This window comes from Dendrobates tinctorius, unplaced genomic scaffold, assembly GCF_039654945.1.
Source record: "Dendrobates tinctorius isolate UK_male_01 unplaced genomic scaffold, ASM3965494v1 ptg000029l, whole genome shotgun sequence".
Classification (NCBI taxonomy): Eukaryota; Metazoa; Chordata; class Amphibia; order Anura; family Dendrobatidae; genus Dendrobates; species Dendrobates tinctorius.
In genome coordinates, this window is record NW_027361697.1 from 48,749,595 (window position 1) to 48,821,683 (window position 72,089).

General features: G+C 44.0%; 1 protein-coding gene across 1 annotated transcript; it reads right to left on the reverse strand.

The window, feature by feature from the left end:
* Nucleotides 1-34,817: 34,817 nt before the first annotated feature.
* On the reverse strand, nt 34,818-52,668 carry LOC141085727 (pancreatic alpha-amylase-like). The gene is made up of 10 exons (XM_073571270.1): nt 52,471-52,668; nt 44,811-44,957; nt 42,147-42,344; nt 41,639-41,869; nt 38,802-38,935; nt 37,506-37,628; nt 36,149-36,248; nt 35,955-36,076; nt 35,532-35,657; nt 34,818-35,199 (listed from the first exon to the last, which is right to left on the reverse strand). Exons 1-10 carry the CDS (start codon nt 52,636-52,638, stop codon nt 35,010-35,012), a joined length of 1,539 nt encoding a protein of 512 aa, XP_073427371.1. The 5' UTR covers nt 52,639-52,668; the 3' UTR covers nt 34,818-35,009.
* Between the last annotated feature and the right edge of the window lie 19,421 nt (nt 52,669-72,089).

Sequence of the window (72,089 nt, forward strand, 5' to 3'; positions counted from 1 at the left end):
TTCAGCATGGGTGATGAGAATAAGAAGGACCGGACAGGTGACTGAGAGGAGTGGAGCAGTTAGAAAAGTGAGAGGTAATGTGAGTATAAGGTTTTTTTACCTTTTGTTGGACCTTTATGTTTAAGAAAAATGGCAACCAAATTACGAAAATGCGAATTTTTGCAAAATCGAGTACCATTCAATTCTAGTCAAATTTATGTTCTTATCTCTAGTGATAATTCTATGTAATTTTATTTTACCCTTTCCCCAATGTAAAAACTAAACCACAAAATCGAATGAATAACTAGGATCTGTGACGTTCCAGAGCAGACAGCGTCTAAGAGTGGACCCTCTGGGTCGCGGATCTGGAGCCCCTAGGCTGAGCACGCCAGGTGATGACCGACCCCTATACAGGAATCGTTAGGGGCAGGACCGCAGAGGTCAGAACCGCGACAGCCGGTACCAAGAGGGGTGGCTCACAGGAAACAAAGATGAGTGTATCGGAACTGGGCACCAGGAACACCAAGAGTGTAGACGGAAGTGCGCAAACTACAGATAGTGCGAGACAGGTAGCCGTGAGCACATATGTCGTATAGCGAGTAGTACGTCCAGAGGTATACAAAGCAGGACGCGTGCCAGGAGCACGACAAAGTACTGGATGGAGCAGCAGTCGTGCCAGGAGATGTTACAGAGCACAGAGACAGAGAGTACCAGGAGGTACGACAGAGCAAGGGACAGAGGACAGGATACTAGAGTGTGCCAACAGGCACTACTGAGCATGAAGTAACGTGAAAGTTCAGAGTAGGTGCTAGGAGCACAATAGAATGCCAGACAATGCAGAGGACCTGAGAACAGCGCACGGCCCGGCTGGGACAAAGCAGACCCAGCCAGGAAGCACACCAATAATCAGGCACCTCCCATAGGGGAAGGTAGCCTGATATAGCACATGACCATGACAGGTTCTGGGTCAGATCCTAACCAGAAAGCACATGACCACTACAGCTTCTGGGTCTGGTCGTCCATTACCATAGAGGAGATTGACCCGGAAACAGCAATGACAGGAGTGCGCAAGCGCAAACGTGACATGGAGGAGGAGCCCCGGGGACGAGAGATGCACATGCGCACCCGACGGAGGCCCCGGAGGGACCGCCGTACAGGAGGGAGTGACGTCGGGACCGAAGCCCCGCCTCCTGGTGAGCGCGGCATGACAGGATCAATATAATCAATTGGATCAGTATACATCAAATAAGATAAAATGTTCAAGATGAATAATTTGCTTTATATCATAAGCTCTAGAGGAGAGATTCTTTTTTCATGGTCAGTAATTAAAAATATGCATTTTTCTCAAACAAGTTAACATAACATAATATTATCATAATTTATTCATCCATATTTTCAGGTAAATTTGTTACAATTAAAATGACAATATTTGCAGCTATCTTACTAGTAAATTAGAGCTTTAAAATACAACCGTAGTTTAATTCAGGAACCTGTAACTCACTTTTTCTATATCATTTAGATTGGGAGGTTTCAATCTAAACTTTAGCCATAATTTATCATTGAGCATATTGGAGGCAGTAGGTTAAGTACAGTTTAAAATGTGGTGTTTTGGAAAGCCACAAATAAGTAAAACCAATCCAATTTTTCATATCTTGTTGAGTCTCCTCACACTGTGCAATGCTCTCAGTATCATGATTTATAGATGTTGAAATATATAATATTAGCTATCAGAACAAGCCACCCTCTCCACTGCCAAAAGGTAAATGGAAAGGTTATATTTAGTGTAATTGAATGTATTCTCGGCAGAACTGCAAATCTCTTGAAGTCTTAAGAAGACAAGCAAGTCTGTTTCTCTACTGACAGGCAACTGAGCATAGAAATAGTAATAGAAATACTGCAGTGCGCAGGCGCCGGACCTCTTCCGGCACCTGCACACTGCAGGACTCTGCTCTGCCCTCAACAGAGCAGAGCAGTGCGGCTGCGCAGGAGCCGCGATGGGAAGGAAAGAAGAGGACGTCCTCGTTAGAAGAAGGGAGGCGCCGGACCAGACTGTGACACCCATCAGACCAAAACCGGACCCGGAACGCCCCTGGGTGAGTATAATCTAACTCATTTTTCTTATCTTTCAGGTTACATTGGGGGCTTATCTATAGCATTACAGAATGCTGTAGATAAGCCCCTGATGTCGGTGGCGGCAGCTGATAGGCGAAAAATAGGGTGACAGAATCCCTTTAAATGCATTACTATATTAAATGTACCTTTATATTGCTGTTTGCATTTCTACACCACAGTTTTTGTCAAGGAAAACATTCCATCCTAGATAGCACACGGCCATACAGGGGCGTAGCGACCGAGGCCACGACCAGGCTCATGCAGGGGAGGGCCCGTGCGGGTGAGCGGTCCACCAACGCAGCAGTCAGGGTCCATGCGCAGCAACTCACACTGTCAGTGAATCAAAGGCCAGCAGCTGAAATCAGTGTGCACATGACTGAGGGAGCAAGGCAGTGACATCATGTGTTCCCGTCGCTTGGATCCTGGTCAGCTGCAGGCTTCAGAAGAGGATACCCCGCAGCAGGTGTGCGGAAGGTGAGTTTAATGGGGGGAGGGTTTCTACTCATTAAAGAACAGTGGCAGAATGGGGACATTTCCAGGATGGGGGATATATATATACCAGGATGGTGCCCAGCATAAGTGACATATTACCAGGATGGTGCCTAGGATAAGGGACATATGCCAGAATAAGGCACATATTACCATGATGGGACTAGGATAAGTGACATATTACCAGGATGGGGCCAAAGATAAAGGACATGTACTAGGATAAAGTAAATATTATCAGGAGGGAGCCCAAGATTTTTGACATATTACCAGGATGGGGCCCAGGATAAGGGACATATACCAGGATAGGCAGTATAGAGATGAACATGGCGCTACTGTATAATGGTGCACAAGTAGTATCCAATCCCTTTCAATCATACGTAAGAAAACTTGGTACTCAGAGTAGATTAAATTAAATAAATGATTTTATATGCAAACCAACAATAAAGGTTCACATACATATCGGGAAAAGGGAACAAATCCGGCACCAACATCAAATACTGCTATATAAGTTCCTGTGCAGTCAGATGCGTCCGTACCTATATGTACAACAGACAGGGGTGCTCACTGAGAAAAACACATGATAATAGTTCATGAAAAAGGAGGTGGCACTCACCGTTCATGTTAAAAGACTTTTATTTAATCTGTTATAAGAACATAGAGATGGAGAGAAGTGTGAACGGACAATGACCGATTTGCGCTGATTGCGCTTGAACGGATCCATTCCTGAGTACTGAGTTCCATGATTTTTAACAGATGAAATAAAAGTCTTATAGCAGGAACGGTGAGTGCCACCTTCTTTTTTTCATTTTCATAAAACACAAACGTTTTGGTCTACATTAGACCTTCCACAGTGCATGGACACCATAGACTAGCTGATCCAGAGGGTAAAACACAATCGGATATGTTTTCATTTGGACAATAGACACACTGAGGAAGGTCTAATGTAGACTGAAGCGTTTGTGAACCTTTATTGTTGGATTGCATATTAGATAATTAATTTAATTTCATCTACTTTGACTGTCAAGTTTTCTTATCCTGGGACCCAGGATAAGGGCCACATGCCAGGATAACGGACATATTACCAGGATGCGACCGAGGATAAGAGACATATATCAGGATAAGGGACAAAACACAATCATTTTTGATAAACTGGATGGGCGGGTGTGGCCATCCCTCTCCAGCTCTTCCCTAGCTCTGTCCCTTTCGGTGGAGTTTATTCAAACTATCTCGAAAAAACAACAAAAGTTGCAATTTTGTTGCACAACTTCACGTTCTGCATAAATTTTGCAACTATTCAAAGCTTTTCAAAGTCCCTTTCAAAGCTAAAACGCATTTCTTCCGACTGGTCTACCACCTCAGCACATTTATCTAACTATCCCTGTGCTGCCCAGTCAAAAATTTTATTCATAACCAGGTTCCTCGTATCACGTTCTCACACGCTTTACGCATGTAATATCCCTCTGTGTCTGCACATTTACACATTCTGGTTGGTTAACGTTTCATGCAGCATTACATGAACACCTAATTTCCTACATTATGGCGGGTCAGAACAATGAAAGCAATTGTTACCTTCCACCTTTCGTGTCTCCCCTATTTACTCATAGACTGTAAACTTGAGAGCAGGGCCCTCTTTCCTCTTGGTATCTGTTGTTTATGGGATTATTGTTATTCTGTAATATCTTTTATTGTCTGTACAAGTCCCCTCTAAAATGTAAAGTGCTGCGGAATATGTTGGCGCTATAGAAATTAAATTATTAATATTATTATTAATTAAAGCTACTTTTCTGATATATAAGCTTTGAATAATCAGATCCGAAATGTTGGACTCTAATTAAGCTCTTTTCCAGTAGTGTCTGTATTTTTGTATCTGTATACAATAGTAAGCTTGTTTTATATTGTTTATGACATGATTCCACCACTCACGGTGTCCTTGTGATGCTGTGACTGACAGCTCTGCAATCCTATGGCTGGCTGAGCTATCAGGATTGTAAGTGACAGCTCTACCGCCCAATCTGAGGCAGAGATATTAATATTGTGACTGACAGCTCAGCTGTCCTATCTGGCTGGGTCTGTGGGATTTTATGAACGTGTCATCCAGTCTCAGTAATTACAGGGCTATTTAGAACTTTGTCAATTGTCAGACCTTGCAACAATTAATCCCATATATAATGCATATGGGACAAGGAAGAGATCCCACAAATGTATTGAAGCCAATATTTTTATTAATCACAATTGAAAGGAAATACATAAAAAAGCAAAATGCTGTTACAGGGGACACTGGGCACAATAACAGGGAAATGGTAAGAATAGTGCAGTAAAAATATACCGAGGAAATTACTGCAGAGCTGATCTATAATATTTAAGATACAAAATATATCAGTAAAATGTAAAATCAGTGCTGCTGTATTCAATTATGCTGAGTACAGACTCACGGTACCAGTAAACACATATCAGTATAAAGAACAACTGCTACCAAATAAATCCCTCAGAACCAAGTTGCAACTCCATTATGCACCAAATATGCGTTCAAATTGAAATAAATAAACTGTAATACTTAGTGCTTTAGATCTGTGACTGGGGCCTTTCTAGATCTTATCAGGTGGAAGGTGCTATAGCATTTTGCCACATCTTGGTCTAGTGCCTTTGATCATCTAACCATCCCCTGGTGTGCTGGCCCCAGCTGCCAAATTATACCCAACCATCTCCCACAATCCCTCTCTCCTGACCCTGTAGTGTGGCCTATATATGTAGTAGTTGCTAAGGGGAAGCACGCAGTGTGGGGTACAGCACGCAAGCATCCCATAAGCAAAGCATCACAGAAGATAAGCATCCAGCAAAACGGCAGTTATACATGGCAGTTAGTCAGGGCAGGAGTCAGGTAACCCACACCTTGCCTTCCCCTTTAACCATGTGCTTCATTTTTATCCTCCTGTGTTCCCTTGCCATCCACATTCATCACCCTATCCCCCCTCCATCACGACTCATACACATCAGCCCCTCTATACTTCCCTCTCCCATGTACAGCTCCCACACACTCCTCACCTTCCTGAGAAACCTCAGCCCATCTTGCCCAAACACATCGCAGAAAAAAACTACTTACAATTCCAACAACTATTGGCTCTTTATCTTCCTTCTCCTACTGATTTCAGGGGACATCTCCCCCAACCCTGGTCCAGCATCCCCCAACCTCGACCCCTACCCTACCTCATATCGAAACCACAATAATCTGATTAACATTACTTGCACTCCCTCATCTCAATCTTTTAATTGTGCCCTCTGGAATCCACGGTCTGCTTGTAACAAGCTTCCTTTCCTACACAACTACTTTCTGAACAACTCTCTTAATCTGTTGGCCCTCACTGAAACCTGGATTCAGGATTCTGACACTGTCTCTCCTGCTGCCATTTCCTACGGTGGCTTACAATTCTCTCACTCCCCGAGACCCACAAACAGACCTGGTGGTGGAGTTGGCATACTCCTGTCCCCACAATGCACTTTCCAGGTCATCCCCCCAGTCCCATCACTCTTATTCCCTTCTTTTGAGGTCCACACCATCAGGCTCTTCCGTCCCCTCTCCCTCAGGGTAGCGGTCATATATCGGCCCCCAGGCTCACCCACCCTCTTCCTTGACCACTTTTCAGCCTGGCTGCCACACTTCATGTCCTCAGAACTACCAACCCTCATCCTGGGAGACTTCAACATCCCCATTAACAGCCCTAATTCCACATCTGCATCCCAGCTTCTATCACTAACCACCTCTCTAGGCCTCTCACAGCTTTCAACCTCTGAGACACATAAGGACGGTGACACCCTTGATCTGGTCTTCTGCCGGCTCTGTTCAATCTCCCACCTAAACAACTCACCGCTTCCACTCTCTGACCACAACATTCTCTCCTTCACGCTCACAAATCCTCGCCCACCCCAGCTCATTCCTACCTACCACACAGTCAGAAATCTACAAGCTATTAACCCTCAGACACTTTCAGATTCCCTACACTCATCTCTGTCCCCAATCTCCTCTCTTTCCTGTCCTAATCTGGCTGTTCATCACTACAATGACACTCTTAGAAGCACCCTTGACCAAGTAGCTCCCCTCACCCTCAGAACCTCCAAACACAGAGTAAAAGAGCCCTGGCTCACATCGCAAACTCAACTTCTCCAGCGATGCTCCAGGAGTGCTGAACGCCTATGGAGAAAAACCCGCACACCAGAAGACTTCATCCACTTCAAATTTATGTTAAGAACCTATAACGCTGCCGTTCACCTTGCCAAACAGACCTACTTCACCACCCTGATCTCCTCACTAGCCAACAACCCCAAGAAACTTTTTGACACTTTTCACTCCCTCCTCAGGCCAAAAGCACAAGCCCCTATCACAGACATTTGTGCTGATGACCTGGCCTCCCACTTTACAGAAAAAATAGATAATATCCGTCAAGAAATCTGCTCCCAACCACCAAGTGCTGTGACTCCCATCCCTTCCTACATCTCCCCTGGCTCACTCTCCACATTTGATCCCATAACAGAAGAAGAAGTCTCCAGACTCCTCTCTTCTTCTCGTCCGACTACATGCACTACCGACCCCATTCCCTCACATCTCCTCCAGTCTCTCTCTCCAGTCGTCACAACCCACCTAACTACAATCTTTAATCTCTCCCTCTCCTCGGGCATTTTCCCATCCTCCTTCAAACACGCCATCGTTACTCCACTACTAAAGAAACCTGCTCTCGACCCATCCTGCACAAACAACTACAGACCAGTCTCCAATCTCCCCTTCATCTCTAAACTTTTGGAACGCCTAGTTTACTCCCGCCTTACCCGTTACCTCTCCATTCACTCCCTTCTAGACCCTTCACAGTCCGGCTTCCGCCCCCTACATTCGACTGAAACTGCACTCATCAAAGTGACCAATGACCTTCTGACAGCAAAACGTAACGGTGACCACTCTCTGCTCATTCTTCTTGACCTATCTGCAGCTTTCGATACTGTTGACCACCATCTCCTACTCTCTAGGCTCCAGTCACTAGGCATTAAGGACACTGCACTCTCCTGGTTCTCTTCCTATCTCTCTGACCGCTCCTTCAGTGTTTTGTTCTCTGGCTCCACGTCATCTCCTCTTCCTCTTGCTGTCGGGGTACCTCAGGGCTCAGTCCTTGGCCCCCTTCTTTTCTCTCTCTACACGGCCCCAATTGGACAGACCATCAGCAGATTTGGCTTTCAGTACCATCTTTATGCTGATGACACACAACTATATACGTCTTCCCCCGACCTTACCCCCGCTGTACTACAGAACGCCAGTGACTGTCTGTCCGCAGTCTCCAATATCATGTCCGCTCTCTATCTGAAACTCAACCTCTCCAAAACTGAACTTCTTCTGCTCCCGCCGTCTACTAACCTCCCTAAATCTGACATTTCCTTCTCCGTGGGTGGTACCACAATAACACCCCAGCAGCAGGTGCGCTGTCTGGGTGTTATGTTTGACACCAATCTCTCCTTTACATCCCATATACAATCCCTTGCCCGCTCTTGCCGCTTACACCTAAAGAACATCTCTAGAATCCGCCCTTTTCTCACTATGGAAACAACAAAAACCCTCACTGTTGCATTGATCCACTCTCGCCTGGATTACTGCAACACTCTATTAATTGGCCTCCCCGTCACTCGACTATCCCCTCTCCAGTCCATACTCAATGCAGCAGCCAGGATCGTCCATCTGGGTAATCGGTACTCGGACGCGTCCGCTCTTCGCCAGTCCTTACATTGGCTGCCCATTCATTATAGGATCCAATTCAAAGTACTTGTTCTCACCCACAAAGCTCTCCACAGTGCGGCACCCCCTTACATCTCTTCTCTCATTTCTGTCTATCGGCCTAGCCGATCGCTGCGCTCTGCAAACGACTTTCGACTAACCTCTGCACTAATCCGTACCTCCCACTCCCGACTCCAAGACTTCTCCCGTGCTGCTCCTATCCTCTGGAATGCTCTACCCCAAGAAATCAGGACTATCCACAATTTGCATAGTTTTAGGCGCTCCCTCAAAACACACCTGTTCAGAGCGGCCTATCACATTCACTAATCAAAGTCATTCTCTGTGTAAGTGTGCGTGCGTAGCCCATTCACTATCTCCATCCATCCTTCACTCCTGCAAGATGGCTGGACCTTCATTGTAAATACACCATTGTAAATACACACCTGTACTCTGTATCTCCCTCACCTCATTGTAGATTGTACGCTCTCACGAGCAGGGTCGTCTTATTTCGTCTTATTTTGCTTTAATTACACAGGTCAACGAAAAAAAATTTTTTTTCTGGTGTCCAAAATATTTTAATGAATTTGGGGTATTTTTGGGGTGCTGATTCTGAATATGTCATCAGTTTTGCCAGATTGGCTCAAGTTTTTGAGATTTTTGGTATCTTATTTATAGCACTTGTTGGTAAATGCGACGCATCATCTCATTAATTTCTTTGGATTAGTACTTGAACTGAGCAGTTCTCAATATAGTTTTGTGTTAATTAGTGTTCTAAAAGTTTGTTCATAGCTTGATTTTTGCACTAACTTTATGTTGTTGTCTGTTTTCCAGTGAAAAGCATGAACTCATCATGAAGAAGTTGTCTTAACGATCCAGACTCATTCTGTTACATTTGTGGTGAATACACACTGCCAAAACATAGAAGAAACATAACACACTTCGTAAAAAAAGTGTATTTTGCCTATTTTGGGGTTATGCTTGGGGACCAAGACAAGTTTTGGGCACCACACATAGTGTGCAAAGCATGTATCGAATTATTACGAAAATGGAGCAAAGGACAAAGAAAAAGCTTCAAATTTGGTGTTCCAATGGTGTGGAGAGAGCCAAAAAATCATCATGATGACTGTTATTTCTGTGCAGTGCAAGTGCAAGGATTCAATAAGCATAAGAAACGAAAATGGGAGTAACATGGAATCTGCAAGAAGGCCTGTCCCTCATTGTGAAGATGTGCCTGTACCTGTGTTTACCATAAATAACAGTCATCATGATGATTTTTTGGCTCTCTCCACACCATTGGAACACCAAATTTGAAGCTTTTTCTTTGTCCTTTGCTCCATTTTTGTAATAATTCGATACATGCTTTGCACACTATGTGTGGTGCCCAAAACTTGTCTTGGTCCCCAAGCATAACCCCAAAATAGGCAAAATACACTTTTTTTACGAAGTCTGTTATGTTTCTTCTATGTTTTGGCAGTGTGTATTCACCACAAATGTAACAGAATGAGTCTGGATCGTTAAGACAACTTCTTCTTGATGAGTTCATGCTTTTCACTGGAAAACAGACAACAACATAAAGTTAGTGCAAAAATCAAGCTATGAACAAACTTTTAGAACACTAATTAACACAAAACTATATTGAGAACTGCTCAGTTCAAGTACTAATCCAAAGAAATTAATGAGATGATGCGTCGCATTTACCAACAAGTGCTATAAATAAGATACCAAAAATCTCAAAAACTTGAGCCAATCTGGCAAAACTGATGACATATTCAGAATCAGCACCCCAAAAATACCCTAAATTCGATGAAATATCTTTGGCACCAAAAATGCTGTTGACCAGTGTTATTGTATTGTTAGCGTTGTTACTTATGACTTGTGTTTTGAAACTGTTAAACTGTAAAGCGCTGCGGAATATGTTGGCGCTATATAAATAAAGATTATTATTATTATTATTATTATTATTATTATTAAATAAAAAAAATCAAAAGATGATGATAATAGTAATATGCCCCTAAATGTGGTGAAATAGGAGCAGACAAGATAGGCAGGAAAGGGCTGAATCAAGGCCTCTATACAATACCCAGTAAGGATAGCCTATCTATGTGTAAAAATAGTTATTTTTCATAGAGAAGGCAATTACCTATAAGAAGTAGTACTCATAACGTCCCCTAACCCCCAATGCGTGTTTCACCGCCAGCTTCTTCCAGGGGCATGTCAGGGTGAGGGGCGGCCATGTTTTTTATGAGTGCCAGCCTATCGGTGCTGTAAATGAAAGGAGAGGGGTCATCCGGTATCCACGGCGTATCGCGCGTTCTCCCGCCTCCTATGACATACTTCCTCCCAGCGCTCAATGATACGCAAGCTTAAGCTTGGTTGTCAGTGTCAGAGCGTCATTGGATGTGATGGAGGCCAGGACAATCACATATGCGCACATACCGGGAGGCTTCCCCGGGCTGCTGAACAAGGGGCGAATGTGTACAATGATTAAACCAGGACAATAGGTGACCGGAAGGATAAGGAATTCTGAACAACGAAGCTGTGTGAATTCCATTATAATATTTAAAGTGCCCTTGAGTGTTAGCATAAATAAATGATACAGTATGCAATTATAATAAGTGATACCAAATACAATTTATTGCACACCATTTAAGTGATAAATTTATTTTTAAAGTGACAGTGCCCAGGTAATAAAATATGACACAGTGAAAACAATGTTATTACAGTCAGAAAGGTATGACATATAAAATTACCATACAATCTGATATAATAAGTGAATTACTTATAATATAAAATAATGTGCAAATCAGAAATGAAAGTGATAAGGTGCCTAGTAGTTTGTGTGAAAAAAGGGGGACTATGCACATTCCATTAAAATATAAATATGCCTATGTGCCCCCTTGTATGCAACCCTATTCTTGGGTGCCTGGGAGAGAGATATATTCTTGGGGGATGGAGTTGTAGAAAAGGGAAGGGTCCATAACTGGATGAGATATATAGACGACATTCTGTTTGTCTGGGAGGGTACTGAACATGATTTGGGAAATTTGGTCAAGAAACTAAATGACAATAATATTATTGTGAAACTTACATTCAAATCCGGCAGGAGTCTTTAGTTTCTGGATATATGGATCAAAGTTTGTAATGATGGAGTCATGCACACGGATGCATATAGGAAGCCAACAGCCACAAATTCGTATCTTCAAGCTTATTCAGCTCACCCTGCTACTACCATCCGCGGTATCCCTATAGGTCAGTTCCTGCAAGCTAAAAAAAAATTTCTAGGCTCAGACAGCTTTTGATAAACAGTGTTTGGAACTGATCGGGAGGATAGAGGATATACTGCAGGATGATTAGGAGGGATAAAAGAGAGCTGCAACTACATCGAGGAATGAATTGTTATATGGTACCAAAAAGATAACAAACAGTGGAGATAATATGCAGATACAATTCATTTCCACATTTAATGGCCAGTGGCATAATTTGAAGAGAACCATCAAGACATTGGAACGTCCTACTCACGGACCAAATTTTGAGACGAGCCTTACCTTTTTCCCCTCAATGCGTGGCCCAACGTTGGGCTAATTTTAAAGATCTTTTGGTCCATAGCCATTATGAATCCACCAAAAAGAGTCCAATTAGTGCATCATTAACCCTGGGATTTTTTACATGTGGCCTGTGTAAGGCTTGTTTGAATCTTGATAAAACCAAAAGATTAAAAAATTCTGATGTATCACATTTGCATGATATTTGAAAACATCTCACATGTACCTCTAAGGGGGTTGTGTACTTTGTGGAATGCCCCTGCAGGAAAATATATGTTGGCCTAACTATGAGAGAACTTAAATTTAGAGTGAGGGAACATGTATTGGATATAGAAAAGGCGTTAACAGTTGAAAATGACGCCTTATTGAAAACATTGCCTGCCATTTTAAAAAATATCATAAGTGCAACCCCCGTGGCTTGAGCATTAAGGCGATTGATCAATTGGATTTGGGTTCTAGAGGTGGTGACATCAGTAAAGCTCTTGCACAACTTGAATGTCGTTAGATTTATCGTTTGGATACTCTCAGCCCTGTTGGCCTCAACAAAAGCATGGATTTATCTGCTTTTCTTTAATAGGCATCTTTTTTATAGGTGGGTTTTTCCGTTGTTTACCTCATTTCCTTATAGGTTGTTTTAGGCCTCTTTCACACATCAGGTTTTCGCCGTCAGGCGCGATCCGGCGCTTTTGACAGAAACCGGATCCGGCGAAATGCAATGCCAGATCTGGTTTCCCCCCCATTGACTTGCATTAGAGCCGGATCGAGCCGGATGGCCATGCGTGTCATCCGATTTTTGCCGGATCCGGCAATGTGACGCGATCCGGCGTCTGGAAAAAACGGCTACTGTAACGTTTTTTGACTCCGGCGAAAAAGCCGGACACGCCGGATCCGGCGTGTCCGGCTTTTTCATACAATGAAAGCCTATGAGCGCCGCAATGCGCCTGATCCGGCGACAGCCGGATCCGGTGGCCGGATCTGGTTTTTTTGGTCTGAGCATGCTCAGTAGCTCTGCCCACAAGACATATATAAAAGCAAGACAGTGGGACCCACAGCCACACCCAACATGCCACCCAAGAAAGCAACCAAGCGCAGGAGAAGGCAGGAGACCACTGCAGCACCATCAGCACCACCACCACCCCAAATGGAGCAGCAAATGGAACATGCTGAGGAGGGGAGGCCAGCAGCAGATGAGAGATGGTAATTATCAAATCCCCCATTCCTCCAAACTAGGGCCATGGAATATCAAGATATTGATTGGCCCTTTGTTTCTCTTTATTCAACAGCCGCCCAAGAGATGCAGCAGCAGCAGAAATGGCAGCACTGGCAGCAGCAACAGCAGCAGCAATACCCACAGCCATGGAGTCTGGCCATGAACAGGACAGCACATCTTCTTCTGGGAGCCCTCCCTCGTAAGTTTTTATTTCCAAAATCCATCATCTCTGTAATATATGTCTATTCATTGCCTTTTATTTCAAAACAGGAATCACAAGATGAAGAGGAGCTCCCAGAAGAAGAAGGAAGGGGTGGACAGACACCTGGAGTGGGCTCACAATTGGTAAGTTTTTGGCATCAAACGCAGAAACACAACATCACACTACACACAACACATAGAAATCAATGTTCTGCAGACCACACACAGCAAACAAATGCCAACATCCAAAGACCTAACATTTTTTGTTTTCTTCTCTAGTCTTCCCAATCTGGTGCTCGGCCAAGAGGTCCTCGCAGTGCCTCCCAGGGTCGTCGGCTACAGCAACGCGGCGGTCACCAGCGTGTAAGTATAAATATTTTTGCTTTGTTTTTTTGGCTTTTTTATTTCATTTCTTTTGTGGAGGCTAATTATGTTATTTTTGTCTTTTTCTTTAACAGCCTTCACAGCGTGCTCCCGACTCTGACGGTGAGGATGGAGGACTCGATGTGGACCACCTCATCGATCTCGTCAGAGAAAGGGAGCCGCTCTGGAATATGGCTGACCGCCGCCACTCTGACCTGATCGTTACCCGACGACTCTGGGAGGAAATCTGTTCGCTCCTTGTGGACCGCTGGGAGGACCTCGATGCTCGGGCCCAGATTAAAGAGCGTAAGTATATACAGTACCGGTTTCTTGATGTAAACCAGTGTTTCCCGAACTCCAGTCCTCGTGGTCCCCACGGATCATGTGTTCAGGATTTCTATTTACTATGGAAATCCTGAAAACATGACCCCTGGGGACCATGAGGACTGGAGTTTGGGAAACACTGATGTTGTATACTAACCACTCCTTTCTCGTTTCAGGGAACAGAATTGTGAAGCGGTGCCGGTCTGTGAGGGATCGTTTCAAGAAGGAGTTCAATAAAGAGATGCGGGCCCCGAGTGGATCTGGAGGACGCAGGAGCAAGTACAAGTACGCCCAAGCCCTGTCGTTCCTCCGGGATACAATGGTCACCAGAAGGTAAATATTACTCACCACATGTGACAAAAAAATGTTTAGATGTAAATTTTTTTTTTCAGCCAGGGCCATACCATGTCACTATTTTAATTGTTTTTTTTTCTCTTTATTCCACAGCACGGTGAGCAGCACTCGGGAGCCTGCACGATTGAAACCTCCTGAGGCGATCCCTGAGGACACCAGCACCGAGGGACACTTCAACCGCCCCGGTACATCTGCACCTTTCCAGCCTTCCCACACATTCGACCCATCTGTCCCATCCACCAGCACAGGAGCATCGTGGCCACCTACATTACATGAAGCTGCTGGTGAGGAGATCGCTTTCCCTTTACCCCACCCTTCTGCCCCTGCCACCTCTAGTACACCTGCGGGTACTGGGCGGCAGCGGCAGAGGGGTCAGGAAAAGACTTATGCGCCAGAGTTCTTGCATCTGAATGCATCTTTCCAGAACTGTCTAAAAGTCTTGTCAGAGCAAATCTCCGCAGGCTATCAGCAGATCAACTCCAGCATTCTGGAGGTGAAGACACTTCTGCAAACCATGCATTCAGAAGCAAGATCTTCGCCAAACCACACCTTTTTCAGGTCTGTTGTGGAGCGCATGGAAACGCTCTCTCCTGCCCAGCAGATGCATGTAATGGATTCATGCCACGCTGCTCTCCAGCAAGTTACCTCCCAACCTCCTCCTCCCACCACAGTAGTTCCTCCACCTGCACCCCCTCCAGCCACTTTCCATCCTCCCCCTCCTATTACATCTACACCCCCTCCAGCCACTTTCCATCCTCCCCCTCCTATTACATACCATCCACCTCCCCAGCACCAGCAACCTCCCCAGCACCAGCAACCTCCCCAGTACCAGCAACCTCCCCAGTACCAGCAACCTCCCCAGTACCAGCAACCTCCCCAGTACCAGCAACCTCCCCAGTACCTGCAAACTCCCCAGTACCAGCAACCTCCCCAGTACCAGACATCTCCCCACTTCCAGCAACCTGCCCCATACCAAACTCCTTCCCCATACAACTTGCCATCAACATCATCTGCTCCTACAGTCCCTGCCCAACCCTCCACTCCACCACCCACCACCTCTTCTGCTTCCCACATGTCCACCCATTCTGTAGTTTTTTCCACACCTTCACCTCTAACTGTTCCTTCCCCACCACGATCCCAGTCCTCTCTCCACACTCCCAGTGTCGAAGTGTCCCGCAGCCCCTCCAGCAGTATTTCCACCCCACACTACACAGATTTATAATGTGTGTATTTAAATAAAAATGACCAGTTTTATGGTTTCAAAGCTTTATTAAAAAAGTTTATTAAAATTTAAAAAAAGTTTACTAAAAAAAACATTTTTCAATAAAAGTTAAATTATTTTACACTGGTTGTCTGTCATTTCTTTCTGCGGCGAAAAAGGTTAAATACAGGGTATTTAAAAGGTAAAATGGTATTCAAAACTAGGTATATAACTGTGGGTAAATTTTAGCTTTTTGCCACAGTTGTGTTCCTGGTTGTGTTTGAAGCAAAGTATTTCACCTAAAAAGTTGTGTTTATTGTTGGTGATTTCCTAACAATGTACACAACTTTTGTTAAAAGGTGAAATACTTTGCATAAAACACAACCAGGTACACACCTGTGCCCTAAAGCTAAAAATAGTAAGACCATGACAAGATAGCCAACTTTGGTTGGCAAAGGTATATACTGTTGGTACACAATTTTGGTTAAGGGCACAAATCTTTCACACTCTGTCATCCTGCCAGTGTACTCTGCCTTGAGGTGACATAAAGTATATTGCAAAATTGTCCCTCATTACTGAAACCGTCACAGAACTTCTAGTGGTAATGTCATGGTAATCTTGCAAGGTGGTTTCTTCAGAGGTGTCCTCAATGGAAATGGGTTCCTTGCAGATAACAAAATTGTGCAGGACCACGCAAGCTTTGACCACCTCGTCCACAGTTTCTGTCTTGAGGTTGATCGCAGTCAATAGGACCCGCCATTTGGCTGTCAGAATACCAAAGGTACATTCAACCATTCTTCTTGCTCTTGTGAGGCGGTAATTAAAAATGCGTTTTGTTCTTGACAATCCTCTGCTACCGTACGGTTTCAAAAGGTGTTCTGACAGCTGGAAGGCTTCATCCTCTACACAGACAAATGGCATAGGTGGACCAGATGTTTGCGGCAGCAGTCTAGGGGGTGGGAACTGGAAGGTGTTTCCATACAGTTTACGCCCCATGGCAGACAGTTTGAAAACTTGAGAGTCATTGGAGCGGCCATAGGCCCCAATATCCACAGCAATAAATTTGTATTCCGCGTCTGCGATGGCCATGAGGACAATTGAAAAATATTTCTTGTAATTGAAATATTCCGATCCCGATCCGGCTGGCTTTACAATGCGGATATGTTTCCCGTCCACAGCGCCCAAGCAGTTGGGAAACTGACATATTTGTTGAAACTTTTCAGAAATTTCAATCCACCTCTCTGTTGTGGGCTCTGGTAAAAACTCTTCAGCTAAGGAGTCCCACAGTGCACGGCATGTGTACTTCACTATTCCAGATATGGTGGAAATCCCGAGTCTGTACTGGAAATGCAGTGACGAAAGGGATTCTCCAGTTGCAAGAAATCTGTGGGGAATTAAAAAACAATCAATTAGTTTAAAATCACAGCATTACATACCAAAACTGAGCTATAACACTTGGAGATACAAACTACCACCAACAAGATTGCAGTGAAAGTGTGCTCTGATGCGATCACATCCAATAAATGTGGCTTACCTTAAAGTCACCATCAGACGCTCTGCGGGTGAAACAGAGAAGCGGCAATAGGTGTCCGCTTTTCTTATGAGGTGTGCAATGCGCTCCACCAAGTAATCAAAATTCTCCATTTTCATCCTAACATATCCAAAAAAATTTCTCCGGGTTTCGTCGAAGGTCCATGCAGAGTGTAGAATAGACCCCACGCGTCATTCTCTTGGTTGTGATGGGGTGGATCCACAAACGTCGTCTACGATGCCTGTTGCGCTGCTGTCTCGCTCTCTCCTTCTCCAGAACAATCACCCTCAAACGATTCGCCTCCGCTGTAAAATCCGCCAAATTCTTCAAAATATTTCCAATCACAACATCCATCTTCGCCAGTAACTTGCTCTTCTCTCCAACCTGCACTTTCTCCTCTACAACCTGTCAAAGAAGGGCTGTAGGAACATGCTATATATATAGTTTTCCAGTAGCCAATCCCGTTCGGAAGGCCACAAGGGTCAATTTTAAAAACCGGATCCGGCGTAATCCGTCGAAAAACGGATAGAAAAACGGATGAACCAGATGAGACGGATCCGGTTTTGTTTGTCAAGAACAAGACGGATCCGGCAGAAAACCGGATCCGGCACATCAGGTTTTACAAAACATTTGCCGGATCCGGCATTCCGGCACGACGCCGGATCGCGCCTGACGCCGAAAACCTGATGTGTGAAAGTAGCCTTAATGTGTTTTTATTGCTCGTATCATGATTTTAACACTTTCTTTATTTCAGTATATGCGTTGTCATTCCTTCTTGGCTTTTAGAATGAGCGTGAATATCTATGTGGTTTTGGACTATTGGTGCAGGAGATACGCCCTCACCAGTTTTATTTGTACCAGGAACATTGGTCTACTGGCGAATAATTGGTTCATCTGTTTTTCTCTACCTCAAGCCTCAGCAGCTTTTCCCTCCCCTCCTCCCCTCCTTTTCCGTCTTCATTTTCCCCTTTGGTCTACCTCCCTCTTGTTGTTTGTGTATATTATATTGCCTTATTATTACAGGTTTATATTTGTATTATATTCTCTGTTTTGTAACAGTTCGTAAGGGGTAGCATGAATGGTTATCCTAGTTACCTATATAAATAGTATGTTTATGTATCAGTAATACTAGCATAACTTCTGGGCTGGAATTTTGTATTGTTGGGTCAACATTATACATATATATATATGTTCACCTGTCATGTTTGCATGACATGTTGTTCATTAGCAGGTGTAGGCACTTTATCACTTTATATATTTTCCTTCACACATATCATTTTATGAAATATATGAAATATTATTTTTGCACTATACAAATGTATTTATTAATCATACTGTAATATGTGTTGTTCATTAGTAAGCGCATGCACTTTATCACTTTACATCCTTTTTCTTGCACATATTTTATACATATTTATATTTTAATGTAATGTGCATAGTCTCCCTTTTTTGACAAAACTATTAGGCAACTTATCACTTTCATTGCTGATTTGTACATTATTTTATATTATAAGTAATTCACTTATTATATCAGATTGCATGGTATTTTTATAAGTCTTATACCTTTCTGATTGTAACGACACTGTTTTCACTGTATCATATTTTATTACCTGGGCACTGTCACTTTAAAAATAAATTTATCACTTAAATCGTGTGCAATAAATTGTATGCGGTATCACTTATTATAATTGTATACTGTATCACTTATTTTTGCTAACACTCAAGGGCACTTTAAATATTATAATGGCATTCACACAGATTCAGAATTCCTTATCCTTCTGGTCACCTATCATACTGGTTTACTCATTTTATACGTTCTCCCCTTGTTAAACAGCCTGGGGAAGCCTCCCGGTATGTGCGCATGCGTGATTGTCCTGGCCTCTGTCACTTCTGATGACGCAATGACACGCAAGCTTTGGCTTGCCTGTCATTGAGCGCTGGAAGGAAGTATTTCATAGGAGGCGGGAGAGCGCATGATGTGCCGTGGACACCGGCAGGCCCCTCTCCTCTTATTTACAGCACCGATAGGCTGGCACTAATACAAAAAACACGGCTGCCCCTCACCCTGACATACAAGCTGGCGGCGAAATGCACGTCGGGGTGAGGTGACACCATCAGCACTACTTCTAATAGGTAATTATCTTCTCCATGATAAATAACTCTATTCACACATATTCTGCCGGAAGAAGAAATACGTTGAAACGAGTGTTGGGGTAGGAAGCAGGTCCTATTTGTCTCCCCACCTTGGTAAGGATTGTTACCACGGCTGGTCGGGTGCAGAAAATCTCCAGGAGTGGACCCTCTGGATCGTGGCACCGAGGGGCCCTGGGCGAGCTGCCAGGTGGCGCCGACCCCTATACAGGGATTGTTAGGAGCAGGCCCAGGGGTTCGGGAACCACGAAAGCTGGTACCGAGAGGGGTGGCTCAGAATGGACTGGAGTAGGAGCACGAGACTGTAGGAGATAGGACCAGAGTGGGGTTTCAGGACTGGAGCATAGATAGCTGGATGGAGCAGGAACACGGGAGGCAGGACTGGAGTAGGACAGCAGGGCTGGAGCATAGGATAGCAGGACGGAGCAGGAACATGGGAGGCAGGACTGGAGTAGGACGGCAGGGCTGGAACATAGATAGCAGGATGGAGCAGGAACCACGGAGTACAGTACCATAAGACTGCGACAGAAACCACGGAGTACAGGACTGAGAGACTGCAGCAGGAACACGAGGAAGCAGGACCTAGTGTGCAAGCAAACACAACGATCAGGCACCTCCCTCAAAGCAGGACGGACTGATATGCCCCTGTCTGGACTGCCATTGGTCCGGTGGTGCTTCCGGGTCAGGGTATTGCCGGAGCATAAGTGACAGGAGGGAGGCGCGGCCGCGGCCTATGGCGCATGCGCAATGCATGCAGAGACGCCGTCGGCCGCGGACCTGTCAGAAGGGACCGCTGTGGATGTCGGACGGCGGGGGGCTGCGGTGCGGGAGCGGAGGCCAGGTGAGTATGCAGTGGCGGCGTGACAGTACCCCCTCCACTAAGCCGCCCTTCCCTGAGGTTAGCAAAAAATCTCTTGAGGATACGGGGAGCATTGATATTCTCCCGAGGCTCCCAGGATCTCTCCTCAGGACCAAAGCCCTTCCAATCATTAAGAAAAAGGGTCCTACCTTTTTCATGGCGATGATGTCCCCCTCCTCAAAGATATTATTGGCACCATCCGGCTGAGAAACAGGATCAGACACGGAGTGGAAGCGGTTCAGTACCACAGGTTTCAGGAGAGAGACGTGGAAGGTGTTCGGGACCCGGAGCAAAGCAGGCAACCTCAATTTGTAGGCGACTTCATTAACACGTCCAAGAATTTCAAACGGACCGATGTAGCATGGCCCAACTTGTAAGAGGGCAGTTTTAAGCGAATAAATTTGGACGAGAGCCAGACTTTGTCCCCGATGTGATACGGTGGGGAATCTAATCTCTTTTTGTCAGCATAATTTTTCATCCGGTCAGCGGCCCTCTTGAGTGACATGTTGGTCTCAGCCCAGATCTTGGAAAATTCAGAGGACAAGACGTTGGCCGTGGGTACCTCGGAGACGGGTTACCGGAAGGGGAACACCAGGATGTCTACCAAACAAAATGAAAAATGGAGACTTGGCCGAGGACTCGCCAGTGTGTTTGTTATAGGCGAATTCTGCCCAGGGAAGTAGGTCAACCCAGTCATTCTGGTAGGTACCCAGTCAACATCTGGTTGGTACGCTCCATCTGTCCGTTGGACTGTGGATGGTAGGCGGAGGAGAAGTCGAGGGAAACGTTCTTAAGCTTACAAAGTGCCCGCCAGAACTTGGAGGTGAACTGAACCCCCCGGTCAGACATAATACGTTGCGGTAGTCCATGGAGTCTGAAGATCTGGTGGATAAAAACTTTGGCCAACTCAGGAGCCGAGGGGAGACCGGACAGAGGGATGAAATGGGCCATCTTGGAGAAACGGTCCACCACTACCAGGATGACTGTACAGCCAGAAGAACGGGGTAGGTTGGTGATGAAATCCATGGCTATGTGTTCCCAAGTAACCATAGGGACAGGCAACAGGAGCAAATAGTCCGGATGGAAGTCGTCGCGGCACTTTGTTCTTAGCACAGGAGGGGCAAGAGGCCACGAAATCAAGCACATCTTGGCGAAGCATAGGCCACCAGTAGTGACGTGTGATAAGGGCAAGCATCTTCTTGGTTCCGGCATGACTGGCCAATCTGGAAGAGTGGCCCCATAGAAGGACCATTCGCTTGAGATTTTCAGGCACAAGGGTCTTGCCGGGGGGTGGAGAAAGCCAGTTCACTGGAGCCACTGTGATGATTTTAGTGGGCTCAATAATGTGCGAAGGTTCCTCCACTGTTTCGATTGGCTGGAAGACCCTGGATAGGGTGTCGGCTTTGGTGTTCTTGTTGCCGGGGCGAAAGCGGAGCTCGAAGTCAAATCGGGCAAAAAATAAAGACCATCTGGCCTGACGAGAATTGAGTCTCTGGGCAGACTGGAGATAGGCTAAGTTCTTGTGGTTAGAGAAGACTATAAAAGGATGGACTGCCCCCTCCAGGAGATGACGCCATTCTTCCAGGGCCAATTTTTTGGCCAACAGCTCACGGTCGCCAATTGAGTAGTTGCACTCAGATGGAGAGAAGGCCTTCGAAAAGAAGCCACAGGGATGCAGATGACCAGAGGCGGATATCTGGGACAGTACTGCCCCGGCACCTGTTGAAGAAGCATCCACCTCGAGTACAAAGGGTTGGTTGCTTTCATGATGGTGCAACACCGGAGCCGTGGAGAAAGCCTGTTTTAGGGTCTGAAAGGCCTCCGCCTCAGTAATCCAAGAATTGGGAGCTGTCCCCTTATGAGTGAGGGCAGAAATTGGTTTGGTTAAAGCAGAAAAGTGAGAAATGAATTGCCTGTAATAATTGGCTAATCCAAGAAACCGTTGTATCGCCCTTACTCCAACGGGGTGAGGTCATTTGAGAATGGCAGTCAGTTTCTCGAGATCCATCCTTAATCCAGTGTCTGAGATTATGTATCCCAGAAACGGCAGAGAGGTTTGCTCAAACAACCATTTCTCAATCTTGGCGTACAGGCGATTCTCCCGAAGACGCTGTAACACCAGGTGAACACGCTTTCTGTGGGATGCGAGATCCGGAGAGAAGACGAGAATGTCATCTAAGTAAACGACCACACAGGAGTACAAGAGGTCCCAGAAGATCTCTTTGATGAACTCTTGAAACACCGCAGGAGCATTGCAGAGACCAAAGGGCATGACCAGGTAGTCGTAATGGCCGTCTCGAGTGTTGAAAGCCATCTTCCACTCGTCACTTGTGCGGATACGGACCAGATTATAAGCTCCCCTTAGGTCTAACTTGGAGAAGACCCGAGCCCCTCTGAGACGGTCAAACAGCTCCGGAATGAGTGGAAGAGGATACCTGTTCTTGATGGTGATCTCATTCAAGCCCCTATAGTCAATGCACAGCCGTAGAGATCCGTCCTTTTTCTTGACGAAGAAAAACCCGGCTCCTGCGGGCGAAGAGGACTTCCGTATAAAACCTTTGGCGAGGTTCTCCCGGACGTACTCGGACACGTCTAAGGTCTCTGCGGGAGATAGAGGGTAGATTCTGCCCCTAGGAGGGGTCGAACCAGGGATTAGTTCAATTGGGCAGTCAAAAGACAGGTGTGGAGGAAGAATCTCCGCTTCCTTCTTATCAAAGACATCGACATAGGAACTGTAGGCTGAGGGAAGGCCCGCAAGGTCAGGAGGTGGCCGAGGAGTGGCCACAAGGCGGACTGGAGTCAGGCAGCGAGCTTGGCACGGGTGGCCACAGCGGAGTACCTCCCCTGAAGAAAAGTCTAGGACAGGCTGATGAGTCCTTAACCAAGGGAGACTGAGTAGAATCGCATGGGAGAGCTTGGGCAAAACGTAAAAGGCTATCTTCTCTCGATGTAAGGCTCCAACTTGTAACTCCACTTCCTCAGTGACCAAGGTGACAGTCTCCTGTAGCGGTTTGCCATCCACTGCGGCAATCAGGCGAGGATTACATAGGGTAACCATGGGAATTTGGTACTTGCCCACCTCTTCACGCCGGATGAAGTTACCTGCCAAGCCCGAATCCACGTAGGCCACCTTGGACCCACGTCTCTGCCCTGAAACCACACGAACAGAAATGGTAAGAGGTTGAGAGGAATCATTAGCACCTAGGGAGGCCTCTCTTACCTGACCTAGGCAGAGGAGTTTCCCCATCTCTCAGGACAGGAGCGGACAAAATGGGACGAACCCCCGCAATAGAGGCATAAGCCTTGAGCCCGTCTCTCCCTCCGACGCAACTCGGCCAACTTGAGGCAATCCACCTGCATGGGTTCAACCGAGGAGAGAGAAGGGGACCTAGCAGGATGGGGACTAGCGGACCGGTTGGAAATGGAAGGCGGTCTAGTAGACCTCCTATCTCTAGCTGATTCCCGGGCGCACTCCTCGAAGCACAGATCGATGCGGGTGGCCAGTGAGATAAGGTCCTCTAGGGTGGTCGGGGTATCCCGACCCGCGAGTTCATCCTTTTTTCTGCTCGAAAGACCACGCCAAAATGCCCCCACCAATACCGCGTTATTCCAACCCAGTTCAGAGGAGAGAGTGCAAAAGCGGATCGCATACTGCCCAACCGTGAGGGAACCCTGATGAAGGTTAAAAAGAGATTCGGTAAGGGAGGCTAACTGTCCCGGCTCATCAAAAACCCTGTGGAAAGTATCCAAAAAGACCGGAAGACTTGAGACAATGGGGTCGTCCCGTTCCCAGAGAGGGTTCATCCAGGACAGGGCCTCTCCCTCCAGGTGGGACATAATGAAGGCCACTTTGGCCCGGTCAGAGGGATATTGCTGAGGCAACCATTCAAAATAGAGGCTACACTGATTTAAGAACCCCCTGCAGAGCTTAGGATCGCCACTAAACCGAGGTGGATTGGCGAGGTGGGGCGTCGGGAGAGCTGTAGACACGGAAGGCGGAGTTGGGGTCGTGGCAGCAGACTGATGGACCGACAAACGGCTATCAACGGAGGCTATATAACTCAAAATATGGGCTTGAGTATCCCGTTGCTGGCCCAGCTCCTGTTGAAGATTGGCTAGTTGAGTGGCATTTCCAGGATCAGCAACCTGCAGGGCCAACACACGGGTGTCCATAGACTTCATGACAGACATGATGCGTCCCTGATTCTGCCATAAAAAGAGCAACTCCTTTTGGGTAGCAGCAGAAGTACTGGCGAAGTCCATGGCCTGATCGTACTGTTACCACGGCTGGTCAGGTGCGGAAAATCTCCAGGAGTGGACCCTCTGGATTGTGGCACCAAGGGGCCCCGGGCGAGCTACCAGGTGGAGCCGACCCCTATACAGGGATCATTAGGAGCAGGCCCAAGGGTTCGGGAACCACGATAGCCGGTACCGAGAGGGGCGGCTCAGAGTGGACTGGAGTAGGAGCACGAGACTGTAGGAGTTAGGACCAGAGAGGGGTTGCGGGACTGGAGCATAGATAGCTGGATGGAGCAGGAACACAGGAGGCAGGATTGGAGTAGGACGGCAGGGCTGGAGCATAGATAGCAGGATGGAGCAGGAACCACGGAGTACAGGACTGTGAGACTGCGGTAGTAACCACGGAGTACAGGACTGAGAGACTGCGGCAGGAACACGAGGAAGCAGGACCTAGTGTGCAAGCAAACACAACGATCAGGCACCTCCCTCAAAGGGGGACAGCCTGATATGCCCCAGTCTGGACTGCCATTGGTCCAGTGGTGCTTCCGGGTCAGGGTATTGCCGGAGCATAAGTGACAGGAGGGAGGCGCGGCCGCGGGCTATGGCGCATGCACATTGCATGCAGAGATGCTGTCGGCTGCGGACCTGTCAGAAGGGACCGCCGTGGATGTTGGACAGCGGGGGGCTGCGGCGCGGGAGCGGAAGCCGGGTGAGTATGCAGTGGCGGCGTGACAGTGACTATCTTTAGCACCCTTTTATCCTATTGCCCTTTGAGGCTGGTGTGTTTACATGCACTCTGGCACTTTGTAGTGTTATATCTAGGGGTTATTTCATTGTCTATAATTGTTTATGAATTTTTTGCACAGGAGTACTTTAGAAATGTAATATTGTTATGGCAATTGAATTTTTTACCCACAGAATTAAAAGAGTAGCATTATCTTAGGGTCTTGCAGTTGCTGTTTCTATTGGTACCATGTGTGGGTTTTTTAAGTAGACCTGTTTGTTTGACAGGAGGCATCATTATTAATTTATGAAATTACTGTTTGAATTTTTGTATTATAAATAAAGTATCTACGGTATTTCTTTATACATTCCTTTGCCTGTCCGGCATATTTGGTGCATCATGGAGTTGCAACTTTGTTCTGAGGGATTTATTTGGTAGCAGTTTTTCTTAATACCGATATGTCTTTAATGGTTCCTTGAGTATGTACTCAGCATAATTGAATACTGCAGCACTAGTTTTACATTTTACTGATATATTTTGTATTTTACATATTATAAGTCAGCCCTGCAGTAATTTCCTTGGTATATTTTTATTGCACTATTCTTACCGTATCTTATTTACCTGGCATTTTGCTCAGTGTCCCCTATTTTGCTTTTTTATGTATTTCCTTTTAATTGTGATTAATACAAATATTGGTTTTAATACATTTGTGGGATCTCTTCCATGTCCCATATGCATTATATATGGGATTAGTTGTTGCATTGTTTGTGAAGTGCCCCAGTTATATCTGGACATATATTGATCTGAATTGTCAGACCTTGCTAATTGTAGCTTTGCTCAAGTGGTGTGTACATGCTTACTCTGTACTCTGAGCTGTTTTCTGATCTCAGTTGCCAACCAGGGATTTACCTTTTTGACCATTGGTCATACTTGCCCTTTTGTCATGATCCGCTACCGTCCTGATTCTCTGACCTTGGACTGTTACCTGACTACACTTTGTCTCACGCCTCTATTTATTACGAGCACTGTTGATACTGACCCCGGACCTCTTGACTAATCTGCCCCGAGGAAACTCCATGAGTAGTGACTGACATCACATTGAGTAGTGACTAACGCCACAGCTTAGGTCAGTAGTAGTATGTAGGTTTGTTTATTCTGTAGTGCTTATGGAGAGTGAATGCAGACTCCAGTAAAAGCTGCTTAATGCACTTGATTTTCTGTTACTTCACTGTTTCTAATCTAAACATCTACACACACAGACAAAGGGTTTGTGCCGAAGCAAGGTTGATGACACGCCATCAAGAGAACAGTACATAGATTTGAATACAGTGTCAGACTAGAGTGGTTGGGACTCACCAGAGAAATTGATTTTGGGCCCACCCAAAAGCTAAGCTATTGCTCTTTCATTTTTAGGTCTGATGCAAATACAGTGAGCAAATCTGCATTTCGTTGTGCACTGTATCAAAACGAGTTATGGTTCCCCTTAAACTATTACCATTAATGTATTTAAATGGCTGCAATTAGGGATGGGCTTACACGTGGATATTGGGGTCTGTCGGGTTCGACTGAACTTTATAAAAAAGTTTGGTTTGGGTACTTGATGCTGAACCCAAACCCCATTCAAGTGAAATGGGGGCCCGGACAGCCGGCGGTTCCTTTACTGTCCTCTGTTTTCACAGTGTGGGAAACAGTGGCTCTGACCGGCGGTAATCTTGATGAAGTCAATACCGGTGACAGCCTCTGGGTATCACGGTTCCCATGTTGTTACACAAAGGACAGCATGGTAGCCAGCGGCTGTGACCAGCGGTGACAATGATTACTTCTGTCATCAGCATCGTCTGCTCTCACTTATAGCAGTGAGAACAGCAGACACTGATTAGAGTATTCATCAGCCGGTGCCTATGCATAGCGGTAGCTTTACTTCTATCCACAGGTGCCAGAAGAAGATGGACCTGGATTACTTCTTGGGATTATTTCATTAATAAATTGGGGAGTGTGGGGGAGTCTTTATTGAAATATTTTTTTTGTGTGTGTGTTTATTTGTTTTTACTACTGGGTTAGTGATAGGGGTGAATGACTGACACCTCTCCATGCCTAACCCCAAAAACAATTACCCCGATTGCCACCGCACCAGGGCAATTGGGGAGAGCTGAGGCTAAGCACCAAAATTAGCTCATCAAGTGTGATGCTCCTCTTCTGGGGCAGCTGCAGGCTGATATTTGTAGGTTGGAAAAGGCCCAATAGCCCATGAGTGCCGGACTAATGAGCGACCGCGACTTCATCACTCAGCACTCCAGGACTCACTAGTCTGTCACTTGTGTTACCCTCGTAAGACCTGGCCATTGTGAACTGAGGTGGCGCCAGTAATGTTACATCAGTTTATAGCGGCGCTGGTTTAGTAATAGGTGTGTCTGATTTTTTTTCATTTATTTATTTTTAATTTGTTTATTAGTAATAAATAAATTTAAAAAAAGCCTGCGGCTCCCTCATATTTTTGATAGCGAGCCAAGGTAAAGCAGACAGCTGGGGGCTGGTATTTTCAGGCTGGGAAGGTCCATGGATATTTGGCCCTCCCCTGCCTAAAAATAGCAGCCATTATATGTGCTAATTCTGGCACTTGACCTGGAGTTTTCTGCTTGCCCTGGTGCGTTGGCAAGCGGCGTAATATTTTGAGGTTGATGTCAGCTGTGTAATGTCCACTGACATCAAGCCCAGAGGTTAGTAATGAGGCAGCTAGGCACCTAACTAGGTAAGTGAATTGTTTAAAAACACAGACACACAGGAAAAAATTACTTTATTTGAAAAAATGACTTCCCACACTCCCATCATTTACCCATTTATTAATTTAAAAAAAAATCCAGAAGTTTTGATGATAATCCAATAGTGAAATGTCCCACAACGCCCATCGAATCTTATGGAATAGCGTTCTGAGTTAGTTCTCAGAATCAGACTCCATAGTTCATTCCTGTTCAGTGGCAGACACAGAAATTTTCTCACTCCTGCCTACCACGATTAACCCTTTGGAGTCTCATTCTCAGATCGTTCTGAGAACAAGACTACATATGGGTTACTCATTGTCAGCAACAGTCGCGAGCGTGAGAAACTCAGTGCCTGCCTCTGACGTTAAGGAGCCCGAACTTTACCATTTGGGTTTGCCCATCACTAGCTGAAATGTATCCCAACTAGAGATTTTGAAATTCACAAGCCCCTGCAAATTTAAATGCTGTGCTATTTAATTGATGAAGATGTGAAAAAAATGCCTGGCACCATATCACACACTACCTTACACTCAGAAAGTAGTCTAGTATTGTCAGGCGCTTCAAGGTGGATTAATACATAATGCCCTGCAGCTATCACATGGTCTAGAGCAGCCAATCGGGGAATCTTTCACAGGCAGGATAAAAGATGGGGGCCGGGCAAAGAGCTATTTTATGCTTGCACAACATAGGGATAGGAGGTCAGAGCGCATCGCTCATTCCACATTGGGATGCAAAAAGGTCTAATCTGATTGTGGTCACTACTTTCAGTGCACAAGAAGATTAAAAATAGCAGTGATATTCTCAGATCTGAATATTAATCCGAAGATGGTTTGGACTGATATATAGGTAGGGGCTATACAGTGGAATGTAAAAGTTTTATTGTAAACAGTTAAGCAAGTTGAAGATTACATGATCTCTAAATGGCCTAAAGTTAAAGATGACACATTTTTCCTTTGTATTTTAGGCCAAAAAATAATATTATAATTTTTTATATTTTAAAAACTGCAAAAAAGGAAAATGTGCCAAAGCAAACATTTGGGCACCCTTGAAGATTTGTGTTCTCAGATAGCGTTGACCAAGGCTTCAAACCCTATTAACAGTAGTCTATTAAGGTCATGGTTTGTTCACTATCATTGTTAGGAAAGGCCAGGTGATGCAAATTTTCAAGCTTTATAAAAACCCAGTCTCCTCTTTGTGCCAGGAATCAGCAGTCATGGCTTATACTAAGCAGATGTCTAGCACTATGAAAATAAAAATGGTGGAGGCCCAAAAAGCATGAGAAGGCTGTAAAAAGATAGAAAAGCATTTTTATGGCTTCAGGAAGATGCGTAAATTGAGATCTCAGCCAGGCAGAGATCCCAGTCTGCACAGGCACCGCCTATGGCGGCCCATGGCTTCAGCAAAATATGGCTACCAGATAAACAACGGACCCTGCTCTGCCTCATTGCTGACACCTGCTCTTCTTCACCGCTGACACCGGGCCGGCAGTATCTGCTCTGCCTCACCGCCAACACTGGCCCACAGCATCGCATCTCTGGAGCACCCATATCTTCCACCCAGTCCCCACAGCATTGCCCCACTTCCACAGCCTTCGGCTACCTGGTGAAGGGACCATGCTTCCTTTGACCCCACTCCAATGCCGCCGTCCCCAGGTAAGATACCTTAAATTCGGACTATAAGACGGACCCCCATCTTATAAAAAAATCTTTTTTTCCTATTTTCTTCCCCAAATTTTGGAGGGCGTCTTATGGTCCGGTGGGTCTTATAGTTCAAAAAGTCCGGTAAATATTTTGCCTAAAATAGAAAGGAAATGTATCATATTTAACTTTAGGCCTTTTAGAGATTATTTCATCTTCATCTTGCTTACCTCTTCACAATAACAGTAATTTTGACCAGGGTTGTCCAAACTTTTACATGCCACTGTATTTGGTCCACATCGGGCTAGTTCTGTCTATTAACTATATCCTATCCTATAAGCTAAACCTATTATCCATATCTATGTCCTTGCTATTCAACTCACTATATAACCAGTACTTATCCTAACCCTGTGCTAACACTGTACTATGCACTACTCACAAGATACATTAACACTTTACATTCTTAGACGCTTTACACTACCGTCACACAATATAGAAGACACATCACATAGAGAAATAGAGAAACTGTATAACACTTTAGCCGGGATCACACATGCGAGAAACTCGGACGGGTCTCGCTATTAATACCTGGCACTGCCGCCGGCACTCAGGAGTGGAGTGTGCGGCTGTATGTATTGCTATGTGCCCGCATGCTCCGATCCAAATGCTGGCAGCAGTGTCAAGCATTAAGAAGCGAGACTCGTCTGAGTTTCTCGCATGTGTGATCCCGGCCTTAGTGCGATTGGTGTCTTCAGGGGTAGGAATGCAGTAGAACAGTCCATCACTATTAAAATCATACTCTATTTCCTTGGTAGCCATTCCAAAAAAACCATCAACCAATGCATAGTATAGGTAAATCTTGTCCATCAAAATGAGCAGTTCTGGCGTATCTTGCTGAATGTTAACATTGGCAATCTAATATATAAAGCTCAAGTGTATGTATGTATGTATGTATGTATGTGTGTGTGTATGTATGTGTGTGTGTGTGTGTGTGTGCATGTCCGGGATTGGCATCCGCACCGTCGCAGCTACAGCCACAAAATTTGGCACAGTCACACGTCTGGACCCCGAGAGCGTCCTAGGTTATGTTGTGAGGCGAAATTTTAACCCCGCATGTTCCAATTCACCAAACAATTTTGCCACTGTCTACATACTGGGGAAAAAGTGTGTGCGTGTCAAGCCCCGCCCCTCATTATGATGTCATAATGCCCCTATCTACATATTGGGGAAACAGTGTGTGCGCGTCAAGCCTCACCGCTCATTATGATGTCATAATGGTTGACTATGGAATGGAGGATGTGTGATGGGTATATGGGCACTTGACTATGGGATGGCGAATATGTATGATGGGTATAAGGGCACTGGACTATGGGATGGAGGATATGTATGACGGGTATATGGGCACGGGACTATGGGATGGCGGATATGTATGATGGGTATATGGGCATGGGACTATGGGATGGAGGATATGTGATGGGTATATCGGCACTGGACTATGGGATGGAGGATGTATGATGGGTATATGGGCACAGGACTATGGGATGGCGGATATGTATGATGGGTATATGGGCATGGGACTATGGGATGGAGGATGTGTGATGGGTATATCGGCACTGGACTATGGGATGGAGGATATGTATGACGGGTATATGGGCACGGGACTGTGGGATGGCGGATATGTATGATGGGTATATGGGCATGGGACTATGGGATGGATGATATGTGATGGGTATATCGGCACTGGACTATGGGATGGAGGATGTATGATGGGTATATGGGCACAGGACTATGGGATGGCGGATATGTATGATGGGTATATGGGCATGGGACTATGGGATGGAGGATGTGTGATGGGTATATGGGCACTGGACTATGGGATGGAGGATATGTATGACAGGTATATGGGCACAGGACTATGGGATGGCGGATATGTATGATGGGTATATGGGCACGGGACTCTGGGATGGAGGATATGTATGATGGGTATATGGGCACGGGCCTATGGGATGGAGGATGTGTGATGGGTATATGGGCATGGGACTATGGGATGGAGGATATGTATGATGGGTATATGGGCACGGGACTATGGGATGGAGGATGTGTATGATGGGTATATGGGCACGGGACTATGGGATGGAGGATGTATGACGGGTATATGGGCACGGGACTATGGGATGGCAGATATGTATGATGGGTATATGGGCACGGGACTATGGGATGGAGGATGTGTGATGGGTATATGGGCATGGGACTATGGGATGGAGGATGTGTGATGGGTATATGGGCATGGGACTATGGGATGGAGGATATGTGTGATGGGTATATGGGCACTCGACCATGGAATGGCAAATATGTATGATGGGTATATGGGCACAGGACTATGGGATGGAGGATAATTATAATTTGTTATAACTAACCACAGTTAGTTACTATGCCCGGGCAGCGCCGGGCTCTTCAGCTAGTAGTTATATAAAGTCCATAGGTTTTGCAAACAGAAGTTTCTATTTTCTTAAGTAAATACACAGTTTGCAGATAACCCACCTTCTCCGGGAATTGTAGCCCTGAATGGTTGTTATGAAACCTTGACTGTTATGTAACTTTGTTAGATGTTTCACTTAAAACAGATCCAAGGACAAACCGTACAGCGCAATCTGCTCCGTTTCACATTGTAGACTTTATGAAATACGACCTAGCCATTGCAAGCAAGAACCACAATATTCATAAATAATAGAAACAGGTCTGATCTCCACTGTATAAGTTATTAATGGTTTATATCAAAATATTTTTTTCAATGGTTTTAAAAAATATTTGCCACATTCTGCTTTTGGTGGTTTACTGTATACCAACATTAAATTACCTAACAATGATCTTTTTCTGACATTGGTACTCATAGCACAATGACTAGATTACAAAAATGATTCTTTTTTTCTAGAAGATTGACCTGCTCTTGTGATTGTGTCTGCTTTGCAATTAATCCCCAACCAAGTTAACTAAAAAATATAATCTATACCAAACAAATCCCATGAACAACATGGGAACAGTTTTTCGCAAAAATAAAAATTGATGTTTTTTTGTTCAATAACGAAGGTAAATACAAATTATCAACTGGATTTTAGATGTCAGATTATTGGTACAGTTAGTCCAAAGAGATTTGCGCGTCCCATTCCAGTGGCCATGACAGTGTTCTGTGGTCGCTGAACAGGAGAAGCTGTTACGCCTGTTACATGCCAGCATCTGAAGCTCTTCTTTTCATTGGCCGTTCTAGCTTGACGTCATTTCTTGCTGCATAACGCACATGTGATATTGCTATGGCTTATTGAAAGAAAAGCCACAGAAGCGATCAGATAATAAGAGGTACTCCTCCCATCCGGCAGCAAGAGACCACTCTCATGGCCGATAGAATGGGACATGCAAAGAAATATGCACCAACTCTATTGGTCAAAGGGGATCTCCTGTAAAGTTAAAGGTGTTGCACCCTTTCAGAAAATCTCGGTTGGAGCAGCATACAGTCACTGAGCGCCTAGTCTCTGCACGTTTAGACGGAAAACCCTTCTTAGGCTGTGTGCCCATGTTGCGTTTTTTAAGCGTTTCTGCAGCGCTTTTAGACAAGCGTTTCTGCTGCGGAAACGCTTAAGAAAAGCATCTAATGTAATAGAATGGAACACACATGTTGTGCTAATGGTGCGTTTTTTTCCGCTGCGGAAACGTTTAGCGGAAAAAAACGCAGCATGTTCATTAACTGTGCGGAATCGCATGTGATTCCGCATACATACATTGTAATTGCAAAAACGCATAGGAAAACGCATGTCAAACGCTTGATAATCGCGTCAAAAACACGTGTCAAAAAGCGCATGCGTTTTCCCTGGCAAGGGCATGCGTTTCTGCTCATGAAAAAAACACTTGAAAAACGCTACGTGGGCACATAGCCTTAAAGCTACTAGGTTCACTGGCCAATATCAAATCAGTGTAACCAGCAGTGGAGACCCATTGCTGGACCTCATGAGGGTGAGTAAATTGTGGTTTGTGTCTTATAAAAGAAAAATGTAAAGGACGACTGTTATTTTTTTAAAGGTGAAAATACCTTCAAATTAGCAAATTAGTTCTTTATTGCATTCCTTATTATGCTCTTAGGTTTTCACAAATAAAAATAGTATAAAAAAGCAACAAAAAAACCCTCACATCATGGCTTATTTGTCCGGCCACTTCAGCTCAATGTCTGGTGCTCGATGCATGCTCTTGAAGCTGCTTCTCAATATCTACTATTGGTCTCCAAAGTCATGATACCATAACATCATTACACACATTGTCTATGGCCTAGTATAGCATCTCGGATTATGTGCATCGTGACATCATGAATAGACTTCGGGCAATGTACGTAATGACATCATGACGAGTATCGTGACTTCCCAGGCCTACTCGGCACCAGAAGCCTGGTGCCGAGTTGAGATTGAGAAAGATGACCCAAAAGGAGGCAAAGAGCAGTGGATGGTGAGCTGTGGTGGCAGGATAGATAAACCGTGTGGTATTTATTTTTTTCTATTTTCTTCATTTAAATGAGCAAAATCCTGGAGAGTGAAGACTAGTCTGTCTAGTCAAATCCCAAAGAAAGACTACTGTACATCAAATAATATGATAATGCACCCTAGCACATTGCAAACATAGTTTGGGAGCTGCTTGAGGAACACTAAAAAGAGTTCAGGTGGTGATCTTTGTCTCAAATGTCCCCAAATCTCAATACAATCAGACATGTGTGAGAAATATTGTAAAAAACATATTTAATCCATGAAGAACTTCTTGCTGACAGATACGACATGACACTTTTAGATATTTTATAGGGTTCGTGACTCAGCCGGTCAACACTATTTTTTTGACATGAGAGGATCTGCACATTACACAGGCAGCTTTAATGTCACAAGCTTCCATAGCTAAGAACTGTAGGAGAGATCAGTGCAAATAGGGTCTTATCCAAAAAATAAAGTAAGCTTTTATGCTCAGATTAAACTCGCTTGTTTAATCCATTGAAAATAAATATATGAAGATGTCAGCTGCAGCGGATCGACGGGTCAGCAAGTGACCATCAGACCTCAAAGTGTAAAAGAGTTGATGTACAGACTCCATGCTACTGACAAAATTGAGATGTATATCCCAGTGAAGCAAAATAAGGAGGTGGTTTATTTTGATGCGTTTCTAAGTATGCAATTACTTCTTCAGGATAACCCACATGTATGACAAGCCAGCAAGTGTATCATTTAAATAGGTTAGGGCTTTGAATGGGGGCGCCAGTATTTTGGTGGCCACATTCAAAACCCTATTTTATTTAAATTATATTTCCTTTATTAGTTTTCACAATTCTTAAACCATTATCTCAAAAATGCTCACACCTAGTCATGGCCTTTATTTTGTGATAGTCAATATTCCTTTAATTATATTGAAAATATAAAAAGGATTAGCAACAAAAGATACTGTGAAAAAAAACGTTCTACTCCACATGCACCTAGTCAATGTCTTGTAATGTTTCTCCAGACTATGGAGGTCACTTCACAACATATAGTTTAGAAGGTTTAAGTTTTTCTTTAATTGAGAAGTTACAATTTGGCTTCGACATGAATGGCTGCGAAAGGATCTTCATCATTATTGCTGATCTGGAAGCGACCATTGCCATTGCCGTCTACACTGATCTGTCTGCCAGTGCAGTGACCATTCTCCTTTTGTCCAGAAATCACATCACAATAGGTTCCAGCTGGAAGACCTGTGTAAAGTGTGACGTCCATATACCTAAAAGACAAAAAAAAAATAGGTTTAAGTGTGAAATACGTAATAACCATTCATTTTATTTCATGCATTTCTCAGGTATTTAGGTTAACTTGAACATGTTAGTCAAATGCGTAGTGAAGATATCAAATATATTTATTAAAACGAAATAAAAAAAATTCAACTAGACATAAATTTGTGTGTTTTTTATTATTAAAGGGTGATGATATTTTCACCTACAGAATTGTTTTACACTGTAATTCCTCTGAAATAAATGTGATTATTACTATCATTTAAAACATAGTATTATATTAATGTAATATTACATTTCATATAAAGGCAAATAATTTTCCTACCAATCATCATTATTAAAGATAATGAATCCTCTGTTTCCACGTCCAAATGCAACTTGATTGCTTCCATTGTCCCACCAGTTGGAGAAGGGCTGTCCATCTACCACATTACGGAAAATAGCCATGTTTCTGTACAGAAACAAACCAGAATCTTTACATTGTGCACAATATTGAGACATTAACCATATCCTGCTGTAAGAAGGCCTGCTTACATTATAATGAACATTACCACTGGCTTCCAAAATTTTCATTGATGAAATTAAAAGCAATGACTGTTTCGATGGCTACTCCACATGCACGAAATTTCTAGAAGGTACTTTTTTTTGTAATAATTTACAAAGAAAAAGCAGAAGAAGTGAACATAGTATACCAAACACATTTTGATTGTTGTGAGATATACATTTTGGAGTTATTTTTATTACTTACTTAATCTGGCGCCATCTGTGTTCACAGACCCAGTCATTGCCGCATGTTGTGTCAGCATTGATAGTAACAGGCTTTGTGGAGCCATCAGAGTAGCTTGGTGGTCCAATCCAGTCATTTTCATCCTATAACATATAAAGTAAGAGCTATCACATTTGATTTGAGCTTGGACCTCCATGTTCTGCAAGTAATCTTACCTTGCCATTGACCCAGTTTCTTGTCCACCTAAAACTGGACATGATACGTGTGAATCCATATGGATGAGCCAACATGAAGCCAACTCCCATCTTGTACAATCTGAAGAGCAAGAAAGAAATCATAGGTGTTAAGCAAAAATTACTTGATAATAATTTTCAAATATTACAAATATTACAAATACAGTCATTTTTATTTTTATTTCAATTAATTTTAAGCTATTTACAACCTATGATGTATCTGTAAGTCATAGGTTGCCTCTCTCCATTTGATGCAGGCTCTGGCGATGAGTTGCATCTTTTCAGCTACATGAAAGCTGATCTGATCATCTGTCATGGGTCCCTAACAGCAATGGGTGGAATTGCAATCCATCACTGCTGTTAACTGGTTAAAAGCCGTTGTCAATCTCTGACAGCGGCATTTAAATTGCGCACACCAGAAGCGCATCACAAACCACATTCATCGGTGCCCTTGTCACATGATCACAGGGCACCGACGAATTGGCATGACAATCGGGGGGTCTGCTTGAGCCCCCTGCTTGTCATTGCAGATCTGCTATGAGCGCTACCCCATTTCCGGCATTCATAGTAGATGATCATTTCTGCTACACACAGCAGGGCGCAAGCCCTGCTATGTGTAGCACAAGCGATCAGAAGACTATTGTAGCAAATGAAAAGTAAAAAGTTTTAAAAATTAAAAAAAATATATATTAATGTTGAAATCAGCCCCATTTTGCCCCATTCAAAATAAAACAATAAATAAAAATAACAAAAGTTTGGTATCCCTGTGTTCAGAAACGCCCGATCTATCAAAATGTAAAAGCAATTAATCAGATCGGTAAACAGCATAACATGAAAATATCAAAATGCCACAATTACGTTTTTTTTTGGACCCCCCCAACTTGCAATAAAATGCAATAACAGGCGATCAAAGCATCGTATGTTGGTCAAAATGATATTAATAAAAACATCAGCTCGTTGCACAAAAAATATGCCTTCACCCAACCCAAGATCCGAAAAATGCACAATTTTTATTCTCTTTTACAACATTTCAATTTTTTTTTCACTAGTAAAATAAAAAAGAACCTGTACATGTTTGGTATCTAGTGAAAATGTAAAAAAAAAACTACTATAGAATTGCACTTTTTTGCAATTCTTTTCCCTTTTTCAGTACATTACACAGTAAAATTAATGGTGTAGTTCAAAAGTACAACTCTTCAAGCAGAAAACAAGCCCTCACATGGCCATATTGATAGACAAATAAAAAAGTTCTGACTCTGGGAAGAGGAGGAATAAAAAAAGAAAATGCGAAACTGGGAAAATTCCAAGCTGGTGAAGGGGTTAAAGGAAGTAACTTTACCGAGCATCAAAGAAGGTAAGAATTGAGGCTCCTCCCGCACCGTGTCCTCTCTGGTTATCGTGGTTGTCTACAAATACCAGCGCTCTGTCGGATGGCATGAAACCCCATCCTTCTCCCCAGTTCCTAGAGAAAGTGGAAATAATAATACATTAAATTATAACTTTTCTGCATTTGATATTAAATGCATAAAATTATGCCTCAACAGTTTGCTTTAGAGGAAAATACATTTATTTTTTATGTATATTTGTTGCTGCTTTGCATTCTTTTTTATTTTTAAATAGAACCTGTCCCCTCTTCTGACATGTCTGTTTCTATAAATACTTGTGTTTCCATACAATTACAATGCTGGTGCGCCTATGACAAAATTCTGCATTGTACCATCACTAGAACCTACAAAAAAAATGGAGTGACATGCGCCAAAAAAGAGTAACACTGAATTAACAGTCATGGTAGAAATGATAAAAATCTGAACTTTATCAATGTATAAAAATTGATGGTAAACAGTAAAACTATAATACAAAAAATGTATAGTGGATTGATGGCGAGGACACAATTAGAATGTCACCGTGGCTAATGATAGGGATAGCAAACAAGCTTATAAGGACAATGAACAATCATCATATATCAAAGTAAGAGCTCTTAGAATGAATAACAACGATAAGTCCTGATCTTGAGCGAAAATGTATACAGATGGACAGTAATGTGATGCGGCCACAAGATGGCACCCAAGTACCTAAACGAACTGGAAAACTTGATAAATTGTCCTCAAGCATAATAAAGTGTAATGCAGTGTTAACCCATGTGGGAAATGACCCAGGTGTACGTCCATCGCCCCAACGCACGCTTTACATTAGACTTCCTCGGGGGGCTGTGACACAGCTCTGTGTACTCTAGGGAGTTGCCCTTTCCTCATAGTGATTATGGTTCTTATGCATACCCATTGTGTCGGTTTCGTTCACTGTATCCTTACTGTAAATTTATTAATAAATTGAAAACTAGGTGTTGCCATTGCGTTTATTGGAGAAGTGTCTCTAGACAGTCTTACGCTGTCATCACTAAGATTGCAAAAGGACACACCACCAACTGGTAGTGCCCAGTTGTCAATTTATTCTTTCTTGGAGGATTAAATAGCTAGTCACATCATAGCATTAAAAGAAAAAGCTGTTCCATATTTGTATTTCATGTAGAATATGACTTTTTTTAAGCAAACATGTCACAAGATCTGAATGATACTCTTGAGCGGATTATTAAATTATTACTTACAGTGAAAAGCTGCGGATCAATGTTACAACTTACCTCAAATAAGCCATCTTCTCACCATCCCACTTGCGGATAACTTTTCCAAGTTTCGCACCATACTTAAATTCTGTTACTCTTCCAATTCCAAAGTATTCATTGGAGGAAATGGCCTCACCTCCAAGATCAATGACCTATGCCATAAAGATAGAATTTTAAATATTCTTACTGCAAAGAGAATCTTAAATGTCAGAAGCCTGTCATGCAGCCAAATCACCTCTCATGCTTTGCACTGATGAGGGGCACCACACTGAAACAATGTGTCTGCAAATTGAGATTTTGGTGTGGATTTTATTCTAAGTCATATGGCAAGGCTCGTTAAAGGGCTAATATTGACTTGTAGTATTACGACTTCCAATAGGTGGCACTAAGTTTTCTTTCTCTCTGAAGAAACAATTTGCATATTTAATTTTGCAGAGGAGCATAGCATGGCCTATAAGCCTCCTCACACTGGCATGCCAGGTCTGGTATGTCACTCTCCAAAAAGAGAAATGTTACCCCTTAGATAATATCTGTACACAGTGCCATCACATGACATAATTTAATCACAGATGCCCTGTGCAAGCCCCAACTACACTGGAAAACTGCATAGTAAAGGTGAAAATTACAGGGAATCTGTCACCAGATTTTTGCTACCCCATCTCAGAGCACCATCATGTGACAAAGATGTGCAGTACTGTCAGTGACCGGCTACTTCATCCTAAATGTGAGAGGGAGCGCTATCGAACGTCCTTCCTTCCTGCTGCAGTTAGGCTGTATAACCAGCACTGTCAAAAACGGAGAACGACCCAAACAGAGAACTGATAGATCCAAAGTTGTGACAGTCCGGTTACATTTTTTTTTTTTTTTTCGTATATGTACCTACCTACTGTCAATGTAATGCCTTTATGCATCTGTATCTGTACTTGTTCCTGCCTTGCTGCTGTAATGCTCTGAATTTCCCCATGGTGGGACGATTAAAGGATTATCTATCTTATCTTATGTAGAGGCAGAGAATCTGATTCCAGGGATGTATTACTTACTGTTCTTCTTGCTACAGCTTTGATAAAATTACTGTTTTGTCTGCTGCAGATCTAGCCGTTATCGGAATGCGGAGCTCAGTATAGCTCCGCCCACATCACTGATAGACAGAAAGCTGCCAATCAGTTGCAGAAGTCACATAAAAACTACAAAGAAAAAAACATACTTACACTGCCAAGTCGTCCTATAACTATATTGTACCCTAGTCATCATTCTATTTCATTTCAGCATGAATCTACTATATTAACCCCTTAACAACCAGAGACATTTGTGGTTTTGCATTTTCATTTTTTCCTCCCTTCTTCCCAGAGCCATAACTTTTTTTATTTTCTGGTCGAAATGGCCATGTGAGGGCTTTTTTTTTGCAGGACAAGTTGTACTTTTGAACGGCACCATTGGTCTTACCATGTTGTGTACTCGAAAGCAGAAAAAAAATTCCAAATGCGGTGAAATTGCCAAAAAAGTGCAATCACACACTTGTTTTTTGTTTAGCTTTTTTACTAGGTTCACTAAATGCTAAACCTGACCTACCATTATGATTCCCCAGATCATTACAAGTTCATAGACACCAAACATGTCTAGGCTCTTTTTTATCTAAGTGGTGAAAAAAAATTCCAACCTTTCTTAAAAAAAAATGCGCCATTTTCTGATACCTGTAGCATTTCCATTTTTCGCGATCTTGCATTTTAATGCAATGTAGCGGCGAACAAAAAAACCTAATTCTGGCGTTTTGACTTTTTTCTCACTACACCATTTAACGATCAGGTTAATCCTTTTTTATTGATAGATCAGGCGATTCTGAACACGGCAATGGCAAATATGTGTATGTTTGATTTTTTTTTAATTTGTTTTATTTTGAATGGGGTGAAAGGAGGGTGATTTGAACTTTCATTTTTTTTATTTTTTTTTATATATATATATATATTTGTTTTTACTTTTGGCATGCTTCAATAGTCTCCATGGGAGACTAGAAGCTGCCATAACGCGATCGGCTCTGCTACATACAGGCGATGATCAGATCACCTGTATGTAGCAGAATTGCTCACTTGCTATGAGCGCCGACCATCGAGTGGTGCCCATAGGCAAGATGGCAGTGACAACCTTGGAGGTCTCCAGGAGACCTCTGGTTGTCATGCTAACACATCAGTGACCCACGATCACATGACGGGGGTCACAGGTGGGAGAATTTCCGGCATGATTACTGGAAGTGCTCGTTAAATGCCGCTGTCAGTGTTTGACAGCGGCATTTAACGGGGTTAATAGCTGCCGGTGGAATGCGATTCCACCCACGGCATTTCCGGGCACATGTCAGCTGTTCAAAACAGCTGACATGTGCCGGGAAAGATGTGGGCTCACCACCGGAGCACACATCAAAGGGAGGGAGTCCAACATCGGTGTAAATTTACGCCCATTGTCAGAAAGGGTTTAAAAAATAAAGGAACTTCAAAAATAAAATTGATGTACTTTATGAACAATTAACCACCAAAAATGAAATTGTGGCATAAAAACTGTCCTCTATGGTACCAAAAATTACCCTTAAATAGTATTGGTATCTCAGTAAGCAAAAAAAGTAATCCAAAATTGTCTGTCAATGATGACCAAAGAAGCCTAGCTGTGCACCAGAAACAAAAAGCATCAATTCTGATTTAGTTTATCTTTAGATAGATTCTGTTTCTGTATTATGAATTTGATTCCATGGTTAAATTTCTGAGTACATCAAAATTGTTGTGCTGAAATGCTATGAACGGAATTGTTTTTATTTTTAAAAGGGAAAAATATAACATTGGGCGAAATTGGATGTGCAATGAAAACATTACCTCCTGGAAAATAAAGGGTTTTGTACCATCAGCAAACCACCGTGTGTTGAGATTGTTAAGTCTGTCAGTGATAGCCTTGAGGTCTCCTGGCCACATGTGTTTGGCAGCATCAAATCTAAAGCCGGCAACACCAATATTAATAAGATTGTTCAAAAATTCAGCAATCTTTCCACGGACGTAATCTTTTTCCAAGGCAAGATCCAAAAGACTAACAAGTCGACAGTCTCTGACCTATGAAGAAAAAATGTATGACTAGACTTAGGCCACATTCACAAGCTCATTATTTGATCAGTTTTTTACCCCAGTATTTGTAAGCCAAAATCAGGAGTGGGTGATAAATACAGAAGTGCTGACGTGTCTCTATTATACTCTTCCTCTGATTGTTCCTCTCCTGGTTTTGTGCTGCAATTAATGATGTAAAGTACTGACCCAATACTGAACGTGTGAACGTGGCCTCACAGATACTGTATGTAAGCGTCTGGTGTTAGGTAACAATATGTATGTATACCTGGTAGGCATCACTATAATTTTCAATTTCTCCACTGCCAGTTTTGCACTTGCCATCATTAAAGTCCCAGCCAGAATATGGTACAGAAGGGAAATCTCTTGAACCAGCATTGAAATAGGATCCACAGGATGAATGAGTCCCGGCACCACCCCCAGCGCCACACATGTGATTAATGATGGCGTCCACATAGATATGCACCTAAAATCCGGGGAGCAAAAAGACATTATTATTAAGGGATAGCAAAGACAAGAATTTATAAGTAGAGCCAACTGGATGTAGTAATCTTGCAATAGTTATCATACATTTTTCTATATATTGGGAATGTTTCAATTGTTGGACTAAACTTTTTTTTAAATCCAAGTAATAATAATAATAATACATTTTATTTCTATAGCGCCAACATATTCCGCAGCACTTTACATTTCAGAGGGGACTTGTACAGACAATAGACATTACAGCATAACAATAATCACATAGATTATAACAGATACCAAGAGGAATGAGGGCCCTGCTCGCAAGCTTACAGTCTATGAGGAAAGAGGTAGACACGAAAGGTGGGTGGTAACAGTTGCCCTGATTGTATGGACCAGCTATAATGTTAAGTGTGTAACAGTACAAACACAGAGGGCTAATGGATGCATAAAGCATGTGGGAACATGATGCGGGAAATTTGGTTATGGTAAAAGTTTTGGCTGTGCCACACAGGGATAGATTAGGTTAATGTGTTGAGGCGATAGGCCAGTCTGAATAAATGCGTTTTCAGGGCACGCTTAAAATTGTGGGGATTGGGGACTAATCGTATTGACCTGGGAAGTGCATTCCAAAGAATTGGCGTGGCAGGTGTAAAGTCTTGGAGACGGGAGTGGGAGGTTCTGACTATTGAGGATGCTAACCTCAGGTCATCAGCAGAACGGAGGGTGCCGGTAGGGTGGTATACTGAAACAAGGGAGGAGATGTAAGGTGGTGCTGAGCTATGGAGGGCTTTGTGGGTGAGGGTAATAAGTTTATACTGAATTCTGGAGTGGATGGGTAGCCAGTGTAATGACTGGCACAAGGTAGAGGCATCGGTGTAACGATTGGTGAGGAATATGATCCTGGCTGCAGCATTCAAGACAGATTGGAGAGTGGAGAGTTTGGTAAGAGGGAGATCGATTAGAAGAGAGTTACAATAGTCGAGACGAGAATGAATAAGAGAAACAGTAAGAGTTTTTGCAGAGTCAAAAGTAAGAAAAGGTCGAATTCTAGAAATGTTTTTGAGGTGCAGATGACAAGAGCGAGCCAGTGATTGAATGTGGGGGGGCAAAGGAAAGCTCAGAATCAAGTATGACCCCAAGGCAGCGGGCCTGTTGCTGGGGAGTAATAGTGGAACCACACACAGAAATGGCAATGTCGGGTATAGGTACATTAGTAGAGGGAGGAAACACCAGGAGTTCAGTCTTTGACAGGTTCAGTTTCAGATATAGTGAGGACATGATATTAGACACAGCGTTTAGACAATGGCCAGTGTTTTCTAGAAAGGCTGGTGTGATGTCAGGAGAAGAAGTATATAATTGGGTGTCATCAGCATAGAGATGGTACTGGAAACCAAATCTACTGATTGTTTGACCAATAGGGGCAGTGTACAAGGAGAAGAGGAGGGGGCCTAGAACCGATCCTTGAGGGGCCCCAACAGTAAGGGGAAGGTGAGAGGAGGAGGAACCGGCAAAAGATACAGTAAAGGAGCGGTCGGAGAGATAGGAGGAGAACCATGAGAGAACGGTGTCCTTGAGGCCAATGGAATGGAGCATAGTGAGGAGGAGCCGATGATCCACAGTGTCGAATGCTGCAGAGAGATCCAAGAGAATTAGCATGGAGTAATGACCATTTGATTTAGCTGATAGCAGATCATTAGAGACTTTAGTGAGGGCAGTTTCAGTGGAGTGTAAAGAGCCGAAACCGGATTGGAGAGGGTCGAGAACAAAGTTTTCTGAGAGATAGCGGATAAGACGGGAGTGGACCAGGCATCCCAGGAGTTTAGAGATGAAGGGAAGATTAGAGACAGGTCTATAGTTAGCGGCACAGTTTTGGTCGAGGGATGGTTTTTTAAGTAGTGGATGTGTGATGGCATGCTTAAATGAGGAGGGAAAAATACCAGAAGAGAGAGAGAGGTTAAATATTTTAGTTAAGTGAGGGGTCACAGCAGGGGAAAGGGACTGGAGGAGAGGTGATGGAAATGGGTCACTGGTACAAGTGGTTGGGCGAGAAGATGCAAGGAGCCTGCTTACTTCTTCTGTGACTGGTTCAAAATCAGAGAGTGAGCTAGATGCAGTGGGGGAGGGAGGACAGTGCATGGTATGAGGTGATTGGGAGATAATTTCGTGTCGAATCTGGTCAATTTTTTCTTTGAAGTAATTGGCCAGATCGTCAGCTCGGAGCTCCGTGGTTGGGGCCTGTACTCTTGGATTGAGTAGAGAATGAAAAGTGTCAAAGAGACGTTTCGGGTTATTGGACAGTGAGGTGATGAGGGTGTTGAAATAGGCTTGTTTGGAGAGGTGAAGGGCAGTGTTGTATGTTCTAAGTAGGATTTTGTCTATAAGATGCAGAGGCTCAGGCAATCGGCAGTGTTGTAATATAACGTACCCTTCATTTTATGTTCCGAGACTATTATATTATATTTCAACTTACCCCAACATTGTTACATCTGGTCACCATGTCTCTGAACTGCTGCTCATTACCAGAGCGAGAGCAGAGGTTGTAGCTGATCGGTTGGTACCTTTCATACCAAGGTCTCCATGGATTGGTAACAATGATATTCTCATTTGGTGGAGAAATCTACAAAATGCAGAAAAACATAAATAGTAATGGTACGGTATATGTCCAACAATGGAGTTATCATTTTTAACATTTTGAAGCTATATTTATAATGTAAGTTATAAAGTACAAAAGCTGGAAGAACAATAACGCAAATAGGTTCTTATCTGATTATAAATTGGAATGGGATTGGGGAAAACCGGCTCACCGTTTCAGGACTTGGTTTGGATTTGGTTGCCGCTGATCCACCAAAGGAAGGGTGATGATTGCAGATATAATGGGTTCAATTCTAAATAACAGATTACATTCTATGCTGATGGACCAAAGGACTAAATATGAATGAGACCCAGGATCCAGGAAATAAAATATGGGGTTTATTTGTCTAGCAACATTTCTTCTTCAGGACAAACCACAGATTACCCATAATGTAAAGTATTATATACATTACTAGCTGAAGAGCCTGGCGTTGCCCGGGCATAGTAACCAACTGTGGTTAGTTATAACAAATTATAATGATTATATTGCACATAAAAACCGTGCATCTAATCCTATCCTGTGTGATACTGTGTGCTGAACTGTGTATCTAATCCTATTCTGTGTGATACTGACTGCTGAGCCGTGTATCTATTCCTATCCTGTGTGATACTGACTGCTGAGCCGTGTATCTAATCCTATTCTGTGTGATACTGTCTGCTGAGCCGTGTATCTAATACTATTCTGTGTGATACAGTGTGCTGAGCTGCGTATCTAATCCTATCCTGTGTGATACTGACTGCTGAGCCGTGTATCCAATCCTATTCTGTGTGATACTGTCTGCTGAGCCATGTATCTAATCCTCTCCTGTGTGATACTGTCTGCTGGGCTGTGTATCTAATCCTGTCCTGTGTGATACTGACTGCTGAGCAGTGTATCTATTCCTATCCTGTGTGATACTGACTGCTGAGCTGTGTATCTAATCATATTGTGTGTGATACTGTCTGCTGAGCTGTGTATCTAATCCTCTCCTGTGTGATACTGTCTGCTGAGCTGTGTATCTAATCCTATCCTGTGTGATACTGACTGCTGAGCAGTGTATCTATTCCTATCCTGTGTGATACTGACTGCTGAGCTGTGTATCTAATCCTATTGTGTGTGATACTGTCTGCTGTGCCGTGTATGTAATCCTATCCTGTGTGATACTGACTGCTGAGCCGTGTATCTAATCCTATCCTGTGTGATATTGTCTGCTGAGCCGTGTATCTAATACTATTCTGTGTGATACTGTCTGCTGAGCTGCGTATCTAATCCTATCCTGTGTGATACTGTCTGCTGAGCCATGTATCTAATCCTCTCCTGTGTGATACTGTCTGCTGAGCTGTGTATCTAATCCTATCCTGTGTGATACTGACTGCTGAGCCGTGTATCTAATCCTATTCTGTGTGATACTGTCTGCTGAGTTGCGTATCTAATCCTATCCTGTGTGATACTGTCTGCTGAGCCGTGTATCTATTCCTATCCTGTGTGATACTGACTGCTGAGCCGTGTATCTAATCCTATCCTGTGTGATACTGACTGCTGAGCTGTGTATCTAATCCTATCCTGTGTGATACGGTCTGCTGAGCCGTGTATCTATTCCTATCCTGTGTGATACTGACTGCTGAGCTGTGTATCTAATCCTATCCTGTGTGATACTGACTGCTGAGCCATGTCTCTAATCCGCTCCTGTGTGATACTGACTGCTGAGCTGTGTATCTAATCCTATTCTGTGCGATACTGACTGCTGAGCTGTGTATCTAATCCTATCCTGTGTGATACTGTCTGCTGAGCAGTGTATCTAATCCGCTCCTGTGTGATACTGACTGCTGAGCCATGTCTCTAATCCGCTCCTGTGTGATACTGACTGCTGAGCTGTGTATCTAATCCTATTCTGTGTGATACTGTCTGCTGAGCAGTGTATCTAATCCTATCCTGTGTGATACTGACTGCTGAGCCATGTCTCTAATCCGCTCCTGATACTGACTGCTGAGCTGTGTATCTAATCCTATTCTGTGTGATACTGACTGCTGAGCTGTGTATCTAATCCTATCCTGTGTGATACTGTCTGGTGAGCAGTGTATGTAATCCGCTCCTGTGTGATACTGACTGCTGAGCTGTGTATCTAATCCTATCCTGTGTGATACTGACTGCTGAGCCATGTCTCTAATCCGCTCCTGTGTGATACTGACTGCTGAGCTGTGTATCTAATCCTATTCTGTGTGATACTGACTGCTGAACTGTGTATCTAATCCTATCCTGTGTGATACTGTCTGCTGAGCAGTGTATCTAATCCTCTTCTGTGTGATACTGACTGCTGAGCTGTGTTTCTAATCCTACCCTGTGTGATACTGACTGCTGAGCAGTGTATCTAATCCTATCCTGTGTGATACTGCCTGCTGAGCTATGTGTCTAATCCTCTCCTATGTGATACTGACTGCTGAGCTGTGTATCTAATCCTATCCTGTGTGATACTGACTGCTGAGCAGTGTATCTAATCCTCTCCTGTGTGATACTGACTTCTGAGCTGTGTGTCTAATCCTATCCTGTGTGATACTGACTGCTGAGCTGTGTATCTAATCCTATCCTGTGTGATACTGCCTGCTGAGCTATGTGTCTAATCCTATCCTGTGTGATACTGACTGCTAAGGCTACTTTCACACTTGCGTTTTTTTGCGCTGCGCACCGTGCACAGTGCAAACGCACATAAAAAACGCATCATGCGTTTGTGTGTGTTTTTTTGCGGTTTTGCGCATGTTTTTTTAAAAACATGCATGCGTTTTTTTGCACTGACGTGTGCATTACCATGCGCACGTCAGCGCACCCATAGACTATAATGGGTGTTTGGGTGAATTTTATGCGCATTGCGTGCGCATGCGTTTTTTGGGACAAGTCGGACGCACAAAAAATGCAACAGGATGCATTTTGTGTGCCCGAGCGCACACTACAAAAAAATGCATGCGCATACAAACGCGTACAAACGCATGTGTATGCGCACCCATGTAAAGTATAGGAAAAAACGCATGCATTTTTTTGCGCAAAAAAAGAGCTAAAAAAAACGCAAGTGTGAAACCAGCTGAGCTGTGTATCTAATCCTATCCTGTGTGATACTGGGCTCCTCCTGCAGTCTGTGTGAGAGGGTGGTCTATGTTGGCACGGTAATAAATTGTGTTGTTTCCAGCTTTACAGAAGGACGATAACACCATAGAAATGATAAGAATAATAGGCCTCAGTTACCACAACTGTCTACAAGGAAAACTGTTGCTGATAGCAACCAATCACAGCTCATTTTTCATCTTTTAAACAGCTCTGGGACAGCGTGGTGATTTTTGAGTGGCGACTTTTGTGTTTCGACTTTTATGTGGCGAGGTTGGTGTATGTGTGGTGAAATGTGTGCTGAGGGTGGTATATGTGTTGGAGCACGTGGTAGGGTGTGGCGCATTTTGTGTGTGCTCATATCCCCGTCTGTGGTGAGTATCCCATGTCAGGGCCCCACCTTAGCAACTGTTCGGTATATACTGTTTGGCATCATCGCTCTCATTCTTTTAGTCTCCCTTGTTCACATCTGGCAGCTACCAATTTACCTCCAACACTTTTCCTTTCACTTTTTCCCCATTATGTAGATAGGGGCAAAATTGTTTGGTGAATTGGAATGCGCGGGGTTAAAATTTCACCTCACAACATAGCCTATGACGCTCTCGGGGTCCAGTAGTGTGACTGTGCCAAATTTTGTGGCTGTAGCTGTGACGGTGCGGATGCCAATCCCGGACACACCCACATTGAGATTTATATATTAGATGAGCAATAACTTCAACTAATCTCTCATGCCCCTTGGTCCTTGGTGACAATTAAGATATGTTATTTTCTGGAACCCCTCAGCGTTCCATAGTCATTCATATATTACTGACATCATACAGCAGGTGTGTGATCCATGATGCCCGTGTATCAGTCAGCATGTTTCAGCTGTCAGGTTTACTTTAATCTTTACTTTAAAGTTAAAGCGACTCTAAACTTCTGTTAATGAACTTAATAGTGTACCTCCTTTTTGAAACCTGATTTGTTTGGCCTAATTCTACACCAATTTTTTTTGCATCAGCATTTTGGGAACATTGGCTCATTATAGTCACCTGGCCGAGCGCCAAACTTCGTTTCAGATTCTCTCAGAAATCGTAGACTTTTTTTCAAATCCGCTTTAAGAAACATCACTTAGTAAATTCATTAGCCTCGTTGCCATTTCCCTGTGTGTTAGTCCAGAACGGATTGCCATCTTAGCCCAGAGCACACCTCGGTTGTCATTATCCAAGGCCTTAAAAGCACAGGTCAGGTAGCTACATGCTGCTTGATTATTTGGGTAGCAAATTCAAGCTGCTCTCATATGATTTCCATACATTAGTCACACTTCCCACTTGAGTCTATTACAGCCAGTTATCTGATTAATCAGATGCTACTAAGTACTATTTGCACATCGAAATATGCTTTTGTCAGGTATCTCATTGCCTTTTAAGCTTTGCTATTCCTGTTTACTACTTGCACATTACCACAATAAGGTACCTGATTGTCTTTTCAGCTCTGCTGCTCCTGCATGCTATTCGCACATCCAGTTTGGCTAGAACAAGGTGCTTGACTGATTACATAGCTCTGCTTTTCCTAAGTGCTTCCTGATCATCCATCTCTGCTGCAATAAGGTAACTTGATTATCTGCTCATCTTTGCTGCTCCTGAGTGTTACCCACACCTCCATCGCTGCTACCATATGTGCTTTATTGTCTCCTGAGCTCTGTTTGCACATTAATATCTGCTACATCAAGGTACTGCCTACTTTTCTCTGTAGAGTCAAGGTGTTATCCATACTCTACTGCATCTGAGTGCCCAAATGCCTTCTCTTATCTACTGATACCTGGTGCTGTTCACACACTAGGCTCTGCTGCATCTAGCACTTCCATTTCTGCTGAACCACATGCCAAACTGCATTTCCAGCTCGACTCATCTTTGCTATTCCACATTCTTTTTAAGTAGCCCAACTTCACTGCATCACCGCTTCCAGTCTTTCCTAGTCACTCTGGTCTACTTTTCAGCAAAGCCAAACCTCTTCTGTTTTGGATACCAAATAATACTAGAGATTGTGCCAAAATGATCAAAATTTTGTTCCATTTTCTGCCAAAGGCTCATTAAAAGTACCCTGATTTTATTGGAAAATTTGACATCACATAACACATGCAAGATCAATTTGGTTGCATATTTTTCAGTAGAAGAGAATCGCAACTCTCTGTTAGACAACTCTGGTGGCAGCTTAGTGAGAACAATGGATGGAGCAAGTTAATATCTGATATGGTCAGTCTTTTCAATTCTTCCTTTGCCCACCATCAATCTGTCAAGGGAGACTATTGCAACCAATCACATTCTAACATCAGTTCTGAGGTCAGTGATTTTCTGCAGTGGTCAAATGCTATCAACCCGCCTGGAAAATAAAAAATCATATGCAGGAACTGCTTGAGTATCAGTGCTGGAGAAAAAAAAGGAATTAGTCAATGAGTAATGTTTGTTTTTATTATATTTTATTATCTTAATTTATTATGTCACATTTTTGGTATGTAAACATCCATAAAGCAATTTTCCCATAATATTCCCTATATCCATTTGGTCCCACTGCTAGGGCTCTAGGAATCCCAAGATCGAGGCTCTGGAAGCTTGACAATGGTGCTATGAAGTGCTGTCTAGAGAAGAGAGTAGGTACACATGCTCGACCTCTGTTACATTCATTGTCCAGGAGAGTCTCAGAGAAAGTCAAGTGCTGTCCTTGGCTTTCTCCAGCAGCCCCCAAAACAATGGATTGGAGACTAATCATGCGCGGTAAATGTAGTTTATAAAAGACAAATAGAAATAATTTAATACTGCCAATATGACCAATTTTTTCAATTCTGACCAAGGTATAAGGTAATTATTCTGGAACATTTCATTAGATCCCACTGATTTTGAGAATGTTTTGTCGAGATATATTATACTTCATGATAGTGGTAAATTTTCTTTGATATGACTATATGACCTATGTTTATTTGTGAAAAAATTGGATATTTGTCAAAAATGTTGCATTTTCTTAAGGGTAACAGTACTATATTTATTTACATTTGTCTTTTTGATCACATTTTATTGCACCTTTTGATGATGGTATGATGATAAAGCATAGTTTTCTACCTTTTTTTTTGCTGTGTTCTCTTACAGGGTTAACTAGTGGGATAGTTTTGTAGGTTGTGTCGTTACGGACGCGGCGATACCAAATATTTGCACTTTTATGCTTATAGTTTCTTTACACAAATAAATGTATTTATTTTATTAATATTTTTTCATTTTGTTGTGTTCTTCATTTTTGGATTTTTTTTATAGTTCTATACTTTTTAATAACTTTTTATTACTTTTTTACATTGTCCTAGGATGGTACATCAACTGTATAGCGACAGATCGCTGATCTGATATTCTGCAATACTTCTGCACTACAGGGCATCGGAGCACCATCTGAAAGGCGCTCACAGACCACCTTCCCTGCAGGACCCTGAAATACCTTGTGGCTCGGGGTCACAATGGAGACCATCAGCCCAATGTGATCGCATTGTGTTGTGCCAATGGAAGCTCGTTGCCTCTGCGATGCTCCTTGATGTCGCTGTCACCATTGACAGCAGCATCATAGGGGTTATACATCCGCTATCATGGGCATTGCTATAGGATGTCAGCTCCCACATAAAGTTCACACCTGCACCAATCAGCGTGAGCCCGCACGATCGCGGCACTGTACATGTATACATCGGTTTGTGGTAGCGCCGCTTCTGTGGCACCGTATATATACAGTGCATGTTGAGAAGGGGTCTATAGATGTGATTTTCACAGTAATATTATAAATCAATTATCATTATTTTTGTAGGAGAGAGGATCAGGGAGCTAGCCACGTAACAGACATTCGACCAAATGAGGCTGAGTCCTATCGGTAGCAGGTGGGTGCCAGTCCCACTGGTGAGCACAGCCATAACCGTGAAAAAAGGAAGGGGATCCAATCCAGCACACCAGACCCGAAGAATAAAATCGAAAACTTTATTCCGGCATATCAAGCCATGATTAAAAGCACGAGAACATCTGTGTTCGCATGCTTTTAAACATGGCTTGATATACTGGAATAAAGTTCTCGATTTTATCCTTCAGGTGTGGTGTGCTGGATTGGATCCCCTTCTTTTTTTCACTATCATGCTGTTATCTAAGTGTGTATATATTTTTTGTAGGCTTATTGATTTTTTTATGTGAATTGGCCATTTACTGTTTACTGGATATTTTTCATAGATTTTGCTAATCTCAAATTAATGTAATAAATAATTTATAATTTAAGACATTTAAAGAGCAGAGCATAATTACAGCAAAGGAGAAAACTATCTTTCTGTAGTCATGTTAAACAACATAATAAACCTAACAAATCAGTTAAGACAAAAAATGTAAAACCCATAACATGTAACATTCCTACTGATTTATATTGATCTACCCACCTGGATTCCTCCAAATCCATTGGGTCCCAAGTATCTTTCACATTCTGCTGCAATGTCATCCCACCTCCACTCAAATAAATGAACAATTGACGTTCGTCCATATTTAGTGTTGGGATTGTACTGAGCTGAGCATAGCCCAATAGCCACCAACAGTAGAAGGAGCTTCATCCTGCCCGCTAATGTGACAGCATACAGTTTTGATATACTCTTTTATACTATGAGTTACGCAATGAGTTGTGTTTCTAAGTGGCCACCTACAAATCTTTTTTGTGATATATAAAGCCAGGTGGTAATATTCTGGAAATTCCCACAAGTAGACAGGTTTTATCATATTTGTAGTATATTCATATCAAGGGAACATGATAAACAGAGCTCATATAAACAAGGACAACTTCAGGGTAACTTTCTGCAAGAAGGTTGAAAAAAACACTTGATCAACTTACTTCAACCTGTTTACTTTGAGGTCTACAGGAAAGTAAATTGTCCTCCAGGAGGCAGTTTAAAATTATCCTAATATTAGATAATCCTTACAAAATCTAAATATAGCATAAAAAAACTAAAAAAAAGTCCAAAATTATGTGTCAATCCTTCTCACAACATATACAAGTGCTTCTCACTAAGTTAGAATATCATCAAAAAGTTAATTTATTTCAGTTCTTCAATAAAAAAGTGAAACTCATATTACATAGAGTCATTACACACAGAGTGATCTATTTCAAGTGTTTATTTCTGTTAATGTTGATGAATATGGCTTACAGTCAATGAAAACCCAAAAGTCATAATCTCATTAAATTAGAATACTTTATTACACCAGCTTGAAAAATTATTTTAAAATCCAAAATGTTGGCCTACTGAAATGTATGTTCAGTAAATGCACTCAATACTTGATCGGGGCTACCTTTGCATCAATTACTGCAATGTGGTGTGGCATGGAGGTGATCAGCCTGCGACACTCCTGAGGTGTTATAGAAGCTCAGGTTGGTTTGATAGCAGCCTTCAGCTCTTCTGTATTGTTGGGTCTGGTGTCTCTCATGTTCCTCTTGACAATACTCCATAGATTCTCTGGTGTTAAGGTCAGGCGAGTTTGCTGGCCAATCAAACACAATGATACTGTTGTTTATAAACTAGGTATTGATACTTTTGCCAGTGTGGACAGGTGCCAAGTCCTGCTGGAGAATAAAATTTCCATCTCCCAAAAGCTTGTTGGTAGAGGGAAGCATGAAGTCCTCTAAAAATTCCTGGTAGACGGCTGCGCTGACTTTGGTCTTGATAAAACACAGTGGACCTACACCAGCAGATGACATGGCTCCCCAAACCATCACTGGTTATGGAAACTTCACAATAGATCTCAAGCAGCTTGGATTGTGGCCTCTCCACTCTTCCTCCAGACTCTGGGAACTTGATTTCCAAATTAAATGTAAAATTTACTTTCATCTTAAAACAACACCTTGGACCTCTGAGCAACAGTCCAGTCCTTTTTCTCCTTGACCCAGGTATGACGCTTCTGGCATTGTCTATTAGTCATGAGTGGCTTGACACAAGGAATGGGACACTTGTAGCTCATGTCCTGGAAACGTCTGTGTGTGGTGGCTCTTGAAGCAATGACTCCAGCGTCAGTCTACTCCTCGTGAATCTCACCCAAATTTTTGACTGGCTTGTTCTTAACAGTCCTTTTAAAGCTGTGGTTATTCTGGTTTCTTGTGCACCTTTTTCTGTCACACTTTTTCCTTCCATTCAACTTTCCGATAAAATGCTTGGATACAGGACTCCATGAACAACCTTATTCTTTAGCAATTACCTTTTGTGGCTTACCCTCCTTGTCGAGTGTGTTAATGACTGCATTCTGGACATATGTCAAGTCAGCAGTCTTCCCCAAGATTGTGGAGCCTAATTTAAACAGACTAAGGGACCTTTTTAAATGCTTAGGAAGCCATTGCTCGTGTTTTTTGTTAATTTTTCTAATTTACTGAGATAATGACTTTTGGGTTTTCATTGACTGTAAGCCATAATCATCAACATTAATAGAAATAAACTCTTGAAATAGATCACTCTATAATGCATCTATACAATAAATGAGTTTCACTTTTTGTATTGAAGAACTGAGATAAATTAACTTTTTGATGACATTCTAGTTTAGTGAGAAGCACTTGTATTTACCCCTTATCAGCCAAGGCCATTTTTTCATTCTTTCACTTTCTTTTTATTGTCCTGATACCTTTTTTTTCCGTCTGTTTTGATGAGGGCTCATTTGTTTCTTGGACATGTTGTTGTTTTAAATTTCACAATTCAATTTTCCACAATTAAGTGATGAAAAAACAATTACTGTATATACTTGTGTATAAGCCGACCTGTGTATAAGCTGACCCCCTTAAATTTGCTACAAAAAACTGGGAAAACTTATTGACTCGCATATAAGCCTAGGGTGGAAAATGCAGCAGCTACTGGTAAATTTCAAAAATAAAAATAGATACCAATAAAAGAAAAATTAATTGAGACATCAGTATGTTAAATGTTTTTGAATATCCATATTAAATCAGTATCCCCATATAATGCTCCATGCAGTCCATGATGGCCCCATAAGATGCTCCGTACAAAATACACCTCATATAATGCTCCATACAGTTTATGATGGCCTCATAAGATGCTCCATACAAAATACGCCACATATAATGCTGCACAAAGGTTAATAATGCCCCATATGCTGCCCCATAAAGCTTATGGCCCCATAAGATATTCCATAGATTATGCTCCATACATTATGCCCCCATAAAATGCTCCATAGATTATGCCCCATAAGATGCTCCATAGATTATGCCCCCATAAAATGCTCCATAGATTATATCCCCCTACAACATGCAGTAACCACCGATCCATCTAACCGCTGCACGACCAGCTCTACCCTCGCCTACTGTATCCTCACCCATCCCATTGTAGATTGTGAGCCCTTCATGGGCAGGGTCCTCTCTCATCCTGTACCAGTCATGACTTGTATTGTTTAAGACTACTGTACTTGTATGTATTATGTATACCCCTCCTCACATGTAAAGCGCCATGGAATAAATGGTGCTATAATAATAAATAATAATAATAATAATAATATTATGATGCTCCATAAATTATGCCCCATAAGATTCTCCATAGTTTATGCCCCCATATGATGCTCCACAGTTTATGCCCCAATAGATGAACCATAGATTATGCCCTCATATGCGGCTCCATAGTTTATGCCCCATATGCTGCTCCATAGTTTATGCCCCCATATGCTGCTCTATAGTTTATGCCCCCATATGCTGCTCTATAGTTTATGCCCCCATATGCTGCTCCATAGTTTAAGTCCCATATGCTGCTCCATAGTTTATGCCCCATATGCTGCTCCATAATTATGCCCCCATATGCTGCTCCATAATTATGCCCCCATATATTGCTGCTGCTGCCGCTGCAAATAAAAAGAAAAATTACATACTCACCTCTCATCGCTGGGGGCCTGGTGCCGGTGTCCTGAGCAGGCGGTGACAGGTTCTGATGTCACCGCTGGCTCAGGACCCCGGCACTGGCAATATTTACCGATCCCCTGTCCATTGCTGCGCATCACTTTGTCTGCCGGGTCCCTCTGTCAGTGACGTTCAGGCAGAGGGCGCAACGTGCACTAAGTACATCACCACGCCCTCTGACCTGAACATCACAGACAGAGGATGCGGAGTAGAGGACAGAGCGCACACAGTGATGAACTGGGGAGAGGTGAATATAGATTATACTTACCCCCTCCTGGTGCGGTCTCTGCAGCCCCCCTGCTTCTCCTGGTCTCAGGCTCCTTTCTTCAGCTGTCACGAGGTACCGCTCATTAAAGTCATAAATATGCGTATATTCATGACTTTAATGAGTGGTACCACGTGATCGCTGAAAGAAGGGGCCTGAGACCGGGAGAAGCAGGGGGGCTGCAGAGACTGCACTGGGGGGTAAGTATGACATGACACTCCCGCTCCCCCTCCCCCGCCGACCCCCTGGCATATGACATGTATAAGCCGAGAGGGGGACTTTCAGCCCAAAAAAATGGTCTGAAAATCTCGGCTTATACACGAGTATATACGGTATTTGTTTGATGGAAAGGTGAAAATAAATTGTGATAGTGCCTTTGTTACTTGGGTTTTATTTTACAGCAAGCATTCACTGTCTGCTAGAAATTGTCTACTTACTTTATTCTACAAGTCATTCTGAGATCCAGAGCTTTTTAATTTTTTTTTAAAGGAGCTAGATGACAATTTTTTTTGCAGTGAGCTGTAGCTATATTTCTATACATGAAATTTTTAAAGTGTTTATATTCCCTTTTTTGGCAGAAGGTGAAGAGTTTAATTGTATATTTTCAAAGACAGGACTTACAAGTGTGGCAATATCAAATAGGATTATTTTATTTTTCTTTATTTTTCTAATTTACAGAATGAGATCAGAAGGGTAACATTTGAAATTCTATATTTGTTTCTTTTTTTTTTTTCCTTAAATTTAAAATATTTTTGTTTTTATGTTTGAACCTGTGATTGCTTGGTTGCTGTATGTCGAAGTCTATTTGTATCCTTTGAATCTCTACCTGTGGCAGTTACAGACAGGTACCATTTGTTTTGCCATACATTGAGGACCCAACATGTGGTTATGTAGGGATGTGGACTGTCTTACCCTGTTTCTGCCCCTGAAGACAACAAACGCATCATGTTAATACTGTTGTGCGGTTTTATATGTAAAAGTGATGTGGGTCCTATGTAATGTATTATTGTAATAAACAGCAGGTTAAGTGTTAATGCATAGTGTGTGCTGCTAGTGGGAATCTCACCGAGGTCACCGCAGTTCAGCCCAGCTGGGAATGCAGCCTCAGTGACCGGAGGTAACCTAGATGATGTCACCGCCAGTCACTGAGGCTGCGCTCGCAGCAGTTCAGTCATAGTGGTTCTCAGCCTGGATAGTCGCATCTTGGCACCATCCAGGCTGAAACTGTTTATCCCCCAGACATGAATTACGGCGTGGGACAGAACAAGCGACAGGTGAGGGATATTGTTTTTTTTTATTTTAGTTTTATTTATGAAGATGAGGGATTCAGTGGAATTAAGCATTAGGTGAGTATAACTGTGTTTGTTATTTTTAAATAAAAAAGTAAAAGTGTGTTTTGTTTTATTTGTAAAAACGGAAATATGTCAAAAATGTTGAAAATTTTGCAATTTTTCAACTTTGAATTTCCATGTCCTTAGATCACAGAAATACAGTATGTCACACAAAATACTTAATAACTAACATTTCCCACATGTTTACTTTACATCAGCACAGCACAATTTCGGAACCAAAATTTTTTTTGTTAGGAAGTTATAAGGGTTAAAATTTAAACAGCGAATTCTCATTTTTACACCATTTTTTTGGGGGGGAACCACATGACATTTAAAGTCACTTTGAGAGGTCTATATGATAGAAAATACCCAAAAGTGACACCATTCTAAAAACTGCACCCCTGAAGGTGCTCAAAACCATATTTAATTAGTTTATTAACCCTTCAGGTGCTTCACAGGAATTTTTGGAATGTTTAACTTTTTTCACAAAAAATTTACTTCAGATCCAATTTTTTTTAATTTAGGGTAACAGGAGAAATTGGATCCCAAACATTGTTGTATAATTTGACCCAGAGTACACTGTTACCCCATATTTGCAGGTAAACCATTGTTTGGGTGCATGGAAGAGTTCAGAAGGGAAGGAGCACCATTTGACTTTTCAATGCAAAATTGGCTGGAATTGAGATTGGATGCCATGTCACGTTTGGAGAGCCCCTGATGTGTCTAAACAGTGGAAACCCCCCACAAATGACACCATTTTGGAAACAAGACCCCCTAAGGAACTTATCTAGATGTGTTGTGAGCACTTTGAACCCCAAGTGCCTCACAGAAGTTTGTAACATACAGCCGTAAAAATAAACAATCATATTTTTTTGCAAAAATTATTTTTCACGTCAATTTTTTATTTTCCAAAGAGTAACAGGAAAAATTGGACAACAAAAGTTGTTGTGCAATTTGTCCTGAGTACGCCGATACCCCATATGTGGGGGTAAACCACTGTGTGGTCGCATGGCAGAGCTCGGAATGGAGCGCTGTTTTACTTTTTCAATGTAAAATTGGTTGGAATTGAGATTGGACACCACATCACGTTTGGAGAGCCCCTGATGTACCTAAACAGTGGAAACTCGCCACAAGTGACATGATTTTGGAAACTAGACCCCCCAAGGAACTTATCTAGATGTGTGGTGAGAACTTTGAACCCCCAGGTGTTTCACTAAAGTTTATAATGCCCGGGCATGAAAATAAAGAATCATATTTCTTCCACAAACATGATCTTTTAGTCCCCAATTTTTTATTTTCCCAAGGGTAACAAAAGAAATTGGACCCCAAAAATTGTTTTCCAATTTGTCCTGAGTATGGTGATACCCCAAATGTTGGGGGAACCACTGTTTGTGCACATCGCAGAGCTTGGAAGGGAAGGAGCACCATTTGACTTTTTTAAACCAAAATTGGCTGTAATTGAGATCGGATGCCATGTCACGTTTGGAGAGCCCCTGATGTGCCTAAATAGTAGAAACCCCCCACAAGTGACCCCATTTTTGAAACTAGACCCCCAAGGAACTTATCTTGATGTGTGGTGAGCACTTTAAGCCCTCAAGTGTTTCACAGAAGTTTATAACGTAGAGCCGTAAAAATCAAAAATCATATTTTTTCACAAAAACAATCTTTTCGCCCAAATTTTTATTTTCACAAGGGTAAAAAGAGAAATTGGACCCCAAAAGTTGTCGTGCAATTTGTCCTGAGTATGCAGATACTCCATATGTGGGGGTAAATCACTGTTTGGGCGCACAGCGGAGCCCGGAAGGGTAAGGCTACTTTCACACTTGCTTTTTTTTGCAGCTCGTTTTTTCCGCAAAAAAACGCATTGAAAAAATGCATACAAACGCATACAAATGCTGCATTTTTTTAAGCATTTTTATGAGCATGCATGAAAAAAACGCAGTGTTTTTATGCGTTTGTATGCATTTTTAGTGCGTTTTTACCGCGTTTGCGTTTTTTTCCAACATTAGGTGGCCCCTCACACTAACCCAAACCATGACTTTACTAACCCTAACCCTGACCCTAACCCTCACCCTAACCCTAACCCTTAACCAAACCATACCCTGATCCTAACCCTAACCCTAACCCTGACCCTAACCCTGACCCTAACCCTAACCCTGACCCTAACCCTGACCCTAACCCTAACCCTTAACCAAACCATACTAACCCTAACCCTAAACCTTAACCAAACCCTACTAACCCTAACCCAAACCCTAACCCTAAACCCTAGCTAACCCTAACCCTAACCCTAAACCCCCTTAACTAACCCTAACTCTAACCCAAACCCCTAAATTCCATTGTCTAACTAATGGTAAAAAAAAAAACGCATGCGCAAAAAAACGCATACATAAGCATGCCAATGCGCACATATGCGCACTAGGGTGACCGCAAAAAATCGATGTCGGAATTTTGTCCGTCTGGACCCCACAAAACGATTCCCCTTTCCAGATATTGAGAGAGCCAAAATTTGAGCTCGATCAAACGACGTTAACCCGTGCAGCTCGTCGCTCAAAGTTTGAAAAAATCCAAATTGAGGTATTTTAAGATTTAGGTATTTTGCATAGTCTGTTAGACTATAAAGAATGTGACAACAACATTGCAGAAATAGCCCTGACCAAATTTTCGAACCATTTGTGGTATTTGAATGCAGAGTTGGTGGGATTATCGTTTTTTGATCCCACCATTACAGACAATGAAAAGTTGTTAATGGCTAATAAATTGCTCAGTAGCACAGATGAACCATCAGAGCACGCTAGGGTTGTAAATCCAAAAGTTAGGAAAGAAAAATTAAAAGAGGTAGGAAGTAACCGACTTTAACGACCTTCTGACAAAAGATGAAGAACAAAAGCAATATGTCCTGCAAGTTGTAAGCAAATGCCGAGCATTATATTCTGACATTTCAAAAACTACTTTAACAAAAGCTCTAGAATAGATTAGATAACTATGTAAAATTATCAACTCATGTAGGTTAGCGTGCTCTGATGGTTCATCTGTGCTACTGAGCAATTTATTAGCCATTAACAACTTTTCATTGTCTGTAATGGTGGGATCAAAAAACGATAATCCCACCAACTCTGCATTCAAATACCACAAATGGTTCGAAAATTTGGTCAGGGCTATTTCTGCAATGTTGTTGTCACATTCTTTATAGTCTAACAGACTATGCAAAATACCTAAATCTTAAAATACCTCAATTTGGATTTTTTCAAACTTTGAGCGACGAGCGGCACGGGTTAACGTCGTTTGATCGAGCTCAAATTTTGGCTCTCTCAATATCTGGAAAGGGGAATCGTTTTGTGGGGTCCAGACGAACAAGATTCTGACATTTTTCCCCCCCATATGAGATCCGGTCACCCTAATGCGCACCCATAGACTTATAATGGGTGTCTTGCTGTAAAAAAACGCATTATGCGCGCATGCGTTTTTTTGAGGCAAGTCGGACGCCCAAAAAATGCAACAGGATGCATTTTGTGCGCCCGAGCGCATACCGCAAAAAAACGCATGCGCGGAAAAAACGCATACAAACGCATGTGTATGCGCACATCAGCGCATCCCATGCAAAATATAGGGAAAAAAACGCATGCGTTTTTTAGCGCTAAAATCCAGTGCAAAAAAACGCAAGTGTGAAACCAGCCTTAGAGCACCGTTTTACTTTTTTAACGCAGAATTGGCTGGAATTGAGATCGGACACCATGTCGCATTTGGAGAGCCGCTGATGTGCCTAAACAGTGGGAACCCCCCAAATTCTAACTCCAACCTTAACCCTAACATACCCTAACCCTAATCCCAACCCAAACCATAACCCTAACCACAAACCTAACCCTAGCACACCCCTAACCCTAATCTCAACCCTAACCCTAATCTCAACCCTAACCCTAACTTTAGCCCCAACTCTAACTTTAGCCCTAACTTTAGCCCAACTCACTTTAGTCCAACGCTAACCCTAATGGGAAAATGGAAATAAATACTTTTTTTATTTTATTATTTTTCCCTAACTAAGGGGGTGATAAAGGGGGTTTGATTTACTATTTTTTTATTTTGATCACTGTGATAGGGTCTATCACAGTGATCAAAATGAACCAATAGAAAAAAAACCTATTGTTGCCGGGTGCCGGACATCAGATCTCGGCGGGCGCACTGCGCATGCGACCGGCATTTTCTCCTGGAAGAAGTCGGCGAAACGGGGGACTCCAGGAGGCCCTGTAGGGTTCAACGGAGGTACCAGAGGGTTGATCAGGGGATCAAGGGACCCTATTTCTCTCTCCTCTGATGTGCGCTCACATCAGAGGAGAGAGAAATTAAATGGAAATTTGTACTTTATTTTGCGATCGCCGTTATACCATTAACAGCGATCACGACATCGGGGTTGGTAAAAACCAACCCGAATCATTTTCTTGGGGTCTCGGCTACCCCAGGCAACCGAGATCCCGGATAAATTCCAACTCTGGAGGTGCTTTAACCTTAAACCTCAGCGCCTTTAAAAAGTGGCGCTGTGGTTTAAGTACCCTTAACTGCCGCCGTTAAAAGGCGTATTGCCGGTTGTTAACGGGTTAAATATAAATCTAATAATTCTCTCCTGCTCGCGTCGATCACCGGCAGAGCATGGGAGATTGATGAAATCCATGTACAGCACCCGGGAACAGCGCTTACTGAAACGCTTCTTCCCTGGTGCCCGTCCGTGTGTTTGTCACGATGACTCGTCCTGTGTGACACGGCCCGTAGGCCGGTAACTAAGACAACAAGACACGGGGAAAGGGGAAACAGTTACACCGGTGGGCCCTGCGATAGGGAAAGGGGACGTGGAGACCTCCTGCACTCCCCTGAGTCAGTGTCCCTAACGCTCCTAACGTTCCCTATGCTGGTTGCACACCGGGCACCGATCAGGAACCTGTCGCCCTAGCACACCCTACACCTATCCCTTGCTAGGGAGCTGGGTGGTGCAGGCACTGGCCCCACCGCTGTACTAATACACACTAAGGAAAAACACAAACAGGGAAACACCACTTAGCTTTACTCTGTTGCACTTGCTCCTTGCAACAGAGTCCACCAGCAGAATGCAGCTCTCCTCCTGAATCACTGCCACCAAGCTCTGTCAGAGCTACAAGGAAATCCCCTATGACTCCTTCCACACCAGGGCTAAGACAGTACTGCAAGGAACGTTCTCCAGCTCCTTCCTCCACCAAGGATGGTTGAAATGAACACTATCACCAACACTGATTGCAACACCTGTGACTCTTTTATAGCAGAGCCAAAGCAATCACACCTGCAATATAATCATGTGCACTTAACTAAAGAAACAGAGTGCAATGATGCTCACCACCACTGGGGGCAAACTTAGAACAAACGACACTACAGTGCAATAATCCTAATGGCCACCGGGGGCAAAAAACAAACTTAAGCACAGCTTAAGAAAAATAAAAGGTTACCTGTGCTTTTTGTCATTCCTGATCCAGCATGGATCATGACTAGTGTTGACCGATACCGTTCGATACCAAAAAATATCGTATCGGATGGTATCGCCCGATACGAAAAAAATATCGGGTATCGCCGATTCCGATACCGGAAGTCCCATTCAAGTCAATGGGACTTCCGGTATCGGAATTAAAAAAAAGCCCTTTATTTCCTTGTTGGTTAATTCTACATAATTGAAAACAAATAAGAATCATGTAGAATGTATTGTGGGAGGTGGAGGAGACATTAAAGGCATAGCGGTTTATTCAAATCACATGGCATAGCATTAATTCCAATTTTTTTTTTCAAGACGTTCGGAGTTAAAAAGATATTGACTATGTTAACCTTTTTTATATTTTGTCAGATATGTATGTTTCACAACTTCCATGCTCTTCACCTTCTTTTGTACTTCTCCCACACTTTCTCCTTCATGATCCGCAGCAGTAGCATTTTTTTTATCAACTTTTTCTTCACCTTGTTCATCTTCTTCTTCTTCACCTTCTTCCCATTATTTTTTTTTTCCATTCTTCATATTCTTCTTATTCAGCTATTATTAATTTTCATATGCTATTTCTTCATCTTCTTCCTATTCTTCTTTTTCTTCATTTTCTTATGGTGACAGGAATTCCTGTAGTACTTATCTATAAAAGTTATAAGATTACACCTTACGTTCTGCCTGTCACAAAAGGTTTACAACAGGATTTGTCCGCGTTCAGTTTGGCCTGCAGCAGCAGGCATTTTCCAGGGGCACCACGAGGAGGAACGGACTCACCCCCATTTACTGCTTAGTCTTCTTCTGCTTATAATTTTGATTTCTTCTATGCTGATTTTTAGTCTTATGCTTAATGTTCTTCTGCTTTCTGTTCTTCTGCTTTTGCTTCTTCTGCTTCTTGTTCTTCTGTCTTTTGTTCTGTATCTTGGTGGTTGTCTTCATGTTCTTTGTCCTCTTGGTCATATTATTTAGGGTCATATTTCTGGTCTTCTTTGGTGTGGTCTTCAGGGTCGTCGTCATCAGGGTCGTCGTCATGGAGATCAATAAGGATTACCAAAGACAATTTCAAAAAGCTTGATCTTGGAAATGTAGCAGAAGGTACAAGAAGGCTGAGAAACTGGCGAGAACCAGCTGACAGTACTGGAACCCGTAGTGGCAGCAGAAGGAACAAGAGCCAATGGCACTACCGAGGACCAACTGACGGTGCTGGACCACGGTTACTAAGCAGAAGGTACCTGTGCTAAAAAGCACTACCAAGGACCAGCTGACAGTGCTGGACCTCGGATACCGAGATGGAGGCACCTAGGCCAAAGGCTGTGGCGAGAACCAGCAGACAGTGCTGGCACCCAGATGGGTAGCAGAAGGAACAAGAGCCAATGGCACTACCGAGGACCAACTGACGGTGCTGGACCACGGTTACTAAGCAGAAGGTACCTGTGCTAAAAAGCACTACCAAGGACCAGCAGACGGTGCTGGACCTCGGATACCGAGATGGAGGCACCTAGGCCAAAGTCTCTGGCGAGAACCAGCAGACAGTGCTGGAACCCGGGTGGGTAGCAGAAGGTACCCATTCAAAGCAAAGTAGCCAGGCCGCAAGCCGGCCGCAGTTACCGAAAGCCACAGTCCTACAGGGGGTCCATGTCCCATTGGCACTACGGATCCAGCCTTCAGTGCCAGTTCCCGCAGCCCACATAGGAGTCACCTAAACTGCAGGCACCGTAGAGTCGGCTAACCCGGCCGCAAGACAACAGGACAACGGATTGGTGGCATAGTGACCTTGACACTACCCGGAAACAGCAGGCGTGCTGAAAACAGGCTGGGCAACAGGGAGTACCCGTGCCAAAGACACTGCCGAGAACCAGCTGACGGTGCTGGAACCCAGATGGGTAGCAAAAGCTACAAGAGCCAATGGCACTACCGAGGAACAGCTGATGGTGCTGGACCACGGTTACTAGGCAGGAGGTACCTGTGCTAGAAAGCACTACCAAGGACCAGCTGACGGTGCTGGACTTCGGATACCGAGATGGAGGCACCTAGGCCAAAGTCTCTGGCGAGAACCAGCAGACAGTGCTGGAACCCGGGTGGGTAGCAGAAGGTACCCATTCAAAGCAAAGTAGCCAGGCCGCAAGCCGGCCGCAGTTACCGAAAGCCACAGTCCTACAGGGGGTCCATGTCCCATTGGCACTACGGATCCAGCCTTCAGTGCCAGTTCCCGCAGCCCACATAGGAGTCACCTAAGCTGCAGGCACCGTAGAGTCGACTAACCCGGCCGCAAGACGACAGGACAACGGATTGGTGGCATAGTGACCTTGACACTACCCGGAAACAGCAGGCGTGCTGAAAACAGGCTGGGCAACAGGGAGTCCCCGTGCCAAAGACACTGCCGAGAACCAGCTGACGGTGCTGGAACCCAGATGGGTAGCAAAAGCTACAAGAGCCAATGGCACTACCGAGGAACAGCTGACGGTGCTGGACCACGGTTACTAGGCAGGAGGTACCTGTGCTAGAAAGCACTACCAAGGACCAGCTGACGGTGCTGGACTTTGGATACCGAGATGGAGGCACCTAGGCCAAAGTCTCTGGCAAGAACCAGCAGACAGTGCTGGAACCCGGGTGGGTAGCAGAAGGTACCCATTCAAAGCAAAGTAGCCAGGCCGCAAGCCGGCCGCAGTTACCAAAAGCAACAGTCCTACAGGGGGTCCATGTCCCATTGTCACTACGGATCCAGCCTTCAGTGCCAGTTCCCGCAGCCCACATAGGAGTCACCTAAACTGCAGGCACCGTAGAGTCGGCTAACCCAGCCGCAAGACAACAGGACAACAGATTGGTGGCATAGTGACCTTGACACTACCCGGAAACAGCAGGCGTGCTGGAACCAGGCTGGGCAACAGGGAGTACCCGTGCCAAAGACACTGCCGAGCACCAACTGGCGTTGTTGGAGCCCAGGGACAATCATGGTGTAGGCCGAGGCCTACTTGGTGGTAGTTTTAGATTGTTTGTAGGCTACAACAGACTGTCAACGTGCTCCAATTAGGCATCTGTCTCCACTCTGCTTCCAGGATTTCACGTGACCACCAACACCGCCAGTTTATGCGTACAGTAGCCGTCTGCCCAATCCACACGTGTTCCTGTGTTACTGGTGTTCTGTAATGTCAGCAGATCCCCTGATGTTTGTCTGCCAATGTCTCCTGCTCTGTCCACATTCCCACCACTTGCAGTGTGAAGGTGGACAGCGCAGGAGACAGTGCCGGACACACATTGGGGGATCAGCTCACGTTACAGAACACCAGGAACACAGGAACAAGTGTGGAATGCGTGGACGGCAACTGTGAGCAGGAACTGGCGGTGTTGGAGGTCAGGGGAAATACTAGAGACAGAGTGGAGACAGAGGCCAAATCAGAGAATGTTTAAATCTGAAGTAGTTACAATTTGGAGGCAGCAGCAGTTTGCCCTCCACACAGCAGGGGAGCAGCTGACGTTACCGAACCCCACTTTCACATGAACGAGTGTTTTTTTCTGTGTGGACAGCACTTCTGAGCACCAACTGGCGTTGTTGGAGCCCAGGGACAATCAGGGTGCAGGCCGAGGCCTACTAGGAGCCAGGTGTAAAGCTGAGGTATTTTGACTTTGGAGGGAGCAGAACACTTTGCCATACACACAGCAGGGGATCAGCTGACGTTACTGACCCCCACTTTCACATGAACAAGTGTGTTTTTCTGTGTGGACAGCACTTCCGAGCACCAACTAGCGTTGTTGGAACCCAGGGACAATCAGGGTGCAGGCCGAGGCCTACTAGGAGCCAGGTGTAAAGCTGAGGTATTTTGACTTTGGAGAGAGCAGGACACTTTGCCCTCCACACAGCAGGGGATCAGCCGACATTACCAACCCCCACTTTCACATGAACAACTGCTTTTTTCTGTGTGGACAGCACTTCCGAGCAACAACTGACGATGTTGGAGCCCAGGGATAGTCATTTTGTAGGCTGAGGCCAACTTGGAGGCAGTTTAAGATAAGACGTTGTTTGAATTTGGAGGCAGCAGCAGTTTGCTCTCCACACAGCAGGGGATCAGCTGACGTTACCGAACCCCACTTTCACATGAACGAGTGTGTTTTTCTGTGTGGACAGCACTTCCGAGCACCAACTAGCGTTGTTGGAGCCCAGGGAAAATCAGGTAGTAGGCCGAGGCCTACTTGGTGGCAGTTTGCGATTGTTTCTAGACTACTACTAACTGTCAACGTACTCCAATTAGGCCTCTGTCTTCACTCTGTTTCGAGTATTTCCTCTGGCTTCCAACCACGCCAGTTGCTGCTCTGAAATGCCGTCTGCACAACCCACACTTGTTCCTGTGTTACTGGGGTTCTGTAACAGCAGCTTCTCCCTAGAGGTGAGTCAGGCAATGTCTCCTGCTCTGTCCAAATTTCCACTACAAGTAGTGGGAATGTAGACAAAGCAGGAGACATTGCCGTGCTCACCTCTGGAGATGAGCAGATGTTACAGGACCCAGGTAACACAGGAACAAGTGTGGATTGTGCAGACGGCACTTGAGAGCAGAAACAGGCGGTGTTGTAGGCCGGAGGAAATACTCAAAACAGAGTGGAGACAGAGGGCAAATCAGAGAACATATTAAATCAGAGGTAGTCAGAAGTTGTAGGCAGCAGGAGAGTTTGCCGTACACACAGCAGGGGATCAGCTGACGTTACCGAACCCCACTTACACATGAGCGAGTGTTTTGACTGTGTGGACAGCACTTCTGAGCAACAGCGGGCGTTGCTGAAGCCCAGGAAATAAAGTTCAGGTCATAGAAACATGAACACAACAGGAGACCTGGATCCTGTTGCCAGCCAATTATTTATTCTGGAAGAGGACTGGCAAATTCAGGTGAGATCCAGGCCTTGTTCATTTTCAGAAAAGTAAGCCGGTCAACATTATCGGCGGATAGTCGCGTGCGACGGTCTGTTACCACACCACCTGCAGCACTAAAGACACGTTCCGATAATACACTGGCAGCAGGGCAAGCCAGCACCTCCAATGCATACTGGCTAAGCTCTGGCCATGTATCCAGCTTAGAGACCCAATACTTGAACGGGGAAGAGCCGTCTGGGAGAACACTAACAGGGCACGACAAGTAGTCTGTCACCATCTGACGGAAACGTTGCCTCCTGCTGACTGGAGCCATCTGTGATGGTGTAGCCGCTTGTGGCGGTCCCACAAAACTTTTCCACATTTGGGCCATACTGGCCTTGCCTTGTCCTGCGGCACTGCCTCTGCTACCTCTTTGTGCAGAGCTTCCTCCACTGCCTCTACCCACATGGCTGCTTTGAAAAGCACTACCAGCAACACTTGCGGGGGGAATGGAGAACATGATGGCCTGCACAAGTGTTTCTTGGTACTCCCGCATTTTTCGCTCCCGGTTCAACTGTGGTATGAGGCTTTGTAAGTTGTCCCGGTAGCGAGGATCTAGGAGGGTGTACACCCAATAATCAGCCGTGTGGAGAATGTTGGCGATGCGGCGGTCATTTAACAAGCACTGCAGCATGAAATCAACTATGTGCTGCAGACTGCCAACTGGACCGGAAACGCTGTCCCCAGCTTGAGGCAGCATCTCTGCCTGCTCAGCATCACCCCACCCTCGCTGTACACACTGACAACTAGAGCCTTGTGTACCTCCCTCCTCTGGAGAGATGTGTTCCTCCTCCTCCATTGACTCCTCGTCATCCTCCTCACTAAGTGTCCCCTGCCTGGGCCTTTGTGTGGAAGCACATTGCGCAGACTTGCCAGAAGCAGATGGTATTTCTGACTGCTCATCCTCGACCTCTTCAAAAACCTCCTCACTTAGTGCTTGTAAGGTTTTTTGAAGCAGACAGATGAGGGGGACAGTCATGCTGATTAGTGCATCATCTGCACTGGCCATCCGCGTGGAGTCATCGAAGGCACGCAAAACTTGGCAGATGTCCCTCATAGTGGCCCACTCAGTGGTGGTGAAGTGTGTCCGGCGCACAGTGCGACTTGTTTGCGCCTGATGCAGCTGGTACTCCATTACTGCTGCCTGCTGCTCACACAACCGCTCCAACATATGTAACGTTGAATTCCACCTGGTGGGGAGGTCACATATGATGTGATGTTCTGGCAGGCGGAATCGGCGTTGCAGAGATGCAATGCGCGATCTTGCCATGCTGGAACGCTGCAAGTGAGCACACTCTAGGCGAACCTTGTGCAGCAGTGCATCAAGATCCGGATAGTCCCTCAGAAAGCTCTGCACGACCAAATTGAGCACATGTGCCAGACATGGTATGTGAGTGAGGTTGCCTAGGCCCAGAGCTGCCACTAGATTTCGGCCATTGTCACTCACTACCAAACCTGGCTGGAGATTCGCTGGCACAAACCACACATCGCTCTCCTGCTTGATGGCATTCCAGAGCTCCTGTGCTGTGTGGCTCCGATTCCCCAAAGAAATTAATTTAAGGATGGCCTGTTGACGTTTGGCCACACCTGTGCTCATATCTGGCCTAACAGGCTCACGCAGTGCTGATTCCGAGGAACTAGAGTAGGAGGAGGACTCAATATGTACAGACTGCATTCCTGCAATCCTTGGAGTTGGCAGAATACGTACAGAGCCACTCTCCAGATCTGTACCTGGCTCCACAACATTGACCCAATGGGCAGTGAGGGAAAGGTATCGTCCCTGTCCATGGCTACTGGTCCACGCATCGGTGGTCAGGTGGACCTTGCTACTGACGGCATTTAGTAGCGCATTTTTAATTTTTCCCTCCACATGCTTTTGCAGGGCAGGGACGGCTTGCCTGCTGAAATAAAAGCGGCTGGGCACATTATATTGTGGAACTGCCAATGACATAAAGTTCCGGAAGGTGTCAGTCTCCACCAGCCTGAATGACAGCATCTCAAGGGCCAGTAGTTTGGCAATGCCGGCATTCAGAGCCAGTGCTCGGGGATGGTTTGCCGAGTATGGCCGCTTTTTCTCCCATGCCTGGGCTACCGATTGCTGGTGAGTGGCCTGGGAGTGTGCTGATGACTGCGAACGTGGTTCAGTGGGTGGAATTTCACTGGGTCTCTGGACAACAGTGGCAGTGGTTCTTCCGTGGCGTTCCAGTGAGGAAGCCGAACCAGCTGTGTGTGAGCTGGAGGAAGAGGCCCCAACACGTGCTGAAGAGGTGGTAGGTGCTGCTGAAGGTTGGCCTACATCTTCAGTGTGTCTGTGTAACTCCACCTCGTGCTTGGTACACACATGTTTCCACATATTTGTGGTATTGAGGTTGCTCACATTTTTCCCTCGTTTCACTTTCTGATGACACAGCTTGCATTTGACAAAGCAAATGTCATCTGCAACTGTGTCAAAAAAAGACCACGCACTGCAAGTCCTGGGAGCGCCCGTTTTGTGTTTTGGAAGAGGATTGCTCCTCACGGGTGCCAAAGTGGAGGCTACAGGCAACCAAGTCTGCCCCCGCCCTCTCCCTCCTCTTTTGGCCGTTTGGGGAATCTCTTCCTCAGAGCTGCTCCCACCACCTTCCTGCGGCTGACGCCATGATGGGTCAAGGACCTCATCATCTCCACTCCCCTCTTCAAGCACCGGCTGGTCCTGGGTTGTCTCGCCAGCACCGTACGCACCAGAAATTGGCAACTGAGTCTCATCATCATCAGATGAGCACTGAGGTGTGCTGACAATAGGCACTGGCCCACCCGCCTCTTCAGATTCAGAGGGACAAAGCAGTTGCGCATCACTGCATACTCCATCTTCTTCACGCTCTAGAATGCTGCTTGGCTGGCCACCTCTTTCTAAGCCAACAGATTCTGAGAACAGAAGTAAAGATTGAGATGGCTCCTGTCCAGGGCTCTCAGACTGTTTGGGCAATTTGGAAGGTGGTGAAGAGACAGATGGTTGCTCTTCAGTGCTCTGGCCTTGGGAGGATGCGGAAGTCATTGAAGTGGATGCGTTAGCTGCCATCCATCTGACAACGGCTTCAATTTGTTCGTCACGCAGCAGTGGGGTACGGCGAGGTCCTACAAAGCTGCGCATGAAGGACTGTTGCCTGGTAAAAGTGGGGGATGCCGGGTCACTGGTGGCCGCAGCAGACACCGAATCCCCACGTCCTCTCCCTGCTGAATCCCCCCGTCCTCTCCCTGCTGAAACTCCACAGCCACGACCACGTGCCTTACTCCCTGCCTTCTTCATCTTGGTAGACTGATAAAGATAGGCAGAAAAGTAAAAAAGGGGTGGCTTAGTGTTCTTATTCCTGAACACCTGCTAACCAGTATAAGAAACACTAATTTGGCTAAGAGTGTGTGTACTACACTTTAATATGATCTAATGTGGCCTAGACAACTGTAAAGTGGAGTGTTTGGTGAACTTTATTTCCTTTTTTTTGGGGGGGGGGAAGAAAAGGATGTGACCAAAGTTTGAAAGCTATAGTATCACAAACTTTTTGGAGCGATTACAGGAATGCAGGAAGCTAACCTGCAATGCAATTGATGAGGCTCCAAAAAATAGAGTGATACTAGTCTGGCTGGCCCTGAAGGGCACAAGCCAGCAAAAAGGCTCCTCTATCTAATCCTATATAGTGTTTGCAACCAACCAATGACAATGGATGCGGTTGGAAGCACACTAATATAGGAGCAAAAATCTGGCTAAATTAGCTGCAAAAAAAGGACTATGTATGAGGCAGTGACGCACACTGAGCGGACTACAGCTAGCGGTGGCTGTAGAACACACTGCAACGTGAGCTGCACTCACACACAGAGAGACCTATCAGACAGCCAAAAACAGTGCAGAGAAATGGGCTATAGCACTGAAAGGCTGCTGAAAGGCTCCGCTGTCCACTCCTTTAGTGTTTGCAACCAACGTATATGGATACGTATGGAAGCACACTATACAGGAGAAAAAAAAAGCAGCAATAAAAGAAAAATGTGTATGAGGCAGAGACACACGCTGGGCGGCCTACAAGCAGACGTGCCTGCAGGACACACTACACAGCGTGGGTCTGCACTCACACAGCCCTTGCAGACAGCTATTAAAACAGCGCTGCTGGGCTACAGA

Excerpts from the sequence above, each read along its gene's own strand:
- LOC141085727 (XM_073571270.1), bottom strand. The coding sequence starts at position 52,638 with ATGAAGCTCCTTCTACTGTTGGTGGCTATTGGGCTATGCTCAGCTCAG. Across the intron at positions 36,077-36,148 it reads GAAACTGGGTCAATGGCAAG|GATGAAAATGACTGGATTGG; the intron begins GTAAGATTACTT and ends TATATGTTATAG. Across the intron at positions 35,658-35,954 it reads CACAGATGGCGCCAGATTAA|AAACATGGCTATTTTCCGTA; the intron begins GTAAGTAATAAA and ends GTTTCTGTACAG.